The sequence below is a fragment of the Marmota monax genome, unplaced genomic scaffold (assembly GCF_021218885.2).
Source record: "Marmota monax isolate L192 unplaced genomic scaffold, Marmota_monax_Labrador192_F-V1.1 WCK01_AAM20220418_F8-fsc00187, whole genome shotgun sequence".
In the NCBI taxonomy this organism is placed as follows: Eukaryota; Metazoa; Chordata; class Mammalia; order Rodentia; family Sciuridae; genus Marmota; species Marmota monax.
In genome coordinates this window covers 2,273,746-2,343,273 of record NW_026694837.1, presented here as the reverse complement: position 1 = coordinate 2,343,273, position 69,528 = coordinate 2,273,746, and the positions used below count along the sequence as shown (strand labels likewise).

General features: G+C 52.1%; 2 protein-coding genes across 8 annotated transcripts; one reads left to right on the top strand and one right to left on the bottom strand.

Moving 5' to 3' along the window:
* Nucleotides 1-29,564: 29,564 nt before the first annotated feature.
* On the bottom strand, nucleotides 29,565-40,945 carry Mrpl14 (mitochondrial ribosomal protein L14). Of its 2 annotated transcripts, none has more exons than XM_046426122.2 (3): nucleotides 40,834-40,945; nucleotides 32,024-32,113; nucleotides 29,565-30,071 (listed from the first exon to the last, which is right to left on the bottom strand). In XM_046426122.2, exons 2-3 carry the CDS (start codon nucleotides 32,092-32,094, stop codon nucleotides 29,705-29,707), a joined length of 438 nt encoding a protein of 145 aa, XP_046282078.1. In that variant the 5' UTR covers nucleotides 32,095-32,113; nucleotides 40,834-40,945; the 3' UTR covers nucleotides 29,565-29,704. The 2 variants fall into 2 exon arrangements, with proteins under 2 accessions (XP_046282078.1, XP_046282079.1); XM_046426123.2 differs by lacking the exon at nucleotides 40,834-40,945 and adding an exon at nucleotides 34,685-34,835.
* Tmem63b (transmembrane protein 63B) lies at nucleotides 40,448-66,043 on the top strand. Of its 6 annotated transcripts, none has more exons than XM_046426118.2 (24): nucleotides 40,448-40,565; nucleotides 47,753-47,935; nucleotides 48,212-48,291; nucleotides 48,524-48,562; nucleotides 49,467-49,557; nucleotides 50,950-50,987; nucleotides 51,881-52,023; nucleotides 52,117-52,168; nucleotides 52,629-52,737; nucleotides 53,378-53,448; nucleotides 57,337-57,417; nucleotides 57,748-57,871; nucleotides 58,983-59,116; nucleotides 59,255-59,392; nucleotides 59,506-59,659; nucleotides 60,615-60,721; nucleotides 60,955-61,041; nucleotides 61,274-61,339; nucleotides 62,559-62,721; nucleotides 63,288-63,393; nucleotides 64,341-64,508; nucleotides 64,764-64,879; nucleotides 65,043-65,123; nucleotides 65,361-66,043. In XM_046426118.2, the coding sequence occupies exons 2-24, from the start codon at nucleotides 47,777-47,779 to the stop codon at nucleotides 65,550-65,552; spliced, it is 2,499 nt and encodes an 832-aa protein (XP_046282074.1). In that variant the 5' UTR covers nucleotides 40,448-40,565; nucleotides 47,753-47,776; the 3' UTR covers nucleotides 65,553-66,043. The 6 variants fall into 6 exon arrangements, with proteins under 6 accessions (XP_046282074.1, XP_058429167.1, XP_046282073.1 ...); XM_046426117.2 differs by lacking the exon at nucleotides 40,448-40,565 and adding an exon at nucleotides 41,063-41,169 and having other exon boundaries at nucleotides 65,361-66,042; XM_046426121.2 differs by lacking the exon at nucleotides 40,448-40,565 and adding an exon at nucleotides 41,211-41,356.
* Nucleotides 66,044-69,528: the final 3,485 nt, after the last annotated feature.

Sequence of the window (69,528 nt, the reverse complement as noted above, 5' to 3'; positions counted from 1 at the left end):
TGGAATGTAACACCCAGGGGATGAAACAGAGGGGTGCAGATGTCAAGAAGGGGGGCTTGCTGGGGGTGGGTACTTCCCAGTCCCCAAAAAGGCCCTTGAGGAGGTGGCAACTGCAAAGAGAAAAGCCCCTTCCCCCATTGTTCCCCAAGCCTGTCTTCTGAGCTCACTGTGGGGCACAAGGTCTCAGGCCAGTTTGACCAGGTACCCTCCAGCCAACACCCACCCGAATCCTAACACAGGGCGGGGTCTGGACGGTAGCTTTTACTAACCTTTCATCTTACAGGGGAGGAAATGGATTTGACAGAGAAAAAACTGGTGAAGATCGTGTAGTGTCAGAACCACACCTAGAAGGCCCAGCTGCCTGAGAGACTGCTTTGGTAATCTAGCAAGAACAGCAGCTTGTCACTGAGGAGTCCCTCACACCTGTGCTGGACCCTCTGCCCCACAGCTGGGCACCCAGCTCTCTTGCCTTCCAGGGTCATGGGCTGGACATGGCAGGGCAGGAAGGGGATCATGCATACTGGTCACAGCTGGACCAGGGCCCAGAATCAACACCAAGGGCTGGCAACATTTCCCTTGCACAAAGCCTGGCCTCCCAGAGGCTGACCTCTCTTCCCCAGCCTCACCCCTAGCCCCTCAAATAGGCCCTGAATGAGCCTCAGTCCTGCTGGCTGTGGGGTCTCCCAGGAACCCCTGTGGACAGGACCATGTGGAACACAGAGGTACCATGCCCAGCCCAGCACCCACCACAGGGATGCTCAGGAATGAGGAGGGACTCCTGGAAAGGTGGCAGAACTCAGCTCAAGTCACAGGACCCTAAAAGCACCTTCAGTAGGAAGCCACCTCAAACATCTGGTCCAGCCCACATGACCTCCCAGTTGGAGGACAGCTGCCTTCTGCCTCGACACTGTGAAATGGGAGCCTGTTGGCTGTCCATTCAGCCTCTCAGCTAGTGAGCCTTGTCCCATGCTCGGCCACGTTCTGGGGCTGAGGCAAAGTACCATGTTCAAGGAGGCAGGCTAAGTCCTTACCAGATAGAGCCGAGGGTCTGCGGGCAGCCTCTCCTGGACCTGGCATGGTGAAAGTGAAAGTCAAAGATGCTCATCAGCAATGATCTCCCCACCTTTATGTCGCACTGACATCAAGTGTGTTTGCCCGCTCGGGCTCATTCCATACTCACGACCACCAATCCCAACAGCACCAGCATCGCTGACAGATGGCAAGATGAGGCTCAGAACATGATGGCCTTGCAGCTGGAAGAGCAGCAGAACCAGGACTCTGCCTGGCAGCCCAACTCCAGCCCAGGGTTCCCTTTACACACCCACTCCCAGCCCCCACCAACGTGGGTTTCATGTGGAAGACAGGATTAACCCAGGAGGAAGAAATTGTGATTCGGGCCCCAATTATAAAACTAATCAGTGAAAACGGACCGGAGGCCTTCAGGGTCCCAGCACAGCCCCGAGTCTGATATATGCACAGGAGTCGCAGGTGGACCGTGGAACACCCCCTCCTCCTGGGGTCAGGCCCACAGTGTCCTGGGCTAGCTCGGTGGCATGGGCAGATGCACACACAGACACGCACACACACTCAGGGTCATGAGTCTCTGCACGTTCCAGGGACAGGGTGGCTCAGCCCCTTCACTCCCCTCTGATAACCCAGTGGCTTCCTGCAGGACCGGCACGTCGGCCTTCAGTCTGGCCACGTCAGGCACGTGCCAGGCCAGCTGCCAGGGCCCAGGGCCCCGGGCCTACCGGGCCCTAGAGAGTGACCTGCTCCATGACTGACCCTGCTCAGCCTCAGGAAGAGGGTAATTCTCTGGGGTGTGAGGAGCCCCCATTCAAATCCCTTCTCAGAATCAGTGTTCACTGCAGGTAGGGGCTTACTGAGGAAGCTCAGAGTTCCTGGGGCTTCACGTGGGCACTCAGCCCTGATGGCATCTCTGGGCACACTCCAGGGAGGTTCAGGGAAACAAGATGCTCCGGTGGGGACTGACGTGGCTCTAGGAGGAAATGGGGTGTGGGAGGACAAAGGGTTGAAAGTAAGAGTGAACCTGGGAAGGTGGAGGTGCCCGTTTGGGCTGAGGTTTGGAATCGAGAAGTTGGGAGAAGGTTTGGCCAAAGAGTGCTAACAGGGCAGTTGGAATTTAAGGAAAGGGAGACTCATGTGGCACAGGGAAGGAGATTAGGAAACAGCCAGGGTTAGATACCAGTCTTGCCATTTATATAAGCTGGGTGATTTGAGCAAGTGGCTAGCCCTCTCTGAGCCCCTTGATGTCATCTGCAAAATGGAGCTAATAATAGTACCCGGCTCACAGACTTTGAGAACTGGATGACACTCTTGGGGAAAAGCACGGGGCAGCCGTTGTCCTTGTCACCCTGTCCTTGAACTGTGTGATGGACTGAGAAGAGAGAAGGAGTCACGGCTGGGAGCTGGCATCTTCCTGGGGATTCTGGAAGGTCCTGGGAGAATGTCTGCTTTCACTGAGAGTAAGGACAGAGGCAGGTCCACGCAGCCTCCCACCAGCTCCTTTGCCTGTGAGGTGCCCTGACCCTGCTCAGAAAGGGAAGCCAGGGGCAAAGACCCCTTCACCTCTGAGAGCCAAGGCCGGGCAACCATGCCTACTGGACCTGGGGATGGGACGCTCCTCTCCTGTTCCCACACAGGGCCTTGCTGAGGCCCAGGGGACACTTGTACAACCTCCAAAGCTCAGGGGCACGGAAGGTACCTCTTCCAGGACACCCTGACCAGCAATGGCAGTCTTGCCAGATGGCTGAGCCGTCACCCTGGTCTATGGACATGTTGCTTTCCCACACTGACCTTCAAGGTTCTGGGGAGAGACAGAGTCTTCATCAAATTTCAGGCCACAAACCTGACACCACAATCCAGCCTAACCTTTGTAGGTGTGGATTAAGGGAGACCTGACCATGCTGGCCAAGGACCCTGAGCATAGGCACAGGGCCCCCGGGGCATTGCCACCCTGCCCCGGCCTGTCCTCCCTCCCCCACGCCTGGACCCCATGCTAAGAGCAAGTTCCTGGTGCAGGCTGTACCTTGTCACTGGTGCCTGACATTTACCAAAAGGGCAGAGGCACCGAGAAGGGCCTCCCTGTGCCATCCGCTCTTGAAGGAGCCCTCAGAGGGAGAAGAGTCAGGTTTCAAAGTGCCCGAAGATGACAGAGTGATGGCGAAAGCTTGGCATGTCAAAATCCACCAGGGGTCACATCTAGGCTGGATGACAAAAAGAACATTCACAGAGCAACAAGAGGACAGCAGCCCTGCCCCACAGTGGGCACGAGAGATGGAAGGGCAAAACCTCAAACACAGGAAGAAATGCCAAAGAGCACCAGAGACCCCCCACCCCAGGCAGATGGGCAAAGACACACACGCTGGGTTAAGGCCAGTATCCGTGGGGACACGGGGACCCAGGAGCCGTCTGCCCTGTGGGAGGCGGGGTAGGCCGGCAGCCTGGGTGGGTCATGCTCTGTCAGGTTAAGAATACAAGTGCCCCGTGACCCAGTGACTCCACTCACGACTCCACCCCAGCATCGTCAGGGCACCTTGACATGGCGGAGGGTGGGCAAGAAAATATGTGGGTGCCCCCCATGGGGTAGGACCCAGCGGTCTGAAGCAATGGGGCTGGATTTTATAAACAGTGCTGAGAGGGGGGGGGGGACCCATAACACATGACAGTCACCAAAGTGAAAAATATAATAACATGTTTACAAAACAGCTGTCCCCACTTGCAGGAACCACATAAACAGGAAGGATCAAATATTAGGAGGGACAAAGAGGGGTGTGGGGGAGAGAGGAAGAGGAGAATCACTCCAAAAAACACAAAGAAGGCCAGAGGCCTGTGACCCTGGGAAGATTAGCACTCCCCCCGAGGGCGGACCCCCGCCTCCAGGGCCCCCAGCAAGGCTCAGTGCAGCCAGGAGCCCCATCTGTGAGGCTCTGAGATGGGCCCACCTCAGGGGTCCCTTCTCCTACCGCCCTCCACAGCCCAGGCGTGGCTGACATCCAGGGGGGGGGGGGCACACGGAGCTGCACGCAGCTCCGGCTCCCCTTGTGGCTGGAATGGAAGAGCAAGGGACCTCCAACCCAGGGCCTCAGGAAATGGGACCAAGTAGAGTTAAGGGGGTTTGTTGTTTTTTGGTTTGTTGGTCTGGTTTGGGTTTTTTTTCTTTTTTTCTTTTCTTTTCTTTTTTTTTCTTTCTTTTGTTCTTTAGACACGATTCTGAAATATCTATGAAGAGGTATTCTGTCTTGGGCACACTTCAAAATAATCCGGGGGTGAGGCTGAGAGTGGGCTATGAAATCAGAATGATGGTAGAATTCATAGCTGCCGAGTCTGGGAATGGGGGTACAGGTCACCACACTTGATTCTCTACTTATGTGTCTATTTAAGTGTTTCCATAATAAAAATTTTTCAAAAGAAAATGATCCCCAGTAAGAAAATCCCCTCTGTGAGGAGAGGAACCTCTAACCTCAGGAAGCCCCCAGTCTAAAGGGGGAGACATGGCCCTCTGCCATGGGTGTGTCCAGGGTCTCCCTGCTTCTCCCCAGCCATCCCCCGAGGGCCACAGGTATATCAAGGGACACAGACATGATTCCAGCACCAGAGATGGAGCCTCAGACCTCATCACTGAGCCCCAGCATCGCCCTGGAACTGCCTGGGAACAGCTCTGGTCCCGGCCCCCCTGTGCACGGTGCTGGCTGCTCACCATCCGGGCACCTTCGTGGGCACAGGGAACGCCCGGCCAGCCCCAGCCCGCTCCCCTGCACCAGGCCCTGCTGCTGCTGGTCAGGGTTCCTCACTCCTGCCGGCTCCCCTCCATGTTTAATGAGGACTAGAGTCACCAGGGAGTTGGAAGATCACATCAGACAACATTTACAGGTGCTCATAAGAGATTCCAGGGCCGAGAGGGAGCTGGCCAAGGTCACAGCCAGGGAGCACAGAGCCAGGTTCCTCTCGGGTCCAGGACGCTGTGCCCGTTGCCACCCACCTGCCATGAGGCCCACAGGCTAGTGGACAGTTTCCTGGCTCAGAGTCCAGGGTGGTGTCCCTAAGACCCCCACCCCCAGCCCCTAGTCCCACTGCCGAGCTCCAAGCCAAGGGAGCATCAGGAACCTTGTTGGGACAAGACGCAAGCCGGGAAGGGGAGGGCTGGGACAGACAGAGGCAGAGACTTTATCTTGCCCTCAGGAACACAGAGTGGTTCATCTGGGAGAGCGCCCAGATCCAGGGACTCTGTAGGGGGTTGTTGGGGACATCAGGAGTCCTGGTGTCACCCAGATTCCCAGGGCAACGTTTGTGAGTTTCCTGCTGTGGACACGGCGCTGCTCTCCTGCTTCGTGTATATTATTTAATTCTCACAACTCTCCCGAGAGACCGACGCTATTGGTGTCCACACTGTGCAGATGGTTTCACTGAGGCACAGAGAAGGTAAACAACTATCCCGAAGTTGCTCAGTTTGCAACCAGCAGAGTTGGAATCTGGCTGCGGAGGTCTCTGAGGCTGTGACCTCAACCACCCTCCCAGGTGCACGCTCAGCGGCCACCTGGCTTTTCCTGAGCAGTGCTTCTGGTTTTCCTGGGGTCTGATGGTTGTTGACAGGGGAGTTGGGGGCTCTATCACAAAGGAGATCAGGCCATTGACCATGCCTCCTTCCCTGGGGGAGGCCCAAGCACGAGCACCCACTTGGCCTGGGAGCTCTGCTGGGGAGAAGGGCAGGCCAGGCAGCAGCTGAGACCCTGATGACACCATAACACCTCACCTGGTCCTCACCTGGGTGGGCAGTCCAGGCACCTGGGCAGCGTCTGCACCAGTCTCTCTTGTCTCTCTTCTTCTTCCCCTCTTCCTCTTCCTCCTCTTCCTCTCTCTTCCTCCTCCTCCTCCTCTTCCTCCTCCTCCTCCTCCTCCTCTTCTCCTTCTTCATTGAAATCATGCACAGGAAGTTAACCAAGCCCAGCACAGCCCTGGGGAATCTCTCTCCTCCCTTGAATGAGAGCAGGAGAAGCCCCCTTCCCCTAAAATGTGCTCCTCTGCAAGAGGCACATGGCATAGGAGTAGGGGGACTGGTGTCTGGTGGCCACTGCTACTCCCCAGTGCTGAGTATTAGTTGACATCTTTGGGCCCCTTTTTTTTCTTCTGTAAAGTTGAAATGACCACAACATCAAGGTTCAAGTTTCAAAGGAAGTAAATGTATGGGAAGCATCAGCCTAGGGCCCTGCGCATAGTAGGTGCGCAACATTGGCTACCAGCATTAGTGCAGCTCTCAGGATCAGCCTCAACCGAGCCATGGGGTGCTCTGGGGGTGGGGGGAAGCTCATGTTCTTCTTAGTCCGGATCAGCATTCGGCACAAGGCATGACACACAGCACCTGCTCTGTCTTGGGTCAGGTCCCCAGAAGATCCTGGGATGAGGAATTAAGGCTTGGTGATTTGGGACAGTTCCCGGGGACTAGATGGGGTGCTAGAAATCAGGACTGGAAGGAAGAGGCCAGCAAAGGCATTGGAGGCCCAGTCCTAGAGAGGAAGGCTCTGTCTGGTCCTGCGGGGGGACCCTGGAGCTGGGTTATGCCTCAGGGTGGTCCCCACCACAGGCAAGAAAGCTTGGATCAAACTCCCAGGACTTTCCACTGCAGCTGAGGGCAGTCGCCAAGAAAGAGTGCCCAGCAGGGAGGCACCAGGCTGGCCATGGAGGACTCGTGGAAATGGGGAATGGAAAAGGGGTGTGAGGCCATCCACACACCCCAGAACGTCAGCCCAGCCTCTGAAAGATCCAGGCTCCTGTGTGGTCCAGGGTGGTCAGGGCAGAGGTGGGGGACCCCCAGGCAGAGAGGAGCAGCTGTAACCTACACTGTGGAGTCTCCTGGTCAGAGGTAGGAGGGTCCCCGAGCAGCCTGTCTCCCCAGTAGCTGGCACGGGTGGGCCTGGGCTGCAGAGTTAGTCCCAAGATCTCCTGCTCCATGTGCGGCTCATATGCCAAGTCCTTCTCATGATCTGTGCATTTAATCCTCACCACAACCCTACAGAGCATCCCGACTTAGGGAGGAGGAAACTGAGGCTCTGGGTTGGATTCTCAGCACCAAATGAAAATAAATAAACAAAATAAAGGTATTGTGTCCAACTACAACTAAAAAATAAATATTTTTTAAAAGGTGAGTTAAGGGTGCTGGGGTTGTAGCTCAGTGGTAGAGCGATTGCCTAGCATGTGCGAGGCACTGGGTTTGATTCTCGGTACCGCATATAAATAAATTAAATAAAGGTCCATTGAGAATATAATAGTGAGATTAGGGCCTGGAGCAGTCAGTCATGGTGTCTGGACATGGACAGAACAAACCAAAGGCAAGACCGCTCAGCCCTGTGCCAACCAGGACATTTGTGTGTGTGTGTGTGTGTGTGTGTGTATGGTGCTGGGGATTGAACCAGGCACGTGAGGCAAGCACTCTACCAACAGAGCTAGATCCCCAGCTCCCCAACCAGGGTGTTTTTAGCCATTTTTGTGCCCTGACCTGATAGAGAAATGGACCCTCTGGCCTTGCCTTCAGACAGACTGGATGGAAATACTGATTCCATCACTGCTGTGTGACCTCAGCAAGTTACTGTGACTCTCTGGGTCTGTTTTCTCACCTGTCATGTAGGGATGCTAAGAAGCAGCTCTCCGTGTTGTTGAGAATTAAGTGAGTTGACCAGGGAAAAAGCCCCAGGCCCAGGGCCCTCGCCCAGCTCAGGCTCAGCCAGGGCAGACCCCCTCCTCCCTCGCCCTCCCCACATGGCCGCCTGGTGCTTATCCCAACCAGGTTTCACCTGTAAACACCTTCCTGGGAGGTACGTGCGGTACTTGTCCTGGCTCCTGGGGAGCCCTGTCCAGGGGAGTGGATCCACAGGAAGCCCAGGTGAGATAAGGAAGTGAAGCCATCCAGGGAACACTTGGGGTAGGGCGCACCCCTTCCCTGAACATCATTTTTGTGTGCACACAGAGACACACACATCCAAACCCCTGACTCAGTTCCCCCAAGCTGGTCTCTGACCCTGTCCCCACTGCCCTGTCCACAGCTCAAAATGTCAGTGAAAATGCTATCAGCTTCCTAGGGAAGGACCAACCAGTCTTTTTCTCCTCTTTTTTTTTTGGGGGGGGGGTATTAAAAATGTCACTTTTAAGGATCTACTAGAAGAAATTTAACTTTTAAATTATCCTCTTGTCCTTGTTGGAAAAATAAGATTTCCCCACCCCTTTACAGAGTCTCCAAAATGACTTGTTTTGAAGTTTTATTGGTAAATTCTCGAATGTGGAGTCTCCCCTCCTGGTAGGGAGCGAGTCCTCCCAGCCTCGTGCTCAGTGGGTGGGAGGAGGGTAGGGAGCCTTGGATGTGTCCCTGCCTGGCCACTCTCTCAGCCCCACCCACGTCCCCCAGTAGCAGACGGGCATCGGCCTCCCTCGCTCCAGCATCGTGATTCAGCCTGGGCACCGCGGCCTGGGGCTAGCCTCTGTCCACCAGCAGACCGGTCCCCAGGGGCTGTGTCTGAGGCAGAGGGCAACATGGAGCCGCCACACTGCCCCCTTTGCCTGACCTCTGGTTTGGCTTGAGAAGGAGCAGTCCACGTTCCGAGAGCACTTTTTTCCTCTAAACCAAAGGAGGCTTCATTAGACTGCAGCCTGGTCACTCCGGCCCAAGCGCCTCCCTGGACCCTCCTGACTCTCTGCGAGTCTCTCAAGTTGAGCAGACCATTCTAGGTCATTGTCCTGTCACCCAGTCTGAGGACAGGACAGAGGCCTCCAATACTATAGCAGGAATGTACCCCAAGCCCCTCTTTAAAATCCTGCCTTGGACTTGGAAGCAAAATTGGTGGCAGAGACCTGGGACCTGCCACCCCCACCCTGGGAGATGCCAGGCTCCGTGTGACAGGCACTAGAAACTGTCAGAAGACCACAAGAGACTTAAAGGGAAAAGGAGGCTCAGACAAGGAAGGGCAGGCAGGCCTCGGGGAGAGCCCGTGGGGCCCCTGTGGGCCAGGCCCAGGGCTCGGTGCCGAGAACACAGCGTGGATGAGGTACAAGCCCTTCCCCTGACAGGGTCTCCCAGACAAGCAGGTGCCACTGGTAATTGGAGAGGTCAAAATTGAAACTTGTCAAGTCAATTCATCTCCCATGATCCCCAGTTAAGAATCCCAGCTTCATGGAAGTCATAACCAAGTCAAAAAGCAGAAAAAATTCCTACTGGGACAAGCCCTAGAAGAAGACAACCAGGTAAGGGAGAGCAGAACACCAAGGCAGGAGATTTAGAGCCGGTGGTCCTAGAGGACCTCTCCAGGAGGTGACACTGGAGGTGGAGGATGAGAGGGAAGCCCGTTCTAGGTAGAAAACAGCAGGTGCAGAGGCCAGGAGGGAAGAAAGGGCTCGGTGTGCTCAGGAAGAGCAGGGGGCTGGGCCAGGGCTGTGGCTCAGTGGCGGAGTGCTGGCCTAGCAGGCGTGAGGCACTGGGTTCGATCCCCAGCACCAAAAAATAAAGAGAAAGAAAAATGACTCTGGTGCAGGAGCCTGAGGTCGGGGAGGGGGGGTGGGCAGCTGAACTAAGTGGGGAGACAGAGGCTGGTGGAGGGGAGGGAAGGGAGATGGAGAAACGTGATCAGGGGGTGCAGAGAGTCACAGGGGTGGAACAGGCAGGGCTCCTCAAACCTAGAGGGCCCAGGACAGCCAGTTGCCCCAGACAGGGGCTCCTTCATCCCCTCACACACTCCCCATCAGCCTGGCTGGGGAGGAGACGGGGGAGCAGGGAAGCCCAGGCTGAAGCTAAGGGAGGACTGTACAGACCCCGAGATGGGATGTCCCCACCGACTCACTCTGCCTGTCTCCCAGCCTGGTCGGCACCCATAGCTAGAGTCCATTCCCAGTCAGGAACCCCAGAAACTGCTGCCAGTGACCCCAACAGCACAGGGCTTTTTTTTTTTTAGAGTACTAGGGATTTGAACTCAGGGGCGCTTAACCACTGAGCCACACTCCCAGCCCTTTTTTTGTATTTGATTCAGAGACAGGGTCTCACTGAGTTGCTTAGAGCCTCACTAAGTTGCTGAGGCTGGCTTTGAACTCAGGATCCTCCTGCCTCAGCCTTGTGAGCCTCTGGGATTACAGGCATGCGCCACTGCACCTGGCGGCACAGGGCTTCCTCTCCAGGCTCCACAGTCCCAGGCCCGTCACCCTCCCCAGAGCCCACAGCCCCCACTCTCTGGGCAGAGAGTCGTCTTCACAGGGGTGGGGAAGCCCTCAGAGAGCAGCCAGCACACAGGTAGTCCTCACCTGGAAGGGGTGAGGTATGTGCTTTTTTTTTCCATTCACAACATCCTCATAAGAAAGGCACTGCTGCATGCCAAGGAAGGGAAACGGAGGCATGAGGGACTAGTCCATGCTGCAGGGTCCTGCTTGCCGACTCTCCTCTGTGCTACATCCGGGTCAGTCTGCGCTCTCAGAACTCTGAGCATTTCCAATCCCGACTCTTCTCTGTCCTTTTGCTTTCACAAAGGTCCTGCCAGATGCTCCATTTCCTGCCAGGACCAAGGGCCACGTGTGGGGATTGGGCTTCTGAGACCCAGGAACCACCTGCCTGCCTGCCACAAGGGGTGGTGAGGAGTGGCCCCTAAAGTTAGCAGGCCCTCTGGGGAGTAGGGGCAGGCAAGTCTGTCAGGACCCTCCCCACCCTGCACCAGAGATGGTTGCGTCCCCAATAGCCAGACCACAGCAGATTGCTGAGCCCCAGTTGACCCTGGTCAGCTGTCACACCTCACCTCTGCTCCGGGGGCCCAGGCTAGGAGCTCCTACCTGTGGTGTCCGCATGCTAACTTTGCACACCACTTGGGATGGGGCAGCTGGGAGCCTTCATGTCATGTCCACTAGATGGCGTAATGTGCACAGAAATATGGGTTTGCCCTCGGCCTCCCTTCCCATGGCAGAAGGACTGGGTTTCACCACCCACCCTTTATATTTCTCTTCCTCTCTCCTTTTGGTACTGGGGATGGAACCCAGGGACGTTCTACAATTAAGCTGTATCATTAACCCTTCATATTTTTTAATTTTGACACAAGGTCTCTAAGTTGCCCAGGTTGGCCTTGAACTTGGAATCCTCCTGCCTCAGCCTCCTGGGTGGCTGGGATTACAGGTGTGGACACCACCACACCCAGCTGTATTTATCTCACTTTTATCCCACTCCCTCACCTGCCACCCGTAGCCAACCATTTGCATGTGCTCTTGCAAATCCAGAACATGTATCTTTTTAGTTTCATACTAGGTACCTTAGATATTTCTTATTTTCACTCAGCACCATGTTTTTAAAACCCACCCATATTGATGTGGACAGGTTTAGTCCCTGGTGGGCACTCCTCACTTACTTACCCAATTTGAGAGTGAGGGGCACCCAGGTTCCCTCCCACACTCCTACCGCTGTGAGCATCCTCACAGGATCCCTATGGCCCTTCCTGAAAAGAGAGAGCGTGAAACTGCCGGGTGGCAGGGTATGTGCTGACTTCATTTGACACAGGACGGCCAGGCAGCTCCCAGGACTGCTCAGCGGGCCATCCCTTCCTGAGTGAGGGCTGGACCAGAGGATCTCAGCTTGGACCCTAGGGAGATGAAGAGCTGCTGGCCAAGCTGTCATGAGCATCTTGCGATTGTAAGACCTCAGGCCCTGCACCCTCCCCTGGGCCTGCACTCATCGAGGGAGCGGCTGGCCATTAACTCCCAGCATGCCCCTCTTCAGCAGACTTTCTGACTACAAAGCACATTTGGCCCTTTCCCCTCCCGCGGGACTACCCTGATTCTCTGCATTTTCTCATTGCTCTTCCTCGGTCCAGCTCTTTCCAAGTGATTAGCTCTGTGATCCCAGCTGTGTATGGGGGCAGGTTACGAGACTCTCCCAGTCTCTTCATCTATGACATGGAAGTGAGCCACCCAGGCGCTCCCTCTCTGGCCTCTGCACACAGCCTATCTCACTTGGCCTCACTTTCCATAAAGAATGAGCAGTTCCAACTTCTCCTCCTCCAGGAAGTCTTCTCAGATATACCCAGATAGTCCCAAAGTCCTTAACCCAATTGTCACCTCATGAGAGCTTGAATATTTTTTTGGCTGAAAGTTGAAAGAACAATAAAGCCTATGATGCATTAAGTACCTACTGTGTGCTAGATCTTTATCTTACCCCACATCCTCACAAGAGCCCTGGAAGGCAGGCATAACCATCTCCATTTCACAAACAAGTGGGCTGAGGCTCAGAAGGTTAAGAGACTTGCCCAAGGTTATTGGCAGGTCATTGTCAAGGTCAGAATTGGAATCTAGGCTTGTATAACAGGAAGATTTTCTCCTACCCTATACCACCTCCTTCAAAATCCCTCTTCTTGTCTCTCCTCTTCCCATATACCCAGAGTGCATGCCATATACATTTGTGTGTGTGTGAGTGTGTGTGTGTGTGTATGTGTGTGTTGCCTTACCACTGAGCTACATCCACAGTACTTTTCATTCTTTATTTGGGGAGAGGGTCTCAGTAAGTTGCCCAGGCTAGCCTTGAACTCTTGAACTTGCCATCTTCCTGCTTCAGTCTTCCAAGTCACTGGGATTACAGGAAGTACAGCACCACAGCCTCCCAGTGACATGGCTATGGAAGCGAATTGTCCTCTACAGATGGCCCAGTGCGTGCTCTATTTCGCGAAGTTAGTTTTAAGTATATAAATAATAAAGGGATGCATGCTCCTTATTTAAGAATTAAGTACTATAGATAGGACTGTCTCCCCTGGACTGGGACCTCCTCCCTCCACCAAAGGAACCTCTGCTATTGGCAGTCTTGAGTGTCGTTCCAGGGCTTTTGTGTGCATTTACATAGAATTTTCTACATCTGTAGGAAATAAGTAATATGGTTGAGTGCTTTTACTTTATTTGACGTGAGTGATGTGTGCCTTACCCTTCCATGTGCCTTCTCCCACTCAGCCGCACGTCTTTTGAGACCTACATCCATGTGTACTCGCATGGCGCCTGCTCAGGACTGCTATGCAGTATCCTGTGCCATGGTGGGCTTGGCTTATTTACCTGATTATTTACCTTGTCTCATACAGATGACATCATCCGTGACCTTGCTAATAAACCCCTTTCTAACTCTCAAGGGGGTTCTACACCTGGGAGTCACTGGAGGCCTTGGGGGCTCCCACTTCTAAAATTGTACCCAAAGTTACCTCCATGCACACACTGGGGAGAGCGTCCCTCTCCTTACTGAGCTCCAGGCTTTCAAAGAGCCCCAGAAGAGCTGAGAAGTGCTGACTTGCATCAGCTTTTGAAACCTTATGTCCCAGCAGCGCCATGTTTCAGGCTCAAAAGGACCAGTGGAAGCACGAAGCCCCTCTCTCCCTCACTTTGCCAGCCCCGGCTCCATCTAGTGCTAAAAAAGAGGACCTTGGGGGTCAGTCCCTATACCAGAGCCTGGCTCCGCCCCTCACCAGGTGGTTTGGGCAACAAATTAACACCTGAACCTCATTACAAAGGGAGGCAGGTAATACCTGCCCAGGTGGAAAGTAAGTGAAACCCCTTGTGCTCCACGCCCAGCCTAGGCACACCTGCAGCCTGTCCCTCCCAGCCAAGTGCTTTAGGCAAGGGGACTTTCTCAAGGGCATCTGCAGCCCCCTTGAGTTCTGAGCCTAAGTCTGTCGTGGACAAATTAGGAGCAATGACACCAGATTCCTGGCCCCGGCCCTCGAAGTTGTGCAACAGCATTGTCACCGGGAGGCTGCAGGCCATGCCTGCCTTGCCCAGGCCTGGGGAGCAGCTCTGACAGAAGCAGTGTGTGTGTGTGTGTGTGTGTGTGTGCGCGCGCGCGCGTGCTGTGTGCTCAGGCGTGTGGGTGAGAAGGCATATGACTGTATGTCCTGGTGTGTGAGCGAATAAATGGGTGATTTTCAGAGAGGCACTAGCCCTGGCCCTCCCCTGAGGAGTCTCCAGGGTGCTGGAACAAATTTCAAATTTGATCATTGCTCTGTGCCAAGCACTTCTCTTTTTTAACCAGTGATTGAACCCAGGGGTACTTACCCACTGAACCACATCCCCAACCCTTTTTTGTATTTTATTTAGAGTCAGGGTCTCACTAAGTTGCTGAGGCTACCTTTGAACTCATGATCCTCCTGCCTCAGCCTCCCAAGCTGCTGGGATTACAGGTGGGCATCACTGGGCTTAGCCCATGCTGGACACTTCTTTTTTTTTAATATTTATTTTTTAGTTGTAGTTGGACGCAATATGTTTATTTTATTTATTTATATGTGGTGCTGAGGATCGAACCCAGGGCCTCCCATGTGCTAAGCGAGGGCTCTACCGCTGAGCCTCAGCCCCAGCCCCACGCTGGACACTTCTATCCCTTGAGGAACTCACAGGACAAAAGCAATACAACTAAGTTCAAGCGATATTCTCAGGTGCTGACATTGCACTAAACACTGGAAATGCAAAAAGATATTTCCTGCTCTCCCAAATGACACATTTTCTAGAGTCACTGGACATGTAATTTAATAAGTACAATCTCGTGTGGCACCGAGGGACAGAAGTGTATTCAAAACCCAGAGACAGTGGAGAGCAGAGTGACTCTGTCCTGGGCAGCAAACCCTGTAATAGAGAAGGGGCACATCCCCTCTCCTGCAGACCACAACCAGGATGTCCCCAGCCACCTCCCCTCCTTCCTCACACCCACATGGCCACCAAGCCCTGCTGGACAGTCCTCCTCAGGTGGACAGGAAATGGTGGGGGGCATGATAACCCTTCTGGGTCCTTGTCCTCACCTTTCCCACGCTGCCCCCTCACTCCCAGCACACAGCCTCCCCCGCCCCAGGCTTTCAACACCCTCCCACGCAGGCAGGCTTGCCTCTCGGAGCAGCCAGTCCACACACGCCCCAGCCAGGCTCCGAGGGTGAGATGCCCGTTCACTTGCTCAGGTTCCTGGCGTCTCTCCTCCTGGGGCTCCTTCTGTGGTCTCCTTGTCTCCACGGCCTCCCCTCCAGCAGCATCTCCCTCTCACTGCAGAGCACTTAGGCCCCACCATTTCCCAGCCTAAGACCTTAGGCAAGTGACCCCACCTCTCTGAGGTTTGGTCCCCACATCTGTCACACAGGACAAAACCCAGTGGAATCAACAGAAGCTCACAGGGGGCCGCTGGGAAGACGCGATGATACTGGGCACATGAAATGCTTAGAACAGGAGTCAGGTCGGGAGCGTTCTAAATGTGATCTGTATTGCCGTAACCCTTGGCAACGCCCAGCATCTGAAAGGACACAAAGTCACTAATATGGTTTGGCTTTGGAATATCCCCCACCAAAACTCATGTGTCCAAGACTTGGTCCCCAGTGCAGCAATGTTCAGAGGTGGGAAAGTGATTTGATCATGAGGTTCTGACCCCATCAGTGGATTAATCCATTGATAGCTTAATGGGCCACTGGGAAGTGGTATAAACTGTAGACAGGTGGGACATCATGGAAAGAAATAGGTCACTGGAGGCATGGCCCTGGGGACTCTGTCTTGCCCCTGGCCCCTTCTCCCACCTGTTCCTCTGCTTCTCAGATGCCATCGGGTGAATTATTTTACTCCGCCACGTCCTTCTGCCATGATGTGTATGCCCTGGTGTTGGCCAACCGTGGAGTGAAACCTCTGACACCATGAACCTAAATAAACCTTTATTGTCCAAGTGTGGGTGTCAGTTACTTTGGTCACAGCAACAAAAAGCTAACACAGCCACCATTAGGTAATCACTGGATGATCAGAGATACAGAATCCAGGGATGGTGTCAAATGGTTATCCACTGTCCCCATCAAAGTATCCTCCCATATAAGTCAGATTCTATCCCTCCTGGGGTCCCTGCCCACCCTCACCCAGGACCCTGGTCCTCAATCCGGCAGTCTTGCTTTACTTTCCTCCGGGAGTGTCAGCTCCACTGGGTCAGAGCACCCTGAGAGGGTCCTTGGAATGAAACCCCATCCCAGCGCCTCATCTCTTACTGAGCTTGGTGCCTCTTAGTACTTACCGTGCTAACATCTTCTCACCAGAAGCCTCTCACAGCAGGGGAAGAGCCCATGTGTTCACAAAAAAAGTCCTTAAGTCCCCTTTTGCTACAGCTCATCTCTCCTACCCTTCTCAGCCAAACTCCTTGAAGAAGTTATGGGCACCTCCAGTGATCATCTCCTAACCCATCTCCTCCCCACCCCATTGCAGGCTGCCCTTGACCCCAAGTTCCACTGGTGACAGCTTGTGGTCGCTTCATATCCCTCTGTGGCATCACTTTGTCTGATGAGGTTGACCACGCTCTCCTCAAACCTCACTTCCCCAGTTCTCCTCACGACCTGACCATTTCTTCTTGATCCCTCGCCCAGCTTCCTCCTCCACGCTCACCTCTAGAACCTCCCTGTTGTCTGTGCCCTGGGCTACAGCTCCTCCCTCCCTCCCTCCCCTCTCCTTGGGTGACCTCATGATTTGAAATACCACCTGTGTCCTGATGCCTCTGAAATCTCTCACTCTGTTCTCTCCCCTGGCCTGAGGTTTTGCATTTCCGGTCAACTCCCAAACTGTGCAACTCAACAGGCAGACAAGACTCCCTTCCTCCCTTCCCTCTCCTCCCAGGATCCTGGACCCTATGAGGATCCCACCTCACCCACTGAGCCAGAAGACCCAGGGGCCTCACCTCTTTCCAACTCTGTTTAAATCTCTCCCATCCCACTTTGGGGATGTATGAGTTGGGTGGCCCAGTAGGTTGAAAGTGCAGGGACACATGGATGCATTTTATTTCAAGGCCATAGCCATGTCCCAGAGAGAGGCTGCTCCAGAATGCAAAGGGCAACAGCCCCCCGACTCAGATCACACAGCCTTCCAACCAGACCTCCCCACAGAACCCAGTGGCCTGCGCAGCTGCACAAAGAAAGCTGTGGACATCTCCCCTGGGGCGCTCTTAGCCCACGTCTCCACCAATCACCTGCTGAGCTGGTCAAGCTCCCTAACGGGCACAGCCTGCAGCCCCCCTACCCATTATTCTTCCCTTTGGAGTTCCTCTGCATACAAATCCCATCCCTCAACAGCTTATCCCAAAATATTTAGTTGTGCTAACTTCAATTTTTGGATACTTCTCTATGCCAAGCTACTTCAACCTGCTCAATGTCTTCCACCAAATCTCTCTTGACCCCTGTCTTCCACCCCTATCTTACCCCACCTTAATTCTCTCATTAACTTTTTTTTTTTTTTAAGAGACATGATCTCATTCTGTTACCCAGGCCTTAAACTCCTAGACTCAAGCGATCCTCCTAGCTCAGCCTCTTGAGTATCTGGGACTACAGGCAAGTGCCATCACCACAGGCTTCTCATCACCATTTGAGCTTACTGAATTCCCTGTCTCCTGCCTGGGCCCCCTTCCATCTCCTTAGAGGAGTTCTCTACACAGCCATCTATAAATATTCATCTGGGCCAGGCGTGGTGGCACAATTCCAGAGACTCAGGAAGCTGAGGCAGGAAGATCTCAAGTTCCAGGCCAGCTTTAGCAACTACTTCTCAAGAACCCAACTCAATAAAAAAAAATAAAATAAAAAGGGCTGAGGCTAAAAAGTTCAGTGGTAAAGTGACCTGGTTCAATCTCCAGGACCAAAAATAAAGATAAATAAATAAAGACTCACCCGGGGTGAGGAGCCAGGGGTGTTTGAAGCAGGAGAGTGACAATGTTAAAGTCCCTGTCATGGTGCAGCCTACATGGCCCTCCCTGACCTAGCTTGCCCCATCCCCAGCTCCCTGTCACCTCTGTGAACCTCAAACTGAGGGCAGGTCTCAGTACACCTCACTTGTTGTCACATGTCTGGCTTTGGCTGGAGCGAGGGGTGTTCCCACTTGAACCTGTCACTTGACTAACCCTTGCTGAGGTCTCAGCCTCCGGGTTCTGGAATCTCCTCTGGAAGTCTTTCTGGCTCTCCTGGGTTGACTGCCATAGCACACAGGCATCCTAATCCTTGCTGAAGTAGAATGAAACTGTCCGCGGGGCTGTGTCCTCCCAGGAGCTTCTCCAGGGCCGGGAGCACATTCGCCCGTCTAGGTGCCAACTTAAATGTTCGCACTGGGCAGGGTTGGAGCAGGCAACAGGTGGGCCACTCAGGGCCAAATTGGGATGATTTGAGTATCACGATGCCCAGGGTCCAGTCCCTGAAGAAAGTGGACAGCAGCTGTGATGTGAACAGGGATGTGGCCAGCCCTTCCTGGAGAAAAGGGGGTAGTGACAGATACCCCATACCTTCCCTCTCCTCTCTCCTGTCCTTCAAGCTCCTGCTAGTACCTCCCACTCTAGTGATCCACACAGCTTGCCCCCTCCCCCAGGGCAGAGCAGGATAGAAGGGGTGGGAAGGACTCTCCAAGGAAAATTAAGCGTCCAACTTCATACCATAAATGTCAGTTGTTAACAGTATTTGCTGGATGAGGTGTCTGAGCAAAGTTCCTCGGAATGACCGGCCACCACCCTGGGGAGGAAAGGATGTTGCTAGCCAAAAACACATCAGTGGGCCCTTCATGGCTTGTGCTGGATGCAACAGCAGCAACTGTGTGGACAGGGCAGGAGAAAGGAGGAGGGAATGAGAAGTCTTGGAGTGGGACAAAACCCCATCTCCATGAAGAAGGGACTAGCAAGCTGAACTGTCTAGTGAGTCTCCACAGGACTTCCTTGGCCTGGATTTTCCAGGGGCTGAGGAACTAGGTTTGGTGAAGCAGAGAGGCAGCCTTCCATGGGGATGGGGAAAAACCCACACCCTCCACCAATAATTCATTCAGGGAACATTAGGAATCCAGTAGGCGCTGGGTGCTGAGAGCCCCGTGGTGAACCAAGACAAGACTCCAGCCCCAGGAAGCCCCTGTGGGCCAGGGGCAGAGAGGGGAAGATAAGGGCCCATTTCCTTGGCCACAGCAGAAGACCAAGTTGTGGAGTGGCGGGAAGCTGTGTTGTTAAACAAGGCAGAGGCCAGGCTCCCCAGGAAGCACAGCTCTTGGCTTGGGCTTGAAGGAGGTGAACTGATGGGCAACTGGGAGCACGGCGGTGTCCACAGTGGTCATCCAATGGCTACTTCCGGAAAACAACTTTAATAGCCTAAGGAGGGCACAGTACCAAAAAATATTTCCACTACAGGTTGGTGCAGCAGAAAGGGCAGGAGCTATGAGATCAAGCGATCCTGGTTTCAAATCCCAACCTGGCACTTTCCCACGCGTCCCTGAGCTCCTCTTAGCCTGGTTTTTCTCACTCATAAATCAGGCACACAGTGACACAAGCACCACTGTGAGGACAACTTGGAAGAGAATCCAAAGTACCCAGCACATCATGGGCCCAATAAACCACTTTTTTTTTTTTTTTTTTTGCTTATTGGGATTTAACCCAGGGGTGCTCTACCACTGAGTCACATCTCCAGTCCTTTTTATTTTTTGAGCCAGGATCTCACCAAGTTGCATAGGGCCTTGCTAAATAGCTAAGGCTGGCCTGCAATTTGCAATCCTCCTGCCTCAGCCTCCCAAATCACTGGGATTGCAGGTGTGCACCACCACCATACGCAGCAGTTTTTTCCTCTCTGCTTCTACCAGCACGTGATGCAGATCCAGGCTGAGAGAGAGATGGCTTCTTCCTCCAGGAGCTGCCTCTGGTGGGTGGCTAGATTGTCGTGATGAGTTGGCAGTATGCCCAGGCTGGGTAGGAACCCTGGGATGGAGAAGGAGCAGATTGACCAAATTCTGGAAGGAGGAGGAATATTACTTCTGTAGGAGAATGTGCAACACTTTGCCAAGACCCAAAATGGAAAGGGAAAAACAGGACAAGCTCAAAAGTGACTCCACAGCTGTCAGATTCGTAAGGTGGGAAGGTCGCAAGCACCATCACTAGGACAGTCACGGAGAACAAGGGCATGGCAGAAACCAAGGCTCCGAGCAGTGACCAGCCAGGGTGAACCAACACGTGGGTCAGCAGCCAAGTCCAAGCCAAAGCTCGACCTTGGCCCCCAGCCCAGGAGCTTGTGCATGCGCTCATGTGGATCAGGTCCCCAAGCTCATTCTATGGGCCAAATCACTCCATTCCTCTACTGGTCCATGTTGCAACCCTTCGGGAAGCTGCGACCTTTCTGAATTTTCTATTACCTGCTCCAGCCACTAGGTCTCAAATCATGACTGGTCAAGTGGTCAAGTAGAATTCCATAGGTCTCATCCTACACCATTATTTATGAGCCAACAGTTAGTTTACTGAATCCCAGGTACTCTCTGTCCCTTCTACACATTACAGGCCCCACTAAGTCTCATCCTCGGTGCTATTGACACTTGGGGCCAGAGCTGCTTTGTTATGAGGACCGTTCTACACATTGCATGGCCAGCAGTATCCCTCGTCTCTACCCACTAGAGCTGCCAATGTCACTATGACAACCAATAATGTCTTTAGATGTTGCCAAATGTCTCCAGGTGAGTACCATAGCCTATCTCTTATACAGCCTTTTTCCCCCTCCAAAAATGGAAAGGAAAAAAAACAATTGAACTTTAGTCCATCAGTAAATTTTATTCCACAACATTGTGGGTGGAGAGGGTAGAGAAAACAAGGGGAGGAAAGAGAAGGGTTGTCAAAAAGAAACAACAGCCAGCCAGCTGTGGTGGTGCACACCTATGATCCCAGCTCCTAAGGAGGCTGAGGCAGGAGGATCACAAGTTCAAAGCCAGCCACAGCAACTCGGCAAGGACCTAAGCAACTTAGCAAGACCCTGTCTCTAAATAAAGTATAAAAAAGGGCTGGGGATGTGGCTCAGTGGTGGAGCGCCCCTGGATTCAATCCCCAGTACAAAAAAAAAAAAGAAGGCTGGAAATGTAGCTCAATAGTAGAGCACCTCTGGGTTCAACCCCTTTTGAGAGAGAGAGAGAGAGAGAAAGAAGGGAAGGAGGGAGGGTGGCAGAAAGAGAAAGAAGAAACTGATACCCTGAGAATGAGAACTGAAGAACACTGAAGTCAAGTTGTAGTGACACAGAGTCACTTTCCCTCATGTGCATCTGCTCTTACTGCCTTATCTGTACCCTGCCAAAGCCCGAGGACTACTACTGCTTCCAAGAATACCATTTAAACCCAGGTATGGTGGCATATGCCTATAATCCCAGGCTTTGAAGGCTGAGGCAGGAGGATTGCAAGTTCTGGGCACCATAGCATGACCCTGTCTCAAAAAAAGCGGGGAGGAGGTTTGCAGATATAGCTCAGTGGTAGGGTGCTTCTGGGTTAAATCCCCAGTACCACAAAAACCAAAACCAAAAATAACAAAAAAACACACCACACCATAGCTTCTCCCCAAGAAAGAACACGGTGATTCTTTGCACATAAAATGTGAACTCCTGTTTAACTGGGTCATCGGTATAGACTTGGCTTGGGAAGACACCCCATGAGCAGGAACCACTGGGCATCTGGCCAGAATGGGTCAAGTCCATGGGGTAAGGATCTATGGGAGCTGTGTATAGATCCTTAAGCAAGGGTCCTTGTAAACAGTCTGCAAATTTTGAATTTTTACCAACCCCACACTAGACTTTGATATACAGACTTCTAACTTGAGGATTCAATTTTTATTTTAATATTTTTAGTTGTAGATGGACACAATAGCTTTCAGTCATTTTTATATGGTGCAGAGACTCGAATCCAGTGCCTCACACTTGCGAGGCAAGTGCTCCACCGCTGAGCCACAGCCCCTCAATTTTTTTTTTCTTTTTTGAGAGTTCAAATTTTAACCTTTGAGCGCTCAGTATTTTTCCACATTGACTGACAGATGATAGAGCTATGTCCAAGACAGACTGCTACCATCCTGATAGGGTTTGTCTAATGCCACCCTAGTGTGAGACACGTTCTGCTGGGGAAGGACTGGACACAGCAGCCCCCCGCAGCGGAAGAACAAGAACACTGGGCCTAGTGTCCCTGCTTACATACTCAGTTTCCCATCGCCCCCCTGCCACCACAGTGTGGGACTTGAACACAGGGCCTCTCACCTGCTAGGCAAGTGCTCACCACTGAGCTGCACCCCCCAGTTCTCTCCCATCTTTAAAACAGGAATATCAGCCCTACCTTCACCCAGAGTGATCATCGGGCCTGGAGTCACAGAAATTCAAGGCTGGCAAAAGCCCTAGCAGCAGGCATGGAGGAAGACCTCCAAGGCAAAAGCACTCCAAGAAGGGAACAGTGTTCCACAGAGGAAGCCTGCCAGCAGGGGCTCAGAAATCATGGGGTCCCAGTGAAGAAGCACCCACTACTCAGGAGGAGGGAAGAAAGCAGGAAGGGAGCTTCCAAGCTCTCGGTCCAGGGGTTAGGGTCCAGGGGTGAAGAACGGACTCAGAGAAGAGGAGTTAGACCATAGCACTCCCCGCCTGCCTCCCTCCCTCCCTTCATTATCGCTGGGTCACTCTGCCTCAGGAGGCAGCCAAGATTCCCTAGCTCCTTGCAGGCTGTGCTGCCTCCTGTCCCTTCAGGATGCATCATGATGGCCCCATGCAAAATTATTCTTCAGAAAGTTCATCAGATTTTCAAGCTGTAATGGAATAAAATGCTGTGGCCCAGGAGGAGAATCAGAAAACCCACATTCCCGACCCGAATCTGATACTTTCATAAGTTAAATCTGGGGAGTCTTCAGCCCCCAAGTCTCTGAGGTCAGTGAAGGGTCCAAACCTAACTGATGGGAGTTCACTTTAGCTTTGTTTGGAAATAAACTTTTTAAGCCACAGATGGGTTGACTCTGACAAGGCCTTGGCCTTGGGAGAAAGATGCTCTATACACTCCCAGCTCAAAAGGAAAACTCCAAGTGCACTCTAGACTAACACTCGTTACTTAGGAGGCACTTCAGGAGGTTCCCTTAAAGCCTTAACCTTGGGCTGCAGTGTAACTCGGTTCTAGAGTTCTTGCTTAGCATGTGTGAGGCCCTGGGTTCCATCCCCAGCACCACAAAAAAATAACCATAAAAACCTCACCACAAGCTTGAACAGGAATGATTTATTAAATCAACACTTAACTGTGTGCCTACTATGAGCCAGATGATGGGAATACCAAGTTTGAAGACATCATAGAGCCACAGTCCTAAACTGAAGGGAAGAATACAGCTCAGGCCTAGTCCCTGGGGAGAAGGGACAGGAAATGAGACAGGCAGAGCCAGAAGCCGGGCGTGGTCAGGAGTGAGTAGACTCAGGCTCTTCTCGTTCCTACCATTAGCAATTCCCATCAGGCAGCCCAGAGCCACGAGCTCAGGTTTATGCTTGGGGATAGCCAGTGGAAACACATTTCAAAGTGGGCTTGGTTTAGTCATGAGTCATTTTTTTAAGGCATCAGTCATTAGTCATTTTTTTAAGGCAATACTTATTTTTTCACCACCACCACCCCCAGCACTGGAGATTGAACCCAGGGACACTCTGCCTCTGAGCTACATCCTCACCCCTTTTTGTTTTGAGACAGGCTCTTATTAAGTTTTCCAGACTGGCCTGGAACTTGGAATCCTTCTGCCTCAGCCTCCTGAGCAGTTGGGATTAACACACACTCCACTGCATCCAGCAAGATTTTACATTTCAAATAATATTAGGAATATAAGAAATATGGAAGAATTATTGCAGCCAGGCCCAGTGGCACATGTCTATAATCCCAGTTACTCTGGAGGTTGAGGCAAGAGGATCTCAAGTTCAAGGACAGCCTTAGCAACTTAACAAGACCCTGTCTCAAAATTTAAAAATTTTTTTAAAGAGCTGGGGATGTAGTTCAATGGTAGAACACCCTGGAGTTCAATCCCCAGTATCAAAAATATAAAATAAAACAAAAAACACACCACACAAATACATGATCTTATAAAGGGAATGAGTAAGACTAAAATTCATTGCTATATGAAACAAAAGAAAATGAGTATGTATATATGGATTAGCTCTGTGTAAACAGTTACCTATCCAAAAGTAATTTCATTAAGTACAAGGGGTCAGGAGGTCTAAACAAAGGCTGTTGGTAATAACTGGAGAAGCATGTAACTATTTCAATTGTGAGCACCCATCCTGGAGAAACAAGGTCCACAGAACACCCTCAAACTTCAGTTCAAGCAAGGGGTTCATTCTTCTGTACCAGAAACCCTTTGATTGGAACTGGCCGAAAGCCAATGAATTCATGCAATTGGCTAAGGACACGTGCCAGTGAGCTATGTGGACACACAAATGCTGTTCCCTGGCCTTTGTTTGCCTGTCCCTTTATAGGCATCAGCTATGGCCAACCAGGAAGGCACTGGATTAGCCTGGATGTGTCAGCTCACCCTCTCCCAAGCCCTGGAAATCCACCAGAGGCCAGGTGTGGTATCTCTCGAAAAGGCCAGCACCTGGAAGAGAAGGTCTCTCTTTCCCTGCTCCTCCTATGCCAGGCAGCCCCCTGAGAGTAGGTACAAATTAACAGGGAGCCCAGAGTGGGCAGCAGGGAGGACAGCTGTGATTGCTTGCTGGATCCTTAGTCCTGGATGACCAAGTGCTGCTCTATTGACAGCATATAAATATTGACATGTAAATATTTGGCCTCACATCACTCACCCATCAAGGTTTCATAATACTCAAGGATATCCCAATTGTGCAAGAGCTCTTTTGATAATAAAATTATCAAAATAAGTTTATTTTTTTAAATGACTCTGGTACGTCTTAGGGGACAGCCTGTCATAATACCAAGCCAATGGCAACAGGCTATCACTGTTGGGAGATCTGGGAACCACTGGCTTGATGCCGAAATAATTTGGAAAATTATTAATATTTGGCAAAACAATTTAGCAAGAAAGTATCTAAAATGCTGAGAACTGAATTTCCATAAGCACCCTCCAGGTGGGAAAAAATAAAACAAAATCCCCCGACGTTTTTAAAAAGATTGAATTACAAAATTAGAAGGAGGAAAGGAATGCAGCAATTTCAAGGGGAGAGTTGAATTTCAGTTCAGCATTTGATTTCAGTATCATGCAATTTTCTCGGCCTCTGAGGAGGACCCTGAGAGAACAAAAGGCAAAGGGGAACAGGGAGGGGACTGAGATGGAAGCCGAGTCAGCAGGGAGCCTGCCTACCGGAGCTGTGCCCTGCCATGCTGTCTGCTGAGGGTCCCCCTCACCCTGCCCATGGGAGCAAGGTGCCAGCTGCCTGCCTTACAGCAAGCTTAGGTGTGGGGATTCCAGGAAGGAGCTTCCTGACATTCAAGGCGCAGCCTGACACCCCCTGCCACAGTTGGTTGGTCTCAGGAGTGTTGACGGTGAGCACCGTCTGCCACACTTTGGCCAGGCCCCCGTCTGCAGCCAAGGGCACGCCCTTCAAGGTGACTAGGGTGAGGGCTGTGGTCAGTGTCACCGTGGTCTCCTCTTCCAAGCACCAAGCCATCATGCAGTAAGCTCCCACTTCCCCCTGAGGCTATGCCCTGCCCAAAGTCACACAGCTAGGTGGCAGCAAGGTCCCAACTGGAACCCCGGTCTCTCAACCACAGCTGTCAATCTAGAGCTCTTTCCACCATATTTCTTCTGAAGTGGCCTAGCAGGAGTCACAGCATGGGTGGAGTCAGACACTTCAGCAAAGACACTGCGGTGAAGTCCATTAGTCCAGAGAGATTGGCCCGTCAGGGGTGGCTTCTTGAGGGCACAGAAGGGGAAAAAACAAAAGCAAGTTTATACTCATAGAAGAAACATAATCTGTGATTATAAATATTTCATGGGCAAAGAAAGCAGCACTGGCTGAGAGACTGGGGTGGGGGAGGCGGACAGCAAATTAGATCCCAGTTTGCAAAGTGATAGGGCAGCTGGAAAAGCAGCAAGGCTGGGCTATTCTGAGCTGAGTGCCGTGAGAGCCTGCGTCACAGGCCTGGCCACCCGGTGGTGTTGAAACCGCAGCCTTCCAGTGGTCAGCGCAGAATACCTTGGGAGGAGTGCCGAGGTCCATGGGGGATCAAAGGGGACAGCAAGGACAGAGTCATCTGGGTGGCTCTGGTGAGCTCAATAGCAGGGAGGAGGGCAGGGGGTGCAGCAGAGCAGTCAGCACCCTGCGAAGACATAACTGAGGGCAGAAGGAAGAGGGCCTGACCCCAGGAAGCAAGTGGCCAGAAGCAGCAGGACAGTGAGATCAAGCTGTCCCCGAGGAAAGGTCCAGCCCCAAAGCAGGCTGAGAGTAACAATTCCACCGCTCCCGTGTGCCAGGCCCAGGCTCTCGTCCTCCCACAGCCTCTGGGGAACGGCACAGACAGCAGAGAAGTCGAGAGCCCACTGAGTACCAGAGAAACACCCCGCACTGGCCATGCTCGCCAGCCCTTCTGGAGGGCCAGATGGAGAGGGGCCTGAGGTTCCCAAATCCCCAGAGCACCCTAAGTCAAGCTTAGTCAGAGGGGAGCAGAGAGTTCCTCAGCTGGAAGATGCAAAGCCGGCAGCAGTGGGCTACAAGAGGGACCCGTGGGACCCGGAGAATCAGCACAGTAGCCTGCAGGATCACAGCTGGCCAGAACCGAGGCAAGATGGCAAGGACTCGCCAACTACAAAAACGACACCCAGTGATGCTGTGGCCAGACCCTGAATTTTAAGTCACAGGATCTGGCTTTGAAATCAGCTTTACCACTTATTAGGAATGGGGTCCTGAGAAACCATGTTACCTCTGAAACTCAGGATACATCAGAGAAATGGGACCAATGCCTGCAAAGCCCGAGGACTGTGAGGAGCACCAAGAATATGCATGCACCCAGATGTTTTCAAAATTTACTTTTATTCCAATGTTCAAGATATTTTACATACAGCTACCTGCTTGACATCTCTTGAATGTACCAAAGGTACACACACCTAGCCAGCCTGCTACTGCTCGCCCTCCCCAACCCTTGGCACCCTAGCTGAGTGCTCAGCATGACTAACCACCCAGGTGTGGAAGCCAGAAACCTCAGACCCACCCTTGGCCTCCCCATCACGTTAGCTAGCCTTAGCCAAGTCCGGCAAACTGTTTTTCCCCGAGGCGTCCATTTGCCTCCAATCTACCCTAGTCCACTTCAGTCTCTTGCTCAGTCTATCACAAAGCCATGCTCTTCTACTCTAGCCTCCCTGGGTCCCTCTGAAGAGAAGGGCTGACCTGCTATCCCCTCCCATGCCCCAACCCTGCTTGCGAAATTCCCTCCTGAGCAGCCCAGGCCCTTGGGATAGCGCCTCCTTCCTGAGGCCAAGGCCCTAGCCAGAGGAGCCCCACTCTTCTCCTGGCCTATTAGTTTGGATCTTAAGTGTCCCCCAATGGTCCATGTGTTAGAAGCTTGGTCCCCAACCCATGGGGCTATTGGAGGTGGTGGAGACTTAAAGAGGTGCGTCTGTGGGCTGGGATGTGGCTCAGTGGTAGAGCCACTGCCTGGCATGGGCAGGCCTGGATGCCACCCCCAGCACCCCCCCCCACCCACCCACACACACACAAAGTGACGGGACCTAGTGGGAGGTCTTCTGGCCACTCTGGGCATGCCCGTGAAGGGAACAGTGGCCCCTCATCTCTTCCTTTTCTTTCACTTCTGGGCCTTGAGGTGAGCGGCTCCGCTCGGCCCCGGCTCCTCCATGATCTGCTGGAAGCCAAAGTGAACCTTCAGGTGTGGACGATCTCAGGCAGTGGTTACAGCAACACCAAGGTGACTAGTGCACAGCCTCGTGCTCAGCTGCTCCTGCCACACTGGTTTTTCCTCCAGTCTGTGGTACTTACCCCAGCCCCTGCCCCAGGGGTTCACCCACATGCTCTTCTCTCTGCCTGAAACCTTTCCCCTCCTCTCACCTAGCTAATGCGTATCTCTTTATTTTCACTAGGGTACAGCTCATTAATTATTTACAAAGATATACACTCATCTAGATTTAGAGCATGTACATCACTAAGAATAATTCCTCACTGGGTTCAGGAGGCTGAGGCAGAAGGATAGCCAAGTTCAAGGTTACCTTCAGCAACTTAGTGAGCCCATATCACAAAATAAAAATTTTTTAAAAGGACTAGGAAATATACCTCACAGTGAGCACCCCTGGGCTTAATCCCTAATAACCGCCCCCCCCCCAACACACACACACACACACAAAATAAGGTTCCTCTTGTCCATTTCTGGTCTACACACTCCCAATCTTCTAGGAACCCTATTTTGACTTCCATCATAACACCTATTCAGACTCTAGCTGAGGCAACCCTTTCTTTGGGAATCTGCCTCTAATCCCACTGAGAATCTAACCCTTTATCATAGGCCCTTGATAGGCTTGGTGTTTTGCATCCATCTGGGGAGTTAATTCATGTTGGCTTGGTCTCCCCTGCGAAGCTGTAAGCTCCCTGAGGACAGGAAATCTCTGAGAGCAGTTAGTGCTTATTATTGCCAGGTACTGCTCTAAGCATTTACAGGCACATCAACCCTATCAAGTATTATATCATTAATATATCCCCATTTTACAGGTGAGGAAATTGAGGCAGAAAGGTAAAATAATTTGCCCAAAGTCATGAAGTGTAAGTGGTAGAGATGGGATTCAAACCCAGGCAGTATGGCTACAGAGCTGTGTTCTTTACCATTACACTACTCTGCCTCTCAGAGGCCACTGAAATATTTAAGAAGCACCCCAAAGTATTTTATTTTTTGACACCAGGGAATGAACTCAGGAGCACTAGACCACTGAGCCACATCTCCAGCCCTATTTTGTATTTTATTTAGAGACAGAGCCTCACTGAGTTGCTTAATGCCTCATTTTTGCTGAGGCTGACTTTGAACTTAGGATCCCCTGCCTCAGCCTCAACAGCCAAGCTGTGTGCCACTGTGCCCAACCCCCAGGCATTTTAAATGAATGAATTTATAAATGACCTGATAAGATTCCATTAAAGACACTAAGAGAGCTCCTAATCTTCCCAACGAGGCCAACAAGTGATCAGAAGATAAACTGTCACTGAATCATGTGCACAGGCCCAAGATTATGTCATCTCAAAATAGAAGGACCTGTCCATTTCTCCACCAGTCCTGGGAGGAGGCCCTATGCCACTGGGCAAAAAGGAGTGTTCTGGGGGCTGGGGATGTGGCTCAAGCAGTAGCGCGCTCGCCTGGCATGCATGCAGCCCGGGTTTGATCCTCAGCACCACATACAAACAAAGATGTTGTGTCCACCTATAACTAAAAAATAAATGTTAAAATTCTCTAAAAAAAAGGAGTGTTCTGAGAAATAGTCGAGTGAAGAAAGGCTGCCACTGTTCCACTGCTCGATTCCAAAACCCAGTAATCTTTACAACCATTCCAAAACTCAAGTCCTCTAAAACATGGAGAGGATACTGTGGATGGAAAACAGAACAAAACCCTTTTTAGTTAGAAAGTGACAGACTCCGTGGTACATTATAAATTGTCATTTGATTCATACCAGTTTCCCAGAGCCTGACAATCCTGGATAAACTCATATCATAGGATCCAAACCAGAAAGGAAAGGGCCCAGCCCCCGCATACAGCCTGTTCCATGCAAAGACTGTCATCACACGTGGCCAGACAGGTTGGCCACCTTTCAACTGCTTGAGTGTCATTTACCCCATGCCCACATTCCAGAAAGCACAGAAAGAAAACATACATGAAAACGTTTATTCTCTCATGGAACACTGTGACCCTGCACAGCAGCCACATGGCAGGCGGCTCCTCTCAGCCAAGGTGCAGCTCTTGGAGCTGCTCTATCCACACGCCCCCTGCAGCCAGAGGCCTGGGCTCTGTTCACACAAAGTTCTGAGCGATGGCCAGGACCTTGGAATATTCTCCTTCCTTCTGGCGCAGGCTACTGGGGATGGGTACTTTAATTCGGGTCCCCACAGGGTTCCCATTGTCCTCAATGAGGACGACATTGTTAGAGTCAAACCTGGGGGTCATTCGGGGGCCAGGCATGCGATGTCCCACAATGAGCGCCTTTTTCTTCTGTCCCCTGATGGCCAGCAGTATCCGGTCACCCACCTTGCCCACCCCATTCTTGTTATAGACGTGGATGCACCGAGGAGGGCGATGGTATGGGGTGCTCCCCAGGGCGCTGTTGTCGACCACTCGCACCCGGGTCATCTTCTGAATTGCACAGAGGCTCCCAGTGGTGCTGGTGGGAAAGAAAAAAACAGGCTGTGACCTGTTCCCGCCTAGGCCAAGGTACATGGCCTCGTAAGGCAAGAGAGTTCATGTCACACACACACACACACACACACACACACACACACACACACACAGAGCACAGTCAGCCCTGGAGTCTTGACAGGCAGGCAGGACTATGTATTCCCAAATTCCCTTACAATCAAGAGCTTCTGCTGCTGTGGCAAGATCTTGATTTGGATGGATTTTAAAGAGAACTCTACTTTTCTATTACACCATCATTCATGGCAGCTCTAACTTAAAGCCTCTGATTTCCAAAAGATCTCTGAGAACTCAGGAATCCCTTATGGACCAGGCTTACAGCCAATGCCTATCCTGCAAAACCTGCTTCCCCAGATACACTCGCTCCCAAATGCTCTCATCTACGTGTTGCTGGGAACCTGGAGATGGGAATGAGCAGGCTTGCTAAGGGAATCCGCTGGCACATGCTGCAGAAACTGGAATTAAGTCAAGGTAACAATCTTTTAATACTAAAAAGGGTTGGGTTTTTTTTTTTTACTGTTTTTTAGAGTTTTTGTATTAAAGGCCAGGATGGTGTTTACAGAGTGATCTCTACAGTGAGATCTCTATTTTCCAGATGTTCACTGCTGGTAGTCACCTTAGGGTCTCTTTTCTCATTCTACACACCTGGGCAGTTTCAGCCACTCTCCTTGCTGCCAACTAGTGAACTCCATCTCCAGTCCTATAGTTCCACTCCCCAGGGCTCCCTAGAACCTGCCCTACCTCCAATGCACACTGACCTCCTGGGGCCCTTGCAAGCCCTGTTCTGCTGCTGCATTTCCTATCCAGGGAAGAGTTTCTCCAGAAACTTCAGCTCCCACCCATACACCTCTGTCACCATCAAACATCCACCAGCAGCATGTCCTACTGACGCCACTTCCTAAGCACTGCCCTTTCTCTGTACCCTCACTGACGATGCCCCTTGTTGAGCAGTTCCCTCTGCTCTGCAACTGTGACACAGGTGCGCTCACTGGTTCCTGCCGCACCCCACTCTGCTGGCCAGGGCTCTATTTGGAAGACAAAAACTGAGGCAATTTCCCGGCACAGAAATGTTCAATAGTTCTCCACTTTCACAACCTGATCCCAACTTACCCGCCTCTGAGGTCACACATCCTACCACTTGCACACCTATGCTGGGCCCCAGCAGCTGGCAGGAAACTCTAAGTACACTACCTCCCAGCCTCCCTGAGGACCTGGGCAGGACCTGTGCCCACTTCCCTTCTGGGAAGACTGCCTCCTTGCCTTCCTCCCCCCCAGCCCCCACTGGCAGCTCCAGGCTCAAGCCTTCCCAAGTACCCTATTATTATACTCATCAATTTTTCTTGGAGTTATTTGTTTTCAAGTTCCTTCCTGTAGCCCACTTGAGAGCTCTTTCATGGCAGGAAGCAACTCTCATTTGATGCTGTATGACCAGCCCCAGGCACAGTGCTCAGAAAATGCCTGTGGCCTGGGGACCCTGATGGGGTAGGGCTGTCCTAGCTTAGTGTCTGGAAGGAGGACAGGAGGTCACACTTCTAACATGCTTGATTTTTTTTTTTTATAACAAGCAGTATTATTTTGTAATTAAAAAACATTTTCCATTCTTAATAGAGAAAGTTTTAATGCCCCAGGGAATGACAGGTCAGAGATGTCAGAATCTCTGTAAGAGTCTCACAGAGACTGAAAAGTAACAAGCTTCCATCATATGCTAGTCCCTGTCACCTGCCAGACAGAACTCGCCTCTTTACCCACTGTCACCATTCACCATCCTGCCAAATTCCAGCTCAGCTGATTTCCTTTAGCTTTCCCTGACCCCAAGACACTTCCCTGAATTTCTCCTCCCAATCTAGTTTCCATACTAACCAGCCCTGATGAGAGGTTTACTCAAAGGCACAGTTTTGAGAACTTAATGCGGAAAGTTACCTGAAACAGCGCTGGCTGAAGGCTCTGCTTGCACTGGTGACGGGGCCCCAGAGCCCACTAAAGACAGCCATAGGCGCCAGACAGCAAATCCTGATGGAAAAGGGGGAATAAAAAAATTGATTTCAAAGTCAAAGTCCTGACTCAGAGCCAGTTTTCTTTGGGGACTTGTGTGGGAGATGGCACTTCTAGCACAAGACTATTAGTCACTAAATATAAATCTTAGTGGTTAAAAGATATACAGACGATTAGATGGAGAACTCCAGCTCCAAATTCTGCTGATTCACATTCTGACTCTGGGGTCAGAGAGCAGGACTGGCCCTCAACACTTCCACAGTAAGTAACATCACAACACAGGGATGCCTGCATCGCGGTCACTTCCACAGGCAGGAGAACTTGAGTCCTCTAGCGTGCCCTAGCTAGTGACTACTGCCCAAGAACCCCAAGGAGCTGCACACACACTATTTCCCTTGAATACCTTTTGATATCAGACCTTAATCCCCTAAAAAAAAAGTAGATTGGCCAAGCATAGTGGCACATGCTTGTAACCCCAGTGGCTTGGGAGGCTGAGGCAGGAGGATTGCAAGTTCAAAGCTGGCAAGTGTGTGCGTGTGCATGTGTGTGTGTGTCTGTCTGTGTATAAAAGGGCTGGGATGTGCTCAGTTAAGCACCCCTGAGTTCAATTACTGGTACAAAACAAAGAGAAAAAGAAAGTAGGTGGTCTAAGCAGCTGCCCATCTGCTTGTCACTACATCACCTTTCCCCCAAATGTGAAAGTCAGAACACCTGTATATCTCAAGGTCAACAAAGTAGAGCCAAAGACCGCCCTTGCCAAGTCACTGACCAAAGTCTATATTTGAGTCAGTCTCCCCAACAACACTAACATGGAAAAACCACTGACACCATCTTAGAGCTGAAAGTGGGCTTGGGAAAGCAGGCGGAGGTGACAGAGCCAATACCAGCCTAAGATTCGTGACTCCAGTCTGCAGACCTCAACCTTAACAATCAATTATGGCAGTCACCAGTGTTCTGCAACACCTCAACACCACGCACGGGTGTGCTCGAGAGCACCTACAGCCTGCTGTGGTTCTAGCTGCAGAATATGCCTGTTCTTCCACCCAAACACTTGGCTGAGAGGGTCTCATTCAAGAGCTCTGCAGAGCCAAACTCTACACTGTAGTGTTTACACAGGGCTTTGTTTTGCACAAGTTCAAAGCACCTCAGATAAGACTTTATTTAATAAAGGTGGGTGAGGAGGACCCTTTAACTACCACAGAAATGCCTACACATTCCACAAATGCAAGTTAACTACAAGTTAGCCTCAAATCACAGGCTTACTCCCAAGTATTTTTCTTAAAACAATCCATGAAGCACTGGCCAAATATAATTATGATCAGAAAATTAAATCAAAGGCAGGCAGCTAGCCTATGAAACTATTAACAACTGACACACGGAATCACAGGCGACAGACAGAGAAGGCCACGTTCACATCTGCTAGCTGAATGACCCTGGACAAGTAATTAAAGTGCTGAGCTTCTCCCACGTGAAACGCTGGGACACTGACAGTCCCTGCACTCAGGAGGACTGGGCCAGACGCACTGCACAGAGCACTCGGCCCAGGGCCTGGTACCCCATACCTGCTCTCCTCCTCCTCCTCCTGATGTCGCAGCTCATCTCACAGAGACATTAAGTGACTTATATCGAGCCCACAACCTGTCAAGGGCAGAACTAGAACCAGAAATGACTGCGGCCTGGGTCTAAGGGCATTCCCACCACAAGCACCTTGCACATGAGGAGCTCCCGAGTTGAGCAGCTTCCAGGGTCATCTGGCCCGTCTCCTTTCTTTCTGAACATATACTGGCTGGTTACAATGTGTTGGGCACCAGGCTAAGTGGTTTACATTGCCATCTGATTTAAGGCTCACAAAAACTCTATGGAAATGAGTGCTATTATTAGTCTCAGTGTTACACACAAGGAAATGAGGCCCAGAGAGGTTAAATAACTTGACCAAGGACACACAGCTAGTACGGACAAGGCAAAAATTTGAACCAAATAGCTGGCTTCCTGAACCCATGATCTTACTTATCAGGGAGTAAACCTGGCAACTGTAATTTAAATATTAATATTTTTCCAACTGTTAAATCACTCTTGTTCCATCAAGAAATTGCCATCATGAATGAATAAAGAAAATGTGGTATATATATATATATATATATATATATATACACACACACACACACACATACAATGGAATATTACTCAGTCATAAAGAAGAATGAAATTATAGCATTTGCCAGTAAATGGATGGACTAGAGACTATCATGCTAAGTGAAGTAAGCCAATTCCAAAAATCCAAAGGCTGAATGTTCTCTTTGATATGTAGATGCTAACACACAATGGTAGCGGGGTTAGAAGTTCACTGAATTAGACAAAGTGGAAAGAAGGGAAAGGAAGGGAGGTGGGATTAGGAATTACAGTGGAATGGACTGGACAGAACTTTCCTATGTTCACATAAGAATATGCAAACGGTGAAACTCCACATGGTGTATAACCACAGAAGGGAAGTTATACTCCATGTTTTATGTCAAAATACACTCCACTGTCATCTACTTCTAAAAAGAAAAAAGAAAAAGAATACTGACATCACATGCTCATTCTACTCACAGCCAACTCTGTGCTGCCGAATCAATCAAAATGTAGACAAACACCAGGTGAAAATCATTCACTTTAATCCAATTTAAGTCTTGAGATAATCTGTAGAGTGTAGGTGGTGAAAAGAACTCCACACTAAGCAACAACTAAAACTAGGGCGGGAGGGGAAGGAGACACACAGGGGAGCAGTCCTTCTGGTCCTAGCTGCTGTCCCCTCTGGCCTGACGCTGGCAGGCCCCTAGTCTGGCTCCTTGGGAGAAAGGAGGCTCCCAGGCTACTCCTTAACATAACCCAGCACCACCCACCTTCCCTCTCGGGAGAATCACAACACCCAGCCTCCTCCTGCCTCTCCACTCTGCACTGCTCCTCAGGAACATGGACAGAGTGTCTAGGGGCTTCCCAGAACTCTCCTGGCTTGGCTTTCACCACAAACCCCAGCACTCAAGGCACCCCACTAAACTCCTTAGATCAGTCAGTGCACAAGCCCAAACCTCCTCCCCACGCCTCGCTCTCAAGCCACCCCACAACCTATGGCCCTTCTCTGCCCACCCCTCTGACCTGGTCCCAAGCCCACTATCTCCAAGAAGCCTGTGTAAAACTGCAGCACCAGCTGCCGTCCCTCCTGCACACTGGGGACGCTGTGTAACCTGCTGGAACTGTCAGAGACAGCACGCACTACCCGAACACAGACACTAAACAAACTTGGACCCTTTTTTTGATGTCCCTTAACATTCTATTCCTTGGTACTTATTATCCAAAACACACAAACCAAAGGACCTGACAGCACGGCATCTGAACTGGCTACAGGAATTCAGGAGTCACACAGACTCAGATGGCAGTGATGACACGTCTTGCCTTGGACACAAGAGTGACAGTCATGCCTCCAGGGAGCGCTTCCATTTTTACAAGGAAAAAAAAAAAAAAAAAAACCCTGAAAACTTTCACTACCTCTTTAGTGATTTTGATATTGACCTCCATCCTGACCCAGACAACTTAGTCACCAAATGGACACCCATAAGCATTACTATGACCTTAAAGTGCAAGAGTCAAATATTTCACTTACTATATTATATACCCATTACCCCCCCAAAAAACATAAAAAAAAAAAAAAAAAAAAAAAAAAAAAACCTATTATCTCCTCCCTATCCTCCCCAGCAGGTCCAAATAAATAGCAGGAGCATAACAGGCATTTGCTGAATGGAGTAAAGTGAGCCCCTGGGAGAAAACCAGGCCCCACCCCCACCCCACCCCAGCTCCAGGCCACAATCCCAAGCTGCAGGCACCTATCTGCACATGGGGACCTGCACCTCTCAGGTGAACACACTGCAGAACGCTGCTGGTGGCAGGAAGGTGCAGTCCTGGGAGGAGCCTGTGCTTTGTTTGCAGGCCCCTGGATCCACCTCTTGGCCTGGCGCCTGCCCTGCCCACTATGGAACGTGCCTCATCCCACCCCCGAAGATCTGCTTCTGACCTGGGATGAGCAATGGAGGCAGCAACTGACTTCAAAGCAACTTTGATGGACTTTGGTGGTTATTTCCCAGCATATATCCCTCCCGAGGACATAGGGCCTGGTTCACTTCAAACCTACTCTATACATAACGCTTTCACAGCCAACATTGTTCAGAGTCAAAACTCTCAAAGAGGCAGCCAGGTATTTGGAAGACAGTGGTGCCAGAGAGGGGTTTTCATGCTACTTCCCGGTCGGTACGGAGCACTACCCTCCATTTCAGGGTATAAATCACAGCCTCTTTGTTAAAAGAGAAGAGGGAAGAGAAATTGCTTAATGCCATCCATCCAAGAGCCAGGCTCATTTTTCATCTTGGCTTAACTTTAAGATCCCTTCGGTTGTAGAAGCACAGTGGGGGGAGGGAGTGCAAGGGGCATGATGGCTTCGGTTTCACAGATACACAAATGAGTTGTTTCTTGGCTCATCACCCTACAGGTCCATTGGAATAAACGCTCCCTGGGAGCAGAGACCAGAACCTGCCTTGGTCAGCGTGCAGCACACAGCGAGAGCCAAAAAACCGTGTGTCAAATGGACAGAACTGATTTGCAATTCAACCTCCAGCACAAGAGAGTTTCCATGTTGGGGGTTTGAGGAGGTTTTCTTGCGCCCTTTACCCAGGCTCCCAGTGACTGCTTGGGGGACTCATTTTTAGGTAGATCTCATACACAAAGTCTGAGTTTATAAAACAGACAAAAAGAACCGACACCTCAAACGTTTGGTGGAAAGCTGGAAAATAACCATTACTTGAGTTTTGAAGATCAGCCAAATGTACTGCAGCTCTACCCACCATGCAGCGAGCCTAGTAACCAGCGCACATCTATCCATACATTGTCTCCACCTCAACAATGACAATATTCAGGTGCCTGGAATGGGTCATACATTTCAAAGGCTTTTCAAGGGGAATGGGCTCTATAGAAAAGGAAGAAAACAAAAAGTTCAGCATAATTAGAAATGAGTGCTTAAAGGAGATTTTGTTAGTATGTAACAGAAGGGAAAAGAAACACTAAGAAATCAAATGCAAAGCCCAGCCACAAAAAGAACAAACTGCCAGTGTGAGCTTGTGAATGTCCTTCTTCATCAAAGCAGGGAAAGGCAACAGCCTGGCAGCTTTGAAGAATCAAATAAAGGAACTCTCAGGCGGGTGCGCTGGCACAGGCCTGTAATCCCAATGCCTTGGGAGGCTGAGGCAGGAGGATCCCAAGTTTGAAGCCAGCCCTGGCAACTTAGCAAGACCTTGTGTCAAAATTAAAAAAAAAAAAAAAAAAAAAAAAAAAAAAGCTGGGGATGGAGATGTAACTCAGTGGTACAGCAACCTTGGGTTCAATTCCCAATATTAAAAAAAAAAAAAAAAAATGAGGAACTCTCAAGATGCTTCACCCATCATGCAGGTTTGATACCTTGATCTTGGCAGGGTCCTCCCAATCATCCTGGACTAATAAATACTTCTACTGATACTTAGAGATTCATTTCTATTTGGCTATCAAAAAATTCCCTTTCAGAAAGATGAATGTGTGTTCACACAACTGTAACATGCTGCAATTCCCAAAGTATTCTCGCCCAGATCATTTTCTTTGATGATTTCATTCCTAAGCACCCAATGAAAACACAAACACAGAAAGCAACAGTCTTGTGAGGTTGAACAGACTAAGGACTTGGACTAGATATGAGGGCTCAGGGCAGTTAAGTGTCATTTTACAGATGAAGAAACAAAGTCAGAAACACTGTGACACTTGCCAACTCATCCCAGGTTAGAAGGCAACAAAGCGCAGACCAGAACCCAAGGCTGTTTCTATCACACCCTGCACAATAACGGCACACCTAAGATGCTGCTTAACCTCTAGCAGACATAAATAATTTTTTAATATTTGACAGGGACTTTCCTACTCTTTCCCATATTTCCCTAGTGAATAATAAGCTACCTGCATCTTTCTTAATATTCAGCATATTACCTAACCCAGAGAACAACAAAGCTGAGACCTGAATCTCAGTCCTCTCTTGCACACTGGTTGTCATTGTTAACATACCTATAAAATCATACCAGGGTGAGCAACAACCCAAACAACCATCAGCCTCTGAAATGGAAGGTTAAATCATAACCTGACTTTGAGTGACACTCCCAAGCCCCTCCACCCCAAGCTGTAAGAATTACCCAACTAACAAACAATAGAAAAATACAACCAGGTGCAGCGGTGCCTGTAATCCCAGCAGCTTGGGAGGCTGAGGCAGGAGGATCACAAGTTCAAAACCAGCCTCAGCAACTTAGCGAGTGAGATCCTGTCTCAAAGTAAAAAAAAAAAGTGCTGGGAATGTAGCTCAGAGGTAAAGGGCCTCTGGGTTCAACCCTCAGTACCAAAAAAGAAAAAAATCTATCCAAATATCACAATAATGAGGACAGGAGTGGAGCAAAATAGGTTTTAAAGGACCTTTGCATCCTTTAAGATTCTAGGAGCTGAGGAGATTCTAAATTACTATGTTCGCAGCCCTCCTGAGAAACAGACTGTTTCTTTATGGATTCTACAATGCACCTAACTCAATTCTTATCAGGCTTGCTGAAATGCTTCCCATCTTCTAACTAGAAAGAGTCACCTAATGGTCCATATACTCCTTAATAGGTGATGAATCTAACTAGGGATAGGCAGGAGTAGCTCAGGAATCAACCAACCATATGTTCAGATTCATAACTTTATAATTTATAAAAATAAAATATATAATTTATAATTCATAACTTTATAATTTTTAAAAATAATATTTAAGAAATGTCTTCCAGTGATCTTGGAGGTCCAAAACCAGGTAACTATGCCCCCGATTTCCATTTTCAAGTATCCACTACTAGTGTTCTTTGGCCCTAACGTGAATTTGATCCATGCAAACAATGGGTCACATGAGTTTTGGGGGTGTTTGTTTGTTTTTTGGTACCAGGGTTGGAACTCCGGGGAATTTGACCACTGAGCCATATCCCCACCATCCCTATTTTGTAATTTTATATAAAGCAGGGTCTCACTGAGTTGCTTAGTACCTGGCCATTGCTTAAATTGGCTTTGAACTCTCCAGCCACTGGGATTATAGACACCGCGCTGGACTGGTCACACTAGTTTTATTACGATAAAGTTAAAAATGTAAAAAGTTCCACACAAAATATATATCCAAAAAGGTCTAAGGGTAAAATGAACAATCCTTTAAAAAAAAAAAAGGAAAGGAAAAACTAAAGCAGTTTAGTTCATCTAAACTGCTTGCTCCTACCCAAAACAATTCTCAGAATCCAAGCCTACAAAGACTCCTGCCACCAGAAAGTTCACAAAAGCAATTTCACCCCACCCAACTTTTTGTCACAGTTGAAAAACTGCCCTTTCCCAAAAAAAGCCAATCTATCTCCTACCCTCAACGAAATCCATTTTTCGGTATTTCCAGTGAACTTTCTCTTTCCTAGGAAGTAACCTCTTGGAAGATACCACTCTGTCCTTCAGTGTGTATTCCTGGTATACTAACTGCATCCCCTGGGCAATTTGAACTGACAAGAAACTCAAGCTAAGGAAGACAAGAGGGCAAACAGGGTACAGGAGATCAATGCTTTTCAGACTTTTCTAACTGTGACACACGGAAACACATTGTACAACACCTCTTTATACACTCACGTGTGTACACCTAAAGCAAGTGTCAAGAAGCAATATTCTTACTAAATGCAACACCCTCGGATAATTTTTACTTCATCTTTTATAAAAGGATGGACGAGATTTACTAGACTGATTTCTAACTCACCGATAGGAATCAACAGTTTGGAAAACATTGCAATTAATCAAATCTTACAGTTGCAATTTACAAGCTACCCTAGAACCTTTGAAAAGCCATTAGACGGCACAGACAAGAACAAGTCGCTCCCAGATAGGCAGTCTCCTTCTGTCCAGCAGTGGTTGCAAGGTTTAAGTATTTCCCACATCGCCAGCATTTCCCAAGTAACCCAAAGTGACTGTCAACTATGGAAAGCAATGCTTCCTTTTTTGTCCCCTTCAGGAAAACGAAATTAAATTTGGTGCTCATCGGGTCTTCGTGATCCTATCTTTGTGGGGGTATATACAGAAAGTCAGTCTGTCTCTCCCTCTCTCCATCTTTCCAGTCTTAATTACGGCTAGTTGCAGTCTCTGGTGAAATGAGAAACCAGGAAACCCCCTGCACCAGGGGAGACACTCGGCAAACAGAAGTGAAAGCAAGGACTCACTCCTCAGGCCATCCAAGTGCCTAGCAAACTCATCTCCATTCCGAAGTTGGAAAGGGGAGGGAGGAGCAGATTACTGCAGGAGCCGCGCCAGAGTGACCTTCCAAAACCACCTCGCCAAGGCTTGACCGCAGCCCTCCCCTTCCCAGGCGGGCTCCACAACCCTGGGAAGGCAGGTGAGCACGGGCCAGGTGCGTGGGAGGGAGGCGCAGAAACCGCAGGGACCCCCGCAGCCCAAGGAGAAAGGGAGAGTGGGACAGAGGAGGGTCCAGGTCTAAGGCCTCCCTCCCCGTCGAAACTCCTCCCACTGACCCCCAGGCGCAAAGGGCCCACAAATCCTCCGTCACCCACCCCCGGGGAGCGAGCCTCCCCTGCTGCAGGGAAGAAAGGGAGACCGGAGGAGCACAGCTAGGAACCTGACCCCCTCTCGCTCCCCCTCCATACCGCTCTCGCTGCCCCGGAATATCCCGCCGCGAGCCCCACTGGCCAAGCACCGCCTTCCCCCACGCGGACTCTCCCCTGCGCCTGCGCGCCGGACTCGCGGAGCGAGCGGCGATCTGCGAGTGCGCGCGCAGCTTGCGTGTGCTGGCGTGGGGGGTGGAACCCGCGGGGTCCCGCCCCCTCCTCCCCTCCCTCCTCCCGCTCCCCCTCCCCCATACACTGCCGCGGCCGCCGCAGGAGCCCAGAGCTCCAGCCGCCCAGCGACTCCCCCTCCCCCTCCCCCAGCCCCGCCCCGCCCCAACCCGGGGCTCCCAGCCGGAGCCGAGTCTGCGCCTGGGGGTGAGTACGCGACCCTCCCCAGCCCCCTCTCTTTGCTTGGAAGATCCCACCACCACCCAAGAAAAAACCAGGACTCAGCTGCGCGTCCCCTCCCTTCAACCTCCTGCGGGACCCAGAGGTGCCCGGGCCCGCGGGACCCAGTGGTGGCGCTCACGGCCCCCAAACCCCGCACCATCCCTAGCCAAAGGTGAATCCTCCGACCCCTGTCCGGGGTCCAGATGTGCACCGCCTTCTGACCCCAGGCCCTGGGAGATCCCAAGGGGTGGGACCCCTGTCCCGGCCCCCTAGTGCCACTCTTGTCCCATCTGCCCCGACCCGGTGCTCGTCCCCTGCGCGCCCCGCCGGGGTTCCAGCTGCGCCCCACCAGCCCGCCGCCGCTGTGGGGAACCAGCCGCCCCCGCCCCCGAGTTTTGGATTCCGGGGTCGCCAAGTCTGATGTCCTCGGTTTCTTTTATCTTTTCTCTTGTTCCGGGAGCAGTGTATACAAGAGGCTGGCCCAGAGCAGGGGTTCGGGCTCAGGCAAGGGCAGGGTTCGTGGGTGCTCGCACGAGGCCGGCTGCTGCCCCCGGCCCTTCTGGGGACTGATCGGCGGGCCGGAGAGGCGACTGGCCCGGGGAGCGTGTCCTCTCCTTGCGCCCCACACAGGGCAGTTCATTCATGAGCCGCCCGGGCCTGTGTTGGAGGGTGCGGTGGGGAAAAGATTGAGACGCGGAACTGGGAGTGGGGCAAAGGCCCTGTTGGGGGGAGGGGGTGCGCTTTGTCCCTCCTGGCTGTCCTAACCGCCCAGGTCAGACTGTCCCAAAGCTTTCCGCGGGTTTCCCAAGCAAAGGGAAGGACGCTTGGGAAGTGGCGACGAGAGGTCAGAGGGGCCGGCTGCCCTTGGGTCTCTGCTGCCACCTGCCTGGGTCCCTGGGGCAGAGAACTGGCAGCTTCAGGCAAGCCTGAGCACTCTACTGTTCTGGAGGCTGGGGCCTGCCTTCCCGGTACCAATCTGGCCTCTCCTCGGGTCTGCAGCAGCCCAGGAAGAATGAGGCTGTGCCCAGCACCTCCTGAGGAGGGGCTCACAGTCCTGCCTCCCAGGCACAGGTGAGGAGGGGAGTGGGAGTGTCTGCCAGGCTCCAGGTGGAAGTGTGCTGGCAGCATGATTGTCCTCCAGGGCATCAGAGGGTCCAGGCCCTGGCATGCCCCAGATGGCACATGCTGGGGCCTGCTGTCAATTCACCCCATGCAGTCTTGGCCTGTGGGTAGGTGGGTGGGTAGGTAGGTGGAGATGTTGTAAAGCAGAAGACAGGTGGTAGGTACCTGAGTGCCCTCTTTCAGAAGTCATACAAAGTCTCTCCAAGTATAACAGAATAATAGAGACCTGGGTTCAAATCCTAGTGCTGCCATAATTAAGCTGTGTGACCTTGACAAGTTACTTAACCAGTCTGAACCTATGTTTCCATTAAAAAGTATGGTTATTACCACCTCCTTATATGGTTTGTCAAGCAAGATAACACAAGTAAAGAGCTTGGCACCCTACCTAGTAATTGATCATGAATGTATTCTCTTCTCTGAACTTCTGACCCATCTTGGCAGGGCATCACCTGCCATACCCCCACATCCCAGCCTGCTGCAGATGGATAGGAATGTTTGCAGAGTTTGGGGACGTTCTTTGCCATTCAGTGGCAGAGTCTTTAACAGTTTAAGTTCTTAAGTCTAAAGGAGAAGCCATCCTCCTCCATAGAGAAATTCTGTGTTCTCTTTTTATTTTGATTTTTACCAGTTTTCCTCCGCTAAATCAACCCATCATATTCCACATCTTATTAATCACAATGGCTATTTTTAGAGCCTGTTATATGTCTTGAACTGTATTAAGAGCTTTGCATAGTCATCTTAATTCTTAAAACAGTCACACAACTGGATTATTGTTCCCATTTTACAGATGAAGGAACTGAGGCCCAGGGTGATTAAGTAATTTGCCCAAGATAAAAGGTCGGAGCTGGGCGTGGTGACATATGCCTATAATTCCAGTGACTTGGGAGGCTGAGGCAGGAAGAAGGCAAGTTTGAGGCCAGCCTTAGCAACTTAGGAGACTCTCAGCAACTTAGAGAGACCCTGTCAAAAAAAAAAAAAAAAAGGATTGGGGATGTAACTCATTATTAGATTGCCAGGGTTCTACCATCCCAACTTCTGTACCAAGAAAGAAAGAAACAAAGAGAGAAAGAAGGAAGAGGAGAAGGGGCGGGGGGGGGGGCAGGTCTTGAGTCTTTGCTCTTAACCAGACTATTGCTTCTGACACTTATTTCTACTTCCCATCTCCACCCCCAGCACCTGAACTCACAAACCTAAGGCCAAGTGGAAGGTCTAGGAGCCCCAAGAAAGAGGAAAGACAAGCAGGTAGAAAGAGTATGGCATTTCTCCAGAGCTGTGGCTGGCAGCCCCCAGCTCCCTGGTGGAAGTGGGCTTCTCTATTTGCAGAGGCAGCAGTTAAGAGCATACATTTGAGCCAGGCTGCCTGGGTCCATCTCTGGACCCATCACAAACTGGCTGAATGTGGGCAAGTTATATACCCTCTGTATACCTCAGTCACCTCTTGAGGTTGTGATGGGGAGCAAATGAGTTATATTTACAAAGTGCTTAGAACAGTGGCACAAAGAGTTAAAGAAACATTTGATAAATGCATTGTTACAATTTTTTGGGGGGGAAGGTATCTGAGATTGAACTCAGGGGCACTTGACCACTGAGCCACATCCCAGCCCTATTTTTTGTTTTTTATTTAGAGACAGGGGCTCACTGGGTTGTTTAGTGCCTCGCTTTTTTTTCTTTTTTTTTGCTGAGGCCAGCTTTGAACTTGCAATTCTCCTGCCTCAGCCTCCTGAGCCATTAGGATTACAGGCATGGACCACAGTGCCAGGCTTGCATTGTTACTAATTTATTCTTACTTATAGATACATTTTTGCCTATCCCTCTGAAATCTGCAGCAGCAGGGGAGGCCCCCGATGTTAGTATGTCTGTGTTGCAGACTGGAATACTGAGGCCCAGGTTACACAGTATCACAGCTGGCTTCCATCTTTACCTTCCGCCTCCCTATGATCCCAAGCCCCAAGTTAACTCTCCCCACAGTAACTCCATAAGGAAAAACATTTAACTTCTACACACACTCCCTAATGGTAAAGTCACAACCTTAACTTAAATATACAACCCTTTATCACTCTGCCCACTTCGAGCTAAAGCCTCTGTTTCAGACTAGAGAAACTTCAGCAACAACTGACTGGGGCATGTCAATGAAAGAACTACCCGCTGCCACCTTCACCCCCCAAATAGCCCACCTCTGTCTCTTCCTTCCTCTTAGCTACTGGGCCTTGTGCTGGCTTTGAGAGCAGCTGCGCTTGATGAAACTGTCCAGCAACCCTGCCCCCACAATAAAGAACTTGAAGTAACCCTGTCAACCTGCAGAGCCACCAGCCTCAACTCCATCGCTTACCTGCCCTGTTACCTTGTGCTAGTCTCTTTACCTCCCTGGGTCCTTTCCTCCCCTGCAAAATGGGGATAGTGAGGGCTGGGGCTGGGGCTCAGTGGTAGAGCGCTTGCTTAATATATGTGAGGCACTGGGTTCGATTCTCAGCACCGCATATAAATAAATAAATAATTAAGGTCCATCAACAACTAAAAAATAATTTTAAAAAAACAAAACGATCCATTGACAACTAAAAAACATTTTTAAAAAATGGGGATAGTGATCTGAGTTTGCCCCATCTTCTTCTTGTGCAGGGGGAGGCGCAATACAGTTTTGGAGGGGAGAGTGCTTTGTAACATTAAAGAGGGTGGCAGCAGAAGGACTGGTGATTTCAGCTGGACTCTCACTACCCTGTTGGAGCCACTTAGTGTAGAAACTCCCAGAATGTTCCATCTTTCTGCAGCATGGGGTGGAGGCCATGGCATTCTGGCCTTGGGGTTTGGAGAAAGAACCAGTGAGGTGTAGGAATGGGCTGTTGAGATTTCTAGAGTGCCTGGGAGTGGTGAGATGAGAAAGTGGGGCACGAGTTAGAGTCCCCCACATCCACACCCCTAGCCCTGGAAACATACGACTGCCTTTAACCTGCTCTGGTGCCCCAGGGTCTGTGCACTTTATGTTTACGTACCCAGGCACCCAGACACACCCACATTCATGCCTCCACTTAAACCCAGCAACTCCCTTCTTTCTGTGGACTGCAGTCACCTCAGCCACCTTAGCTCTCCTAGAGCGCGGGCACATACACACACACACACATTCAAGCACACAGAAGAGCATATGTTTGCTCATCTAAACACACATTCCCACAGTGCCTTTGTGTTCTTTGGCCTGAGAGTGTTTAGTGAGCATTTTATTTATGAAGCTTTAACAATCTGTAGAGTTTCATTCTAAGCATGTTGGGGGGTGGGGGTGGGAAAGTGTTCTAGGGCTGGGCTTGTGGTTCAGTGGTAGAGCACTTGTCTAGCATGTGTGAGGCACTGGGTTCGAGTCTCAGTACCGCATATAAATAATTAAAGGTTCATCGACATAAAAAAAAATAATAAAAAAAAAAGTGTTCTAGCTTAAGAAAGAAGTTGACCTAGGTTTGAATCCTGGGTCCATCATTTTAGTAGCCATGAGACCTTGGGAAAGTTACTTAACTTCTCTAAACCTCTATCCTCATCTTAAAATGGCAATGGCACTCATAGGATTGTTGAGGATTAAATGCAACCATGTATGACTCTTGAAATAATGGACACTCGATAACTTAGTACTTTTAGTGCCTGCTAAAAGTACTAAGTTAATGTAATTTTTAAAGTCAGCTTAGGCTAGAAAAGAGGGAGGCATGTATACACACAGGACAGTTACTCCCTGAGCCTCCCTAACCCATGCTTTTTGCAAAGACTCCCTGGGACCAAGGAAACGTGTAAACAACCCCAGCTTCCTCCTCCTCCGTCTGAAAGCTCCTGCCTCTTGCCCTCTGGTTGGAATGTTAGGAAGGAGAAGGGAAAAACCCAGGGCTGGTGGGTTGGAGAAACCCTGAGTCACCCCAGGGGGCTGAGGAACACTTGCTTCCAAAGTTGCAGTCACCCATTCTAGGTTTGTTGTTCTCTCTGTCAGGTTTCCTTTCTTCCCTGGGGACATCCCCCGCCTAGGCAGAGCTTCACTGTTGTCAGCAAAAGGGGCCCCCAAGGGACCCCCAGTAGGATGGGGTGGGGCAGCGGGTGCTGCTGCCACCCCGCTGCAGCTACATGTCTCCTCCCTGGAAACCTCCCCAGAGCCCAGCTTAGCTCTGTCCCCTAGCACTTCCAGAGCCCAGGCGGCTAGCTGGCTCCCCTTCCCTCCTCCTGCCCACCCCATCCTCCCAGAGAACAGAGGGCCCTGGCAGGGAAATGGGCAGGAGGGCAGTACCCTGGTTGCAGGGGCTTGGACGGGCCAAACAGCTGCCCACTCTCCCCTCTTTTGCCAATGGAAAAGCTTGCTGGAGAGGATAGCTTTCCCAGCCTGCCCTGCTGTGGGGGTGGAAGCATGGCATTCTGGGAGTTGTAGTCTTCATACTGTTCTGGTGACCCCTGTGCAGAGATCTGGGAAGGTAAAGAAGCTGGAGAGGGAATAGTGCAGGGGTATCTAGTGCAACAGCAGGAGGAAAGGAAGAGGGTAAGCATGAGTGGCTGGGGTTAGGCAGGTAACACAAACCCAGAAGTCTTGCTTTTTATCTGGCTTCCTGTGATCTCATCCTCAGACCCCTGCTCTGAGGACACAGGGCTAAACATCTTGGTTTTGTTAGTGTTATTTTCTGGTACTGGGAATTTAATCTAAGAGCCGTTTACCACTGAGCTACATCCCCAGCCCTTCTTATTTTTTTTTTTTTAATTTTTTATTTTGAGACAGGATCTTGATGAGTTGCCCAGGCTGACCTCAAACTTATGATCTTCCTGCCTCCAAGTAGCTGGGATTACAGGCATGTGCCACTGAGCCTGGCCAAACATCTTGTTTAGAGGCCAGTCATATTGAGGCAATTAACAGAGTTTAAAACTCTAAGCAGATATAATTATGCCATATTTCTTTTCTTTTCTTTCTGCTGTGCTGGGGATGGAACCCAAGGCCACTGAGCTACATCCCCTGCCCTCTCACCATGTTCTAATAGAGATAGAGAAGATGAGGATGAGGCAGCTGGCTCCTGGGCCATCTTCCCCTGGCATGGAGATCCCTTCTCTTAACCTTGGATCCTTAGACCTAAGACCCTTCCCCATGTTCCAGCAGCGCTGCTCTGCCCTTACCTGAGGCAGAGAAAACAAGAGACTGGGAGAGAGTGTGTGGGGCGGGGTGGAGTAGACACAGCCTCGCGGATTCCCTTTCCCAGAACAGGCCTGACATCTGGGCTGAGTTCCCCAAGCCTGGGGTAGGGTCACAGCTCGAGAGCCAGTGAAGGTAAATGCATGTGACTCAGCCCTCCCCTCACCAGGCCCTTATCTCTGGAGGCCAGAGCTTCCACCCTTCCAGGCAGCCTGGCCATCTGTCCTCACCGCCCCTTCCCCATGCCCATTCTGCTGGGGCCTTGAGGGGAATAGGGGACCAGCCCAGCTGACTGCTCTGCCCTCTGCCCAGGAGGACCATGCGGCAGTAGCAGCCATGCTGCCCTTCCTGCTGGCCACACTGGGCACCACGGCCCTCAACAACAGCAACCCCAAGGACTACTGCTATAGTGCCCGCATCCGCAGCACTGTCCTGCAGGGCCTGCCCTTTGGGGGCGTCCCCACCGTGCTGGCTCTGGACTTCATGTGTTTCCTTGTGAGTTCCCACAGGCCACTCTCCACCCTGGGCACCCAGGCCTTGTCCATCCCAGGCAAACACCTCCAATTCCGTCCACTCTCCCACCTGACCCTGACTCCTCAGGCTTCCCTGGGGAGGAACGCCCACCTTCCAGCCCCAGTCTAGCTTCCGAGAATTCACCCAAGCCAGGGGCATCCCCTTCTGAACCAAGAATTCAGGCCCCTTTGTCCCACTTCCCGGCCGGTCCAGCAGGGGGCAGTGTCTCCACCAGCCGACTTCCCCTTCTTCCCCCAGGCACTGCTGTTCTTATTCTCTATCCTCCGGAAGGTGGCCTGGGACTATGGGCGGCTGGCCCTGGTGACGGATGCAGACAGGTAAGGGTGTGAGACCCTCCCTCCACCTCTGCACACACCCTCCTTATTCCATGTTGCTCGGGAATAGGAAAGAGCCAGCCCTCTCTTGTCCCCCTTTGTTAAGGGGGACAAGAGAGACCAGTCGCAGAGCCAGCATAGGGGGCCCAAGGACCCTTAATTGGGCCTCAGTCCCTTGCCAGTCCCCAGGGACTCTCCTTTGCCCCTGCTAACCCTGTCTGTTCTCTGTCCTCAGGCTTCGGCGGCAGGAGAGGGACCGAGTGGAACAGGAATAGTATGTGGGGCGCCAGCCCCTCATCCTCACTAAACCAGCTTTCCTTTTTCTTCCTCTCTCATGCTTCTCTTCTCTTCCTGCCAAGTTGCTGATTTCTTTTTGCAGTTTTCTCCTCTGCAGGCTCATGTTTCAGATTAACGCAGGCGGTATGCTTTGCAGAGCAGGGGGCTCCCCAGCTTGTCTCTGCTTCCCTACCCCCCTCTGCTCCCCCTCTGGGTCCCTGCCTGAGAGAAGTCCCTGCCTAGGTGTCTCTGCCTTCGCAGCCTTTGACCTTCACTGGCAGGAGGGGGAAGGACCATCCTCCAGGAGATCCCCAGCACAATCCCCAACACAATCATGCAGAGACAAGATTGGGTGTCCCCACTGGCTTCTCATGCCTAACAGATAGTTCTTCATGTTCCAGGGTCCCCTGCTCACCCCTTCTGGAGGCCTGGGAGGGGGGCTGCTCAAGGAGCCCCCAAGTCTGGCCTGTGTCTCTCATTGTGGTCTCTGTCTATAGGACTGGAGTTGGAGCTGTGGCAGCTGCTGGGACAGGGAACGGGGAGGTTAAGGCCCCTCCTGAGAGACATCTTCCAGTCCCCCATCCCTATGAGCTGTCCTAGTCCAGCTTCCCATTACTGGCCCTTTGCCCTGCTGGTCAGCACTGGAACTGCAGAGCCCTGTAACCTTGTTTCTCTTCCACCTGGGCCTTGATGAGGACACCCTCCTCTGTCGTGCCCCGATGCCCAGCACCGGTGCCCCTGAAGGGAACGGGCTCATCTGAGGGAGGCAGGGTAGAGGGCGACCACTCCGCTTCAGCCTCTGCGCTTTCTATGCTTCCTGTAGTGCTAGAGCTCTGGGTGCCCACAGCCGCTCCCTTGGGGCTCACACCTGCCTCTGATCTCTCATCTCCCCCACCCCTCAGCGTGGCCTCAGCTATGCATGGGGATAGTCATGACCGGTATGAACGCCTCACCTCTGTCTCCAGCTCCGTCGACTTTGACCAAAGGGACAACGTGAGTATCCTCCCCAAAACATTTGAGCCCTCCCAGCACCAGGGCATGTGGGCTGAGCAACCTCTAGCTCACGATGGTACAGGCCAGGGACGCTGCTGTTTCTCAGCAAGAAAAGTGAATTTACTGAGAGTCATAGAACAGCCACCCCAGCCCAGAGCTCCTGGCTCCTGTCCATGTCTCAGTCTCTCACCATCCTAAGCCTAACCGTCTATAAATCCCAGATTTTGTTTGTCAAAATAGTTCTATGCTCACCTCTGCTGTTGATTAATCCTAAGGCCACCTTTCCTCCTTAGACATGTTTATAGAAATCATAATAAGCCTTCTGGGCCTGTGTAGCAAAACATACGGTCTCTGAAAGATTGTTCAGAGACTGTAGGTTGGCAGCCCTGACCGAGAGGCTAGCTGACCTGCTGGGGTCGGGGCTGAGTAGCAGTGGCCCCTCCAGTCCTGGCAGTTTGCAGGAGTCCCACACTCCCTTCCATATCAGACCCAGCATGCAGGTGTTACCTGCCTGGCCCTCTGTCATCCTGAGGGTGAGAGTCCCGGGCTGAACTCTAATCCTCAGACTGGGTTAGCCATTTTCAGTTCAGCTTAGACTGGGGGTCTGGGGGTGGCAGCTCCTGCAGCAGCCCCGGCGGAAGATGGCTGTCAGCTTCTTGAATTGGACTCCTGTGGGTAAGTGGCAAGGCTAAGGTTTCATCCCTGCTAGCCAGAGGTGTTCAGATGGTCCCTAGACCCTGGCAATGCCCAGGGAGCATGATGTGCATCTAGACTGAAGGTGCCTTCTTCCCAGTCCGCTAGGCCCTGGCCTTTTCCTGGTAGGAGGTTTGGTGCTAGTTCTCTGTGCCCAGCTCTCCCCTGTAGCTCCCACCTTCTGCCTGAAGGCAGGCCTGGGGATAGAGGAGGGAGACCCTGGGTTTGGGTCCCTCCAGAGTAGACTAGAAGACAGAGGCAGGGAATCAGGCAGCCTAGCCGTCCCCTCTGATTTTGGCAGCCATGTTGCAAACTTCTCTTAGCTGGAGGTTAGTGGACCCCACTACTCTGCCTATAATCTCAAACTGTCCCGTCCCGTCCTGGCCCACACACCACAGGGTTTCACAGGATTCTGTAGCTCTGGACATGAAGGTCCACAGAAAACCTGGTTTGGCCTTGGGCCTTTTTCATCTCTGATGGCAGGAACATTCCCTCTCCTCTCTCCCCATCCCTGGGATTGGGCTCATTCCTGGGGCATGGGGTTTTTCTCCAGGAGCGTGGGCGGTTGTGGGAGCTGTGCCAAGGTGAGCCATAGCCTGGAGGTGATTATGAGAGTGGGGTGCGTTGGGCTTGAGGAGGAGGGGAGTTGGGGTTGCTGGGCTAGGGCCTCCAGCTGATAGCCTTCTGTCCCCCCACCAGGGCTTCTGTTCCTGGCTGACAGCCATCTTCAGGATAAAGTAAGTGAAAGGTCTCCAAGCTCTAAAGAAAGAGAAAAAACAGAAAAAAACGTCAGAACCTGACATCTCCCTACAAAATCCAGAGGCCAGAAGCTTTGAGGGCCCTAGTAGTGCTAACCAGCCCAGCACTCCAGTCCCTGCTCCCGGAGGCCAGGCCGTGAGGCTGAGCAGTGGGGGTGCCTGGCCTCTGCACTCTCCTGGATACTCACTTTATCCCAGTCTTTTCTGTGGTACCCTGCCCGGGGAGGGGGCAGCCCTGCCCTCATCTCTCCGTGCCCCCCCCACGCCTTGAGAGCGGGGGGCTGGAGCCCCTGCCTCAGCCTCCGTGCAGCCAACGGGTGGGGGCCTCAGTCAGGCCAGGATCAGCCCGCCAGGCCTCAGGCAGGAGCCAATGTCCAGCAGGCAGAACTCAGGAGCCCCAGCCAGAGGCCTGCAGGCAGGCAGTGAGCGCTGGGACAGGCAGGAGGCTCGGCAGGTCAGCACTGCCCCCGGCCCCAGGCCCCTTCCCAAGTATGGCTGCTTCCAGCTCAGCCAGCTCCCCAAGGGCACCGCTGCTGCCCCCACCTCTGCCCCTTTCTGTCACCACGCCCACTCCAGGTCCTTCTCCCCATGCTTCCTCCCCCTCAGATTTTCCTCTTCCTTTCACTCCATTTCTTCTCTTCCTCTTTTACTCCTTCTTTCCTTCTAGCCCTTGAGTCCCTTCCCTTCTCCATGCATTCCTTCTGTCTTCTCTCTCCCACCCCGCTTCCCCCTACCCAGGAATCCCAGACCAAAAGGGCCCCTTTCACCCCCATGCTGCTGCCAGGTCAGCAGGGCTAGGGTGGATTTGGGGTGAGAGAGAACAAGCAGGCTGGTCCTGACCCCGTCCTCTGCCCCGCCCCCATGGCCTGCAGGGACGACGAGATCCGGGACAAGTGTGGGGGCGATGCAGTGCACTACCTGTCCTTCCAGCGGCACATCATCGGGCTGCTGGTTGTCGTGGGAGTCCTCTCCGTGGGCATCGTGCTACCTGTCAACTTCTCAGGGGACCTGCTGGGTCAGTGAGGGCCCATAGGGTCAGGGTGGAAGTGGAGGCACAGGAGACACATGCCCGGCCCAATCATCAACCTCTTCCTCTTCCCCCTTCCAGAGAACAATGCCTACAGTTTTGGGAGAACCACCATTGCCAACTTGAAATCAGGGTGAGGCCGGAAACTGGTTGTGGTCTGGGCTCTGCAGCCAGAGTCTGGGCAGGGGGTGGGGGAGATGGAGCATCATCAGTGGAGAAGGTGGCTGAGGCCACAGAGATGGTTGGAGACAACCAGGGCAGAACCTGCTAGGGATCTCTAAGGATGACCACCTGTGGAGGAGGGAGTGACCTTCAGTCCAGGGAAGGCTGGCCAGGGCAAGTTGAAGGATACCATAAAGCCAGTGGGTCAGGCATGAAGCAATGACCTCTTGAGGACACTTTCATTAGAACAGAACAGTTTTGGGGCCTAGGGGCTGTGAGATATGGGGCCCAGCCTGTGAGCGATCAGTGCCGAAGACTGGTGGCAGTAGAGGGGCCTCTTCCATATGAAGGGGTTCACTCAGCAAGAGGTTGGGAGCATCTCAGTGTGTCCCAGCCCAGTGGCCCCCAGGGATCCCCTCTGCCCCACACAGGAACAACCTGCTATGGCTGCACACCTCCTTCGCCTTCCTGTACCTGCTGCTCACAGTCTACAGCATGCGCAGACACACCTCCAAGATGCGGTACAAGGAGGATGATCTGGTGAGTGAGGCAGAGCCTCCGGCCCACCCGTCCCTACCCCCAGCCTCATCCATGCTCTGAGGCCATGACTGCTCAGCCTTCAGGGGTGTTGGCTGTGGAGTTAGGCCATTTGGCTTAGGAACCCCCATCCTGTAAGTTGCGTGCCCTCCCTAAAGCCTTGGTTTCCTCACCTGTGAAATGGGATAATAGTACCTTTCTCAAGGCTGTTGGGAAGGTGAAATGTGGCAGTGCCCCTGCACACCCATGCGGGGCCTGGCCTGGGGAAAGAGCTGCAGCTGGTATATGGTAGTCACGGTCCTTTGCCACCTAGTCACTCACCACACCAGTGCTGGGTGCCTGTTCCATGCCAGCCACCACTGCGTCCTCAGGCTCCAAGCATCTGAGAGTAGCACCCACCCACCCTGTAACCTCTCACAGAGCAAGGCTAGCGGCCTCTTCTTTTGTCTTTGTCATTTGGTTTCCATTAGAAGCACAACTCTGGCTTTCCCTGGGGCCTGTCATACCCCTAAGATCTCTCCCACCCCGTCTGCTCCTCTCCGCTCACCGTTTCAAAACAAAGCCCCTCTCCAGCCCCTCCCTGCACACCCCGGCTCCCCTGGGTGAGACCTCGGGAAGGAAAACTTGCCCCCCTCTCATCCAGGTGAAGCGGACTCTCTTCATCAACGGAATCTCCAAATACGCAGAGTCAGAAAAGATCAAGAAGCACTTCGAGTGAGTAAGCTGCCCCCTCCCCAGCCTTAGGTCTGCAGACTCTCTCTTGTCCCTAAGAGCATCCCCATACTCTGGAACTCAGAGGTCTGCAGCAGGGTAGAGGTCAGATCAGGAAAGATGGCCTCTCATTCCAGGATAGTATAGCACGCAGCCTGGGTGCTAGGCCCCTTTAAGAGTAGGAGAGGGCTGGAGGATTGTGTGCTTAGCATGCTCAGGTCCCGGGGTGTTCAATTAGCATGTTCAATTCCCAGCATCCTCTCTCTCCACCTAAAGAGCAGGAGAAATAAAGTAAAATATTGCCGAGTACAACATTTGTTCCCTCCACCATCCCACAACTCCTCCCAACTTGGACTAGGTTGTTGGCCCAGGGTACGTTGAAAATGTGCTGCTTCTTTAAAATTATCAGTGGCATTCTGAAGTTCATGGGTTCCCCTGGGCTGTGTGTGGTGTGGGGCTTTTTAGCTCTGGAGTTCTGTCTGGAGGAGAGGCATCTCCAGGACAACCAGGTGGCCAGACACTGGAGAGAAGGACAGAGACACTGAGGGGCAAAGAGGGCACTCACCTTGTCCCCCCATGGCCAGGGGTGTACCTTGGGGCAGCTCATGGGGGGAGGGAGTCTTAGTTAATGGCCCATCTGTGTGAATATGTAGGGACAATTTGGTACAGAATTGGGGGACCTTTCATACATTCCTCTGTTCACTCACCAAAGTTTCTCAAGTGCTGGTGGTCATGAGTTGCTCTTATGGGCTTTGGGACTCCAAAAGATGAATGAAAAGTCATCAGGCTCTCGGGGTTCACACCGTGGAGATCAGCCTCAGGAGCTAGACCAGGATCTGATCAGAGATGGGTCTCAGTGTGTGGTTAGAGTCAAGAGTCAGCAGTGGTCATGATAATGGTGGTCTTGACCAGGACATGAACTGTGGTCAGAATCAGGGTGTATTCTTGGAATTGGATCTGCAGTCACCTGGCCTGAATCAAAGTTCAGTCACTGTCCTGGATCAGGCCAGCATGCGATCCAATCAGGGACAGAGGTTGGGCAGGGTTAGGAGTCAGTATTGAATCAGGGTCAGATTTCCAGGGCCCAGTGTTACAGGGTTAAGCCTGGGTTGAGGTTGGCATTATTGAATGGATACTCATTCACTTATTGTACGTGTTCTATGTGACAGGCATAGATACATTAGAAATAAGCCCTGTCCTCACACAGTTTACAGAACACCTGTCAAAATTAGATCTTCCTTGCTGGGCGCAATGGTGCATGCCCGTAATCCCAGTGGCTTTGGAGGCTGAGGCAGAGGGATCACAAGTTCAAAGCCAGCCTCAGCAATGGAGAGGTGCTAAGCAACTCAGTGAGACCCTGTTTCTAAATAAAATACAAAATAGGGCTGAGGATGTGGCTCAGTGGTCAAGTACCCCTGAGTTCAATCCCTGGTACCTCCCGCTCCCAAAAATTAGATCTTCTTTGGTCAGCGTGAGGGAACTATCTGGGGTCTCATCCAAGGTTCTAGCTGTGTTCAGCATTGGGGTCCATTTGGGTCAGGACTGAGGATAGTGTGTGCTCAGAATTCAGTGACATTTTCATATTCTTGTCCAGTTGGAATCAGCTGTCAGCTGATACCTATTGTGCTGATGTCTGTTCTCTTAATGCAAATACCTGGTGCACTGTGTCCCTGTGCTGGGGAAGGAGCAGAGGCTACACCAGGAAACAAGGAAAGAAAGGCCCGCCCTCACTTGCTTGCCTCTTAGTCAGGGGAGGCAGATAACGAACAATGAGCTAGCAGCAGACACTATGTCAAGTCAGGGAGTTGCTAAGATCCAAAGCAGGGAAAAAGGCAGAGTGACAGGGGTCAGTATGTGTTGCTCTTTCCAGTGGGGTGGGCACCAGACGACCCTATCAGGGCAGAAACCTGAGCACAGTGAGGGAGTGGACCTGCTTGTAGCCTCCTGTTCACTCAGCACTCGGTGTGGTGCACCTACTCGGGGTTTCAGGCCAGGAAGACGAAAGAAGAACCAGATCCGTTGGGAGTGACTAGGGAAGTTACAGTCCTGGTTGTTTGTTTAATGGGTTGTTCTAGAGCTTTCTTTAGGAAACAATCTGTGATTAAAATCAGTGATCAGCTCGTAAGCAGGGGTGAGAGAGCTCTTAATTGGAGTTTTGGGGATCAGTGGGAGGAGCACTGTGGAATAGGCATATCATTGGTCCATTTGGTCAGCCCAGTTTATTGAGCACCTCTATATGCAAGTGATTAGGACAGACCTGGGTATACAGTGATAAGCAAGAGGCAGCTCTTGTCCTCGTTGAGCTTCTGGGGTGGTCATCAAGGTCAGTGAGAGCTGTGATCCAGGTCTGGGGTCTGTCTGGATTGGAGGTCTGTCTCAACAGACTAGGGAACATCCCATTTGCAAAATCAGAGGCCTGTGCAGCTGGTTTAGAGGATCTGCCATTAGTCTAGGGAGAATGAGAGCATGTCCTTCCAAAGAGGAAACCTAAAATGTTGTGAGCAACAGCAGTGTCAGGGAAAGTTCTGTCAGCTCCTGGAAGGTTCATTTACAAGGACCCCATCTCAGATTTAAATTGCTAAATTCTCATGAGTTTGCCAAGTCCATCTCGTTGCTTTAGAACTGTATCTCAAGGATCTTTAATACTTGGAGGTCCTTCATTAAAATTTTAATAAAACATAAAAAGATAGGGACTCAGTCTAGGTTAAGGTTAGGATCCAGGAGCAGTATGCAATCAGATTTAAAAAGGAACTGCTGGGCTGGGGATATAGCTCAGTTGGTAGAGTGCTTGCCTCTCGTGCACAAGGCCCTGGGGGTTCAATCCCCACTACCACAAAAAAAAAAAAAAAGGAACTGCTGCACCACTCAATGAGGGAGCATTCAAAGAGCCCTGCCAGACACCGAGCGTTGGTGAGTCAGACATGTCTCTCTAGTCAATCTCAAATCAAGGTTAGGGAATTCGTTTGGGGACTAGGTCATCTGTAGACAGGACTATACGTTGGTTGGGGTAGTCAAGTCCGAGTGTTGGATCAGGACAAGAACTGTCTTCTGCAAACAGGGTTAAGCAAACAGCTTAACTAGAAACAGTTTCTTTCAACCTCAAGTTCATAGCCTTGCATAAGAATCAAGCCCCAGCCTTGGCCTAGCCCGGGTGTCCTCACCACATCTGGGTTCATCACACACACTGCCTTCACAGCTCACATGCATACCTGTGCCCCACCCCACTTGGATGAGCATGAGGAGGAATTTCAAAGTTTCAATCTTGCCAGGCATGGTGGCACGTATACCTATAATCCCATCTACATGGGAGGCTGAAGCCAGCCTAGGCAACTTAGCAAGATCCTATCTAAAAATAAAAGGAAATCAAAAGGACTGAGATGAAGCTCAGTAGTAAGACACTTGTCTATTGTGCACAAGGATTGGGTTCAAGCTCTACTGTGCAAAAAAAAAAACCTGGGTTCAATTCCCAGCACTGTAAAACAAAACAGCAAAGTGGTTTTTTTTAGTTTTGGTTTTGGTACAGGGGATCAAACCGAGGAGCACTTAACCACTAAGCCACATCCCCACCCCACCCCACCCCTTTTTATTTTTTTATTTTTTTATTTAGAGATAGGGCCTCACTGAGCTGCTTAGGGCCTCACTAGGTTGCTGAGGCTGGCTTTGAACTTAACAATCTTGCTGCCTCAGGCTGCCAAGTCACTGGGATTACAGACGTGCACCACTACCCCTGGCTAACAGGAAAGTCTTATTTCTGGGGAACTGTCACTTCTGTAGACTGTGAAAAGCGGTGCTCGGATTGGGGATGTGTGTCTGCAAGAAATGGAGTCCTGAGTGACAGGCCGGCAGGTGGCCAGTGTCACTGCAGAGGATGACAACTGGATTCTGTTTTAGGGAGGCCTACTCCAATTGCACGGTTCTTGAGGCCCGCCCCTGTTACAACGTGGCTCGACTTATGTTCCTTGATGCTGAGAGGTACCAGGGCTGGGGGCAGGGGAGGGTGACACCAAGGGCCCCCCGCCCATTGTGGAGAGCATCTTGACTGCCACATGAGAACCTAGGTCCCCTTCCAGGTGCTTCAAGGGCATTTGAATTTAATTCAACCCTCAAAGTACCTATTATTTCAACTCTGGAAAGAGCAAGGCCTGGGTGGGGGCGTGTCTGGACCGCGCATCCTAAACAAATCCAAGAACAGGCAGCTCCTGACCTTAGGGAATGGGTCTCTCCAGCTGAGCTTCCTACCCATCCTCCCAAGCCAGACCCAGCCACACTGGATGCTGGGTGACAGGCACTTGGGTTCCACAGGAAGAAGGCCGAGCGGGGAAAGCTCTACTTCACTAACCTGCAGAGCAAGGAGAACGTGCCCACCATGATCAACCCCAAGCCCTGCGGCCACCTCTGCTGCTGCGTGGTGCGCGGCTGCGAGCAGGTATGATGTGAGCTGGTGGCTGGGCCCCCACAACCCTTGACAGGTCGCAGGAGGACTGCATAGATCTGGGAGAGACAAGTCGTAGCAGAGATGAGTGCACCTCCCGCAACCCCAGAAACGAACGCACTAACAGGCATGGGGCACAGTAAGACCCAAAAGGAAACAGACTCCCAGAGGAGGCTAGACTGGGTCCCCTGCCCCAGTGGGTCCCCACCTGTCCCTGGAATCCTCAGAGCCCCAGTTCCCACTGTTGGGTTTGTCCTGTTCATATAGTGACCAGATTTTCAAACCCCAGATTAGAAAACATCAGAAAGAAAGAAAGAAAAAGTCAGATAGAAGCTGCGTGAACACCTATAATTTCTGAAGTGTGCAGAGGCAGAAGAATCACAAGTTCAAGGCCAGCCTGGGCAACTTGGCAAGACTCTGTCTCAAAATGGAAAATAAAAATAAAAAGGACTTGGGATGCAGCTCAGTGGTAGAGCACCCTGGGGTTTGATCCTTAGAACCATTAAAAAAAAAAAAAAAATAGCCTTGTGCTGTATTGATTAACAGCAGTGACCTTGGGCAATTTCTTTAACTGCTCTGTGCCTTGTTTCCTTGTTTATAAGATGGGGCTAATTCTACCTACCTTGTAAGATACTCCACACATGTAAAAAAGCCTCAAGGATGCTGGGCACAGTGGTGCACGCCTGTAATCCCAACAACTTTAGAGGCTAAGGCAGGACGATCTCAAGTTTGAGACCAGCCTCACCAACTTAGGGAGGCCTTGTCTTAAAATTTTTTTAAAAAGGGCTGGGATTTGGGCTGGGGTTGTGGCTCAGTGGTAGAGCGCTCGCCTAGCATGTACGAGGCACTGGGTTCAATCCTCAGCACCACATAAATGTAAAATAAAGATATTGTGTCCACCTAAAACTAAAAAAATAAATATTAAAAAAATAAAAGGGCTGGGATGTAGCTCTGTGGTAGAGTGGGTTCAATCCCCAGTCCCGCAAGAATAAAATAATAATTTAAAACAATTCAAGGATCAAGACTGGCAGGTAGTGAGCACACGGCCTCTGGGTACCAGCCCGTCCCTATGACCAGAGCCCCTGGCCCTTGCCCGCCCTGGCAGGTGGAGGCCATTGAGTACTACACAAAGCTGGAGCAGAAGCTGAAGGAGGACTACAAGCGAGAGAAGGAGAAGGTGAACGAGAAGCCTCTAGGCATGGCATTTGTCACCTTCCACAATGAGACCATCACCGCCATGTGAGCCCCCCACCCTGCCCTCACCCCTGGCCCTGGTCCCCAAACAGCCCGCTGGGACTCCCAGGTCCCTGTGCTCACAGCCAACATTGGCAGTGGGATCCCCAGCAGGGGCCACAGTAACTGGTGCCCGTTCCCCAGCATCCTGAAGGACTTCAACGTGTGTAAGTGCCAGGGCTGCACCTGTCGTGGGGAGCCACGGCCTTCCTCCTGCAGTGAGTCCCTGCACATCTCTAACTGGACCGTGTCCTATGCCCCCGACCCCCAGAACATCTACTGGTGAGCAAAAGGGATGGCAGCAGTGGGGAGGAGGAGGTCGGGGAGGGAATCGGTGTCACTGGGGACCAGTTGGGTCCTCGGTCCCTGGAGTGATCCCTCCCTCGCCTTCCCAGGGAGCACCTCTCCATCCGCGGCTTCATCTGGTGGCTGCGCTGCCTGGTCATCAATGTCGTCCTCTTCATCCTCCTCTTCTTCCTCACCACCCCGGCCATCATCATCACCACCATGGACAAGTTCAACGTCACCAAGCCTGTGGAGTACCTCAACGTGAGGCCCTCACCCACCCAGCCCTTCAGGACCATAGATGCCAGGCCCTGAAGGCCTCCTCCCCACTGCCCAGCCTGGCTCTGGTCCTGTTTGTCCCTGCCTGGCACCTCCAAGATGCCCCCAGGGGAGGCCACCCTTGGGTTTACAACTCCTAGAGAGACACCCAGGGAGGAGAGTCCAGTCCGAATCAACCATGTGACCTTGGAAAGGTCCCTTTTTCTCATCCCTCTGTCTTTTCAACTGGGAATTGGAAGGGTTAGACTAGATCCTCGGCTTCACTTAGAGTCCGATCCCTTTATCAGCATGAAACCCATGTGGGAAAGCAGGCTTTGCAGGTAACAGCGGGGTGCACATTTCTGCCTGGCCTCCCTGCCCCCCCACCACCAGGTACACAGCACACTGCTTTAGAATCCAACATTCAAAGAAGGACAGTCTGCCAGACGCTATGGCACTTGCCTGCTTCTCCAGCTACTTGGGAGGCTGAAGCAGGAGGATTGCTTGAGCCCAGGAGTCTGAGGCTGCCTAGGCAATGTAGAAAGACCCTGTCTCAACAAAATCAGCCGAAGGAAGACAGTTTGAAAATCACTGAGTGATAACAGCATAGAGGATAAGACCCAGACCCCCTGTGCAGATCCCCCCACTTCACAGCTTGCTAGCTGGGTCAGTTATCTGCTCTCTTTTCCCCATAGTTGACCCATCCTATAAAATGGGCCAGTGTCATTATTGAGAGGATTAACATTTACAAAGTACATCAGTGCTTGCACATAGTAGGTGTCCATCAAGGGCGTATCATTCACCCTGGAACTGTACTTGTTTACGGCCTGGCCCTCCAGGTGTTTTGGACTTCTGACATGGGGCCCGGAGAGCTGTGGGCCCAGGACTCAGTGGGGGAGGAGGCAGGTGTGCAAAACAAGCTGGGCCCACTGAACTGACCCCTGTCCCATGTCCCTTGCAGAACCCCATCATCACCCAGTTCTTCCCTACCCTGCTGCTGTGGTGCTTCTCGGCTCTGCTCCCCACCATCGTCTACTACTCTGCCTTCTTTGAAGCCCACTGGACACGGTGAGGTCACACACTGTCTGCGGTGGCCTCTAGTTGTACACTGACCCCACTGGGGAAAGGGTAGCCCTTTGCCATTCGGGCTGCCTGCCCTGCCAGCCCAATGCTGGCAGGGAATGGATGGAGCCCTGCGTCCTCACCTTGGGGAGCCCCCCTTCTCTGGGAACCATCTAGGGACACTGTCTTGGTCTTGGAGGCTAGGCTTATCTGACCTCTGACCCCTGCTTGCCCTTCAGCTCCGGGGAAAACAGGACCACCATGCACAAGTGCTACACCTTCCTCATCTTTATGGTGCTGCTCCTGCCCTCTCTGGGACTGAGCAGGTGAGTTTCAGCGGATGGGATGGGAGCCAGGTCCGGGGTTGGAAGGGAGACAGTTCAGGCTCCTGCTCTACAAAGCAAGAGCACACCATCCAGAGCCTGGCCATCCCCAGGCCTCCTGAGATATGTGTCCTGTGTCTGGGGCCTCTCCAGAGGCTCATGAGGGGACACCCCCTCCCTTGGTATTCTGTGCCACCCCCACCCCACCCCACCCCATTTCTCTCCTCCCCTCCAGCCTAGACCTCTTCTTCCGTTGGCTCTTCGACAAGAAATTCCTGGCTGAGGCAGCTATTCGGTTTGAGTGAGTGATGGGGGCCCCTGAGGAGTGAGACCGGATGGCAGGGGCAGGCATGCCTGAAGGACCCTGCCACCCCCCAGCCCCCGTGGGAAGAGGGGCTGACACCACCAGGGGTCTGCAGGGTCATTCTGAAAGAGGTGCCCACAGGGTGCCTGGGGTGTGGAGATGGGAACCTGTCTGGAGGCTGAGCTCACCCTCAAGGTACTTAAAGAGCTTTTGGGCTCACACTTGGGGGTTTCTGTGGGATCTCAGCTCACATTCCAGACTGACTATGGGAGTCTTGAGTTTTGCTTGGACGGCGGGAGAAGTAATGGTAGTGGGATCTCGGTCGTACTTTGGGAGCGACTTGAGGATTCCCAGGGTATCCCTGATGGTCCCTGGAGCTCACACCTTTGAGTGGCCATTGGAGACTCTTGGTCTCACAGCTTGGCATGTCTCTGGGAGCTTTGGGGTTCACACTTCGTGGTGCTGATGCAGCATAAGTTCTGGGAACATCTGAAGTTTCGGGCTCTTGTTTGCAGTGTGACAGGACTGAGTCCTCTGTGGGCGTCTTCTCTGAGAATCCCTGTGGGGGCATGTTGGGGGAAATAGCATGGCTGTAGTTATGTGCAAAAGCTCCAGGGCTTGCCTTAGTCCTGTATGGATCTTGGACTCACACTTAAGGGGTCTCAAGCATTGACAAAGGTCTTGGGTTCCCTCCCCTGCAGATTCCTGGGGAAGGGTCTCTGAAGCTTGTCTGTAGAGGTGTCTGAGGTTCACCTTCTGGGTATAACTCTGGATTAAGCTCTAAGGGGAGAACTTTCTGGGTGCTCCTGCGGCTCACATCCTTGGGAGTCTTTGAGGGTCCCACTAGGGTTATCTGTGGAGATCTCAGACACACCCTGAACACTCTGGTAGCTTGGGACAGTCTTGAGCACTTTCTCCATGAGTTTTTATAAGGCAAGTTCTAGAGAAGTCTCTGGGCTCATTCTCAGGCTACGTCCATTTACATTCTGAGAGTACCTGGTCTTGCTTTGGGGATGTCTGCTGACACTCAGGCATCTGTCTCTGAGGTTCACACTGCTGAGAGACTGGGGCACAGGTGCTGTGGGGTGCTGAGCTGGGGGTGTCCACCTGAGGATGCAGGTTGAGGGTGAGGCGTGGTGTGCTGTCATGCTGGCAGTGGGCAGGCGGCCACTGGGTGACCCCAAGGGTGCAGTGCTGGAGCACCCGGTGCCCGCAGGTGTGTGTTCCTGCCGGACAACGGCGCCTTCTTCGTGAACTACGTCATTGCCTCAGCCTTTATCGGTAACGCCATGGACCTGCTGCGCATCCCAGGCCTGCTCATGTACATGATCCGGCTCTGCCTGGCGCGCTCGGCTGCTGAGAGACGCAACGTGAAGCGGGTATGGCCGCCTGGGGCAGCCGCGGCCCGCACAGTGCCCCCTGGTGGCCCATCCAGAAAGAGCAGCAGTCGGGCGAGGGTTTCTGGGACTTGGGGAGCCCAGGTCTACCGTCCTGGGCCATCCCCTTCCATCCAGGGCCTCAGTTTTCCCATATGTATAGCTGAGGGTTGACGTAGATGACCCTAGCGGTCCCTGAGTTCTGAAGGTATAGTGTTTTTTCTGGGAATTGGGAGAGGTCTAGCTCCCTAGATCTAGCGTCCTTCTGCCCCAGTTCCCCAAGAGGGCTCTAGGCACCCCATCCCCAATCCTCCCGACTTTTGCCCCCCACCTCCCAGCCTCTGGTCCCTGGAAGGCCCCTTTCTAGGCCCCATCACGACCCCCCACTCCCCTCAGTCAAGTCCCTCTCTCCACCTGCTTTGCCCTCCCTTTCCCCAAACATCAGGTCCCTGCTCCCCATGGCTTCACTCCCAGCCCCAGAGTTCCTGGCTTCCCTCTCCCACCTGCCCTGTCCTCCTGCAGCCTGTCCCCCTCACCCTGAGCCACCCTCCTGCCCATGTCCCCCCCAGCATCAGGCCTACGAGTTCCAGTTTGGCGCAGCCTACGCCTGGATGATGTGCGTCTTCACGGTGGTCATGACCTACAGTATCACCTGCCCCATCATCGTGCCCTTCGGTAGGCACCGCCGCGCCGGGACCTGGGCCCTGCTCGGGGGAACCCAGGGCCTCACCCGCTCCACTCTAGTAAGGCAGGCCACCCCGAGTGGACAGGGCCCTGGTGGGAGACCGGCCCCTCCGACCTCCCGCCTGGTCCCTGGCCCAGTCTGGGGCCCGGCCTAGGGGAAGAGGGGGAGAGCATCTCAGCTCAGGAATGGACCTGGACCCACCTGGTGTGCTGGGTCCCCCAGCAGAGTCACCCCAACAGGGCCCTATGTGTCCATACTGATGCCCTTACCCAACTGGATATACGTGGACACATCACATTCCCACGACGTGTCACACACAGACACTCCTACACAGGCATCTACACTTGTTCACAGTCCTTGGAACCCAAGAAAGACCTTTGGGTGGGGATCCTCACTCCTCACGGAGCTGCCCTCTGTAGCAGAGCTGTGTGACTTGGGCAGTTCTCTCTTCCTTTTTGATGATGTCTAGCAAAGCTTCTCTTTCCCCACCAATAGCCTCTGCCTCCCCCCAATAACATCCCTAACCCCTTAACCATCCTCTCTGGCTAGTGAAACCCCACACTCCCAACTAGCATCCTTGTCCTCGTGAACCATTCCCTCCGTCTCCAGGGAAATAGAACGTGTTGCTTCATTTGTACTCATTGGTTGAGGGACAGGAGTAGGAAAAAGCAGGATGGGTTTCAGGAGGATTCTTACTGACCAGAAGAGTGGATTCCTGAGAGGAGAGTCTCTAGTGAGGGGCCAGAGAATGAAGGCCAGGAGTGGAGGAGGCTAGAGCTCTGTGCTCTGCCAGGAGTGTGGGACACCATCCTGTACTAGGGCTGGGAAGGGACCGGAGGTGTGAAAGGCCACCTCGGGAAGCCAGGGCAACCTGTGGCAGACCCACAAAGGTCCCGTAGCTCTGGTTCCGAGGTCAGGGCCGTGTGGCTTCCCCCAGGGCTCATGTACATGCTGCTGAAGCACCTGGTAGACAGGTACAATCTCTACTACGCCTACCTGCCGGCCAAGCTGGACAAGAAGATCCACTCCGGGGCCGTGAACCAGGTGGTGGCTGCGCCCATCCTCTGCCTCTTCTGGCTGCTCTTCTTCTCCACCATGCGCACGGGTGAGGGCCACCCGCCCCCCTCAGGGAGCTGGGAGGTGGGGGCAGAGGGGAGCTGCCCAGAGCCAAGGCAGAGTAGCACAGGAGGGCCGTAGGCTGGGGGTCACAGCAAGGGACCAGGAGAGGTCACGGTGAAACTGTAGCTCGTGGAAGTGGGGGAGTACATTCAGAAGGCACCAGAAGTGGGGGTGGTGAGCCCCTGGGAAGGAGCCTGAAGGACAGGTAGCAGCCCCGTTCTTTGCCCACCACCCATGCCAGGGTTCCTAGCGCCCACATCCATGTTCACGTTCGTCGTCCTGGTCATCACCATCGTCATCTGTCTCTGCCACGTCTGCTTCGGACACTTCAAATACCTCAGTGCCCACAACTACAAGGTGTGGGGTCGTGACTCTGAGCAGAAGCTGGGGGGGGGGGTTAGAGGGGGAAGGGAGGAGGCCGGGGGCAGGGTCAATGGAGTGTTGAGAGGATATGGGGCTGCGGTGGGTGTCAAGTGCCAAGACATGTCCTCCAATCCATAATTTATTCTGGGCCCTCAAGATTGAGCACACGGAGACAGATGCTGTGGGCCCCAGAAGTAATGGACGGCCCCCCACTGCTGTTGCTGTCCCGAAATCTGCGGTGAGTGCCCCACTCCGTGGCCAAACCTGGGAACCGCTGATGGAGACAGCCCCAAAACTGGGTGCCCTATGAGTCCTCCAGAAAAGGAAGCCTGTTCTAGGGGGAGATTTGCTTCACTGGAGGGCTGCCCCACCCTCCCTGTCTCCAGACCCTTGGTCCCCATAGCCCCCCACGACTCTCATTCCCCCCTAACCCTCGGGGGCAGCTGTTTACCCGAACCCCTACTCCTCCCCGCAGAAATACATCGCTCAGGTGCTGCAGGACTCAGAGGGGGACGGGGACGGGGACGGGGCTCCCGGGAGCTCGGGGGACGAGCCCCCATCATCCTCGTCCCAAGATGAGGAGCTGCTGATGCCACCTGATGGCCTCACGGACACAGATTTCCAGTCTTGCGAGGACAGCCTCATAGAGAATGAAGTTCACCAGTAAGGGGAGGGGGGGCCCTGGAGGCCGACCGCCCTGCCCGCCCTGCCCCCACGGACACTAAAACGCTAATAATTTATTAGATCTAAAGCCCCTTCCTCCCCCATCCCCTGCTTTCATTAAGGTATTTAAACCTGGGAATTCCACACTCTCCCCCCACCATGGAGGGAGGGAGGGAGTCCCCCAACCTCAGTGAGGAGAGCCCCGAGCCGGCCCCGGGGCAAAGAGGGGTGTGGAGGGAGTTCCCCCGGATCAGTACCCCCAGTAGTGCGGACAGGAAAGGGTTAATGAGAGCCAAGAGGGGTGCCTGGTGCCATGGCTGGAGACCTGGAGGGGCAGGCAGATCAGGGGCTGCCCCCCCAGTTCTTTCCTCCCCTTAATTCCCCCAGGGATATGGAACCTCCAGCCCCTAAGGGATGCATGAGAGGGGAGGGGTACCGAGCTAGAGGAGGAGCCAGGCCCTGAGCCGGGGGTGACCTGGGGGTGGGGGTGGGCATGGCTGACACTGGAAAATGGGTTTTTGCACTGTTTTTTTTTTTTTTTCCTTTAAAATAAAACAGAAAGAAAAACTCTATCTGATCTGTACTGTGCCCCAGTCGCACGGGCTGGACCCTCACCTCGCCCGCTGTTCAGCCAGAGGGCCTGGGAGCCAGGGCAAGGGGCTTCTCATCTGGAGTCTCCGTTTCTCCACTAGGGAAAGGGGACAGACTTCAGGGGTCTCAGAGGCAGGAGAGACCATTCCAGCCCCTCTGACTGTCCCCAGAGTCCCACAAACAGGACAGCAGTCAGGAGACAAAGCCATAAGCTCCACACTGGAGGAGGCCCTCCTGAGCATCTGAGAGTGGAATCCCCCCTACAGCCCCATGTCCCCAGAGATGTCTGAGCCCTCCCTGAGCAGCCCCCTTCCCACCCTCTAGTCAGAAGACCCAACTCAAGCCAGACGCAGTGGTGCACACCCAGCCAGGGGGTGGGCCTCGGGGAAATGCTGAGGCAGGAGGATCACAAGTTTAAGACCAGCCCGGGCAACTTAGGGAGACCCTTATTCAAAATAAAGAGTAAAAAGGACTGGGGACATGCTAGTTCAGTGGTAGAGCGCCCATCCACACCCCTTAAATCTCCAGGACTATAAAAAAAAAATCACTGGGCAAAGTGGCGCATGCCTGTGATCCCAGCAGCTTAGGAGGCTGAGGCAGGAGGATCGTGAGTTCAAAGCCAGCACCAGCAGTTTGTCAAGACCCTAAGCAAACTCAGTGAGAGCCTGTCTTTAAATATAATATAAAAAGGGGGCTTGGAGGGGCTGGGGTTGTGGCTCAGTGATAGAGCACTTGTCTAGCATGTGTGAGGCACTGGGTTTGGTTCTCAGCACCATATGTAAATAAAGAAATAAAAGTCCATTGACAACTAATAAAAATTTTAAAAATTGAATAAGGTAGGGCACTGCGGATGTGGCTCAGTGGTAAAGCGCCCCTGGGTTCAATCCCTGGTACCAAAAAAAAAAAAGAAGAGAATTAAAATCATCATACTGGGCTGATATTAGCTCAGTTGGTAGACTGCTTGCACAAGGCCCTGTGTTTGATCCCCAGCACCACTAAAAAAAATTAAAAATAAATAATGTCATCATACTACAGTGACACATGCATACCCATGTTTATAGTAGCACAGTTCACAATGGCCAAACTATGGAACCAGTCTAGGTGCCCATCAACAGATGAACGGATAAAGAAAATGTGGTATAGATACACAATGGGGTTTATTCAGCCATAAAGAAAGTGTCATTTGCAGGAAAAGGGATGGAACCTTAGACCCTTATGTGAAGTGAAATAAGCCAAACTCAGAAGGTCAAGGATCATGAGTCTCCTCTCCTATGTGGAAGCTAGAGAGGAAAAAGGAAAAGAAAGGTGGGGTGGAGATCTCATGAAAATCAAAGGACCATCAGAAGAGGAAAGGGACCATGGGATGGGAGAAGGGGAAGAAGCGGGGACATGCTGGGGAGTGATATTGCCCAAATTATACTGCTCCACTGTGTGCCTGCATAGACATGTCACAACAAACCCGTCACATGTACAACTATAATGCACCAGTAAAAATACGCAAAGAGAAAAAAAATTTAAAAGGCTGGGGATGTAACTCAGTGGTAAAGCATCCCTGAGTTCAATCCCCAGTAGAAGAAGATGGAGGAGGAGGAGGAGGAGACAATGACCAAGACAGCGCACAGGAGAGTGCCATGTGGAGACAGCAGTGCCACAACTGCATGTCAGTGGGAACATTGGAAAGAAGACTTTCAAAAAAAAAAAACTAGCCTTGCTGGACATGCTGTAATCTCAGCAACTCAGGAGGCTGAGGCAGGAGGATCACAGGTTCAAGCCCAGCCTGGGCAATTTAGCAAGGCCCTGTCTCAAAATTTAAAAAAAAAAAATTAAAAGGGCTGGGGATGTGATTCAGTGGTTAAGCACCCCTGGGTTTAATCCTTGATGCCAAAATAATAATAATAATTAAGAATAAGTAAAACAAGCCAGGCTCAGTGGCCCACGCCTGTAATCCCAGCAGGTCTGAAGCCTGAAGCAGGAGGATTGCAAGTTCAAAGCCAGCCTCAGCAACTCAGTGAGACCCTACCTCTAAATAAAACATAAAAAAGGGCTAGGGGTGTGGCTCAGTGTTTAAGCAGTCCTGGGTTCAATCCCAGATACCAAATAAATTAATTAATTAAAAGGGCTGGGTATGTGGCTGAGTGGTAAAGTGCCCCTGGGTTCAATCCCGGTACCAAAAAATACGCAGCTAGCCTTGGACTGAGAGAGAGAGACTTGCCCTCATGGAAGTTGCCCCAGCGGGGCTGCTGGGTGTGGGACCTGGGACTGACAGATAAGGAAGGGGCCAGTTACTGGCAGAACCAGTCGGTGAGGACAAGTGGGAAGGAGAGAAGGGGGAGGCAGCAGTTAAACACACCCCACCATTGGAGAGTTCTGGGATGGGGGAGGGGTGCCTCTGCTCCTCCTCCCCCCAGAACCTTCAACTGTCAAGTAGTCACATACCAGGAAAGCCACCAGCATGCTGTACTCCACAGGTAGGCTCTAATGGGGCCTTTGCCGCACGCGGGTCCCTCTTGTAGACTAGAGCCTCCCTCCAGAAATGGAAATGTGGCCTCCTTCAGACCCAGTGCTCCCTAAGGAGGAGAGCTGGGCCTCTTCCTCAGACTCTTTGGGAAACAACAGGCTCCTGATGGTCAGACCAATTGGCAGGAACACTTCCTCCTTCAGCCCACTGAGGGGACAGCAGAGGGGGCCCTCCACCCCACCATCACGGCTGCCTGGGGAAGGCATCTGCATAAGAGAGGCTCAAGGAGGCCACTAGAGAAATCAACCTCAGGAAACAGAGAATCTCCCCCAAGCCTAGAAAAGCAGGTCTGGGAACGTGGAAGGAGCAGGCCCACCTGGAGCAAGCCTCGGTGGGGTGGAGGGGTCCTGGGAGAGTGGGCTGAGACAGAAGGAGGTGGACCTGGCAGAGCCTAGTCCCATGGTGTGGGGTGCCCTGAGGGCAGCCAGCCAGCAAAGGGGCTCAGTGCTGCCCGCCAAGGGTGGGAGGAGAGAAGCTGTGTCACTCTGAGGCCATGGGGCCCTAGACCCAGCTTCCCAGCTTCTGAGCCCTCAGCATCTACCTGTCCCTGTAAGTTGAGGCCTAGTGGGAAACTCCCAAATCCAACTGCAGGCTCTGCAGAAGAAGAAAAGCACAGGATTCTGAGTCTTTCTCCATCCTGATTTTTTTTTTTTTTCAAGAGGGTCTTTCTATGTTGCCGAGTCTGGTCTTGAACTCCTGGACTCAAGTGATCCTCAGCCTCAGCCTCCCAAATAGCTGGGACTACAGGTGTGCACCAATGCACCTGATTCTTAAGAAACTTTCCTTAGTGGGGGACCAGGAGGCTCCAGGGACCACCAAAAGGGACCCTGTAGAGACCTATGTGCTATGATCGGGAACCTGCTCATCCTCA

Excerpts from the sequence above, each read along its gene's own strand:
- Mrpl14 (XM_046426122.2), bottom strand. The coding sequence starts at position 32,094 with ATGGCTGTCTTTAGTGGGCTCTGGGGCCCCGTCACCAGTGCAAGCAGA. Across the intron at positions 30,072-32,023 it reads TTCAGCCAGCGCTGTTTCAG|CACCACTGGGAGCCTCTGTG; the intron begins GTAACTTTCCGC and ends CTTTCCCACCAG.
- Tmem63b (XM_046426118.2), top strand. The coding sequence starts at position 47,777 with ATGCTGCCCTTCCTGCTGGCCACACTGGGCACCACGGCCCTCAACAAC. Across the intron at positions 59,660-60,614 it reads AGCCTGTGGAGTACCTCAAC|AACCCCATCATCACCCAGTT; the intron begins GTGAGGCCCTCA and ends TGTCCCTTGCAG. Across the intron at positions 60,722-60,954 it reads TTTGAAGCCCACTGGACACG|CTCCGGGGAAAACAGGACCA; the intron begins GTGAGGTCACAC and ends CTTGCCCTTCAG.